At 40.0% G+C, this 68,054-nt stretch overlaps 1 protein-coding gene across 4 annotated transcripts; it reads right to left on the reverse strand.

The window, feature by feature from the left end:
• Positions 1-22,155: 22,155 nt before the first annotated feature.
• phactr4a (phosphatase and actin regulator 4a) lies at positions 22,156-55,644 on the reverse strand. Of its 4 annotated transcripts, XM_070984924.1 has the most exons (15): positions 55,341-55,644; positions 43,736-43,780; positions 35,182-35,352; positions 35,014-35,094; positions 33,542-34,909; positions 31,668-32,051; positions 29,102-29,233; positions 28,021-28,597; positions 26,750-26,982; positions 25,723-25,885; positions 25,463-25,518; positions 24,461-24,522; positions 24,201-24,338; positions 23,588-23,664; positions 22,156-23,407 (listed from the first exon to the last, which is right to left on the reverse strand). In XM_070984924.1, exons 2-15 carry the CDS (start codon positions 43,746-43,748, stop codon positions 23,392-23,394), a joined length of 3,471 nt encoding a protein of 1,156 aa, XP_070841025.1. In that variant the 5' UTR covers positions 43,749-43,780; positions 55,341-55,644; the 3' UTR covers positions 22,156-23,391. The 4 variants fall into 4 exon arrangements, with proteins under 4 accessions (XP_070841025.1, XP_070841024.1, XP_070841026.1 ...); XM_070984923.1 differs by lacking the exons at positions 43,736-43,780; positions 55,341-55,644 and adding an exon at positions 40,991-41,178; XM_070984925.1 differs by lacking the exons at positions 29,102-29,233; positions 43,736-43,780; positions 55,341-55,644 and adding an exon at positions 40,991-41,178.
• Between the last annotated feature and the right edge of the window lie 12,410 nt (positions 55,645-68,054).

Raw genomic sequence — 68,054 nt, forward strand, 5'->3', positions numbered from 1 at the left:
TTCAGAGAAATGAGACTTCCCTTCCTCTGAAGCATCACATGGGGCTACATCAACTTCTGATGACGGTGGCAGCTGATCACAGCTGGATCAGCTGTCAGTCAGCTTTAACAGCTGTGGAGACTTTTGATGAGTTTGTGTCTTCACATGTGCGCTGTGCTTATAGCAGTAAAAGCACTCAGATATCAGTGCAGGAGCAGCAGGGTTTTCTCTCTGTAGCCTGTTACCTGTTTAACAAACACCTGCACATGAACAACAACCTGCATTCTGTTTTCAGACTGTGTGCTGAGTCAGGAAGCATTTCTACTGGAAGAGTATGTTTATATTATTCATTCATTATTTGCATCTGTATTTATTGATATGCTGAAGGTGGAATCATCATTTGATAACCCAAACTATGAGACTGGAAATAATCTATTCAGCAAAATGTTTCAGAGAAATTTAAAATAACGTAACCTCTATCCTTGGCGCTCATCAGCCACGCATGTGACTGAATGGCAGAAACAATCAATGATGTAAAACATGTTTCCTGCTGACAGACTCTCTACCTTCACTGACTTTAATACCCACAATAATTATTAATGAGGAAACATTTTCTCATAAATTAGGAAAGTTTTTTGTGCTCCTTTGGTAATTCAGACCTACAATTAATGAACAGTTATCTTGTTGTAAACATTATGAAACGCTTCCTTTTGTTTCTTCTAAGGTATTGACTGATCTAGAATGTTTGCACTATTATTAACCACACATTAGAATGACCCTAACATTTATTACCGTGATGGAAAGTGTATTATTTTCAAGGATCTAATCAGAATTCCGTCCGGATGTTCAATTTGAGTCTCTTCTGGATGCAAATGACAAATCAACATGCTCCCTGGGCGAATCACTGTATCTCCATGAGCCAAGGCTAAAACCTACTTACTTAAGCATATCAAGTGGGGTGATGGATAATCCTGTGATGACAAAGAAGAAAGACAGCTGGCATGAATAATTAAGCAACCACAGACAGAGTTTGGTTCACACAGGTCACGTACTATTGAACTAGGTTTTAACAGAGTGTGCTTTTCACAGTTTTACTCTTATTAAAAAAGCAAGATGGCGCCACACGAGTGGCAGCTAGCTACAGTAGCTCCAACCATTTTTCTTTGTTTTACAGCTTTTTTTGTTCGTTTCTTCAGTCACTAGCCTTGGTCGATCGAGTGCACTTATGGCTGTAGAACTGGTGAGACTGGTGATTTGTTTTTTACTCTTTTCCAGACAATTTAAAACAACATTGGGAGATCCTTTTAGCCAAGGCTCCATTGTTTACAATGAACTGAACTGAAAGTAGATAGTAAATAGATCAGGGGGCAAAGATGAGCTGAGGAGGGTGCAGAGGGAGCTGGTACAGGAGATAAGGAGAGGCAAAGTCAGCTACAGGAGGATGCTGGAGGGGTGCCTTCAGGAGAACAACTCCAGGTTTGGAGGGGCCTGAAAACCATCTGAAGCCACAGCAGTGGCAGCGGGAGGGGCCCTGTCTGTTTCATCGTGCTAAAGACTGCAGTGTTAAGCCCAGTTAATCAACGCCAGCTCTGTGCTTATAGCTCAAACATCAGATTGATATTGATTTTTTCATTTAACTTTTGTCAGTGTAGAAAATGAGCACATTTCTCAAAATGTCCAAGTTTTTCTTGGACTTGGACTTGGACTTTTCACATGTTCCAAGAGGAAAAACAAGGGACAGGAGCAAATTTGACTTTCAGCCTTTAATTGTGCAAATGGACCCTGTTTCAACTACTTTTGCATCTACTTATTCTCTCTTAGACGCCTTACATTAAAACATGTTTTGGGTTTGATGCAGGTCTGTCCACACTGTAAAAAATGCCCGTAAAATTCACAGATTTTTTTTGTAAAATTGCGACTAAAAAAAATTGTAAACTGAAAAACAATAAAACACTGTTTAATAAACAGCATTTTTTAGTTAGATGTTTTACTATACAGGACTGTTACTTTTACAGACAATTGATGTTAAAATATTCACATTTTTTTGTAATTTCAACAACAAAAAACTGGAAAACAAAAAACAAGGAAATGCAGTAAAATTAACGTCTTGAAATGTAAACATAATACAATAATAATTATTCTTTTTTATCTGACAAAAAATTAAATTTATCAATTTAATGTCATGTCCACTAAAAATGCATCCACATGCAAACATGTTTAAGTGGATGGGTTTCCTCTTCTTTGCTCAGTTTGCTGTTTGGTAATACTAATATTTTCAATATTTATTTTCAATATTTAACAAATAATCTAATTGACCAGAGCCTTACTCTTTTACTTTAGATCTGCCCCTGGCACCCCACTCCTATATATATATATATATATATATTATTTTTTTTATTTTATTTTATTTTTTTTTCAGCAACAACAAATGGAAACCGCAGACCTGGAAACACTAACCCCCTCCTAAAACATAGGCCTACATAGTGTATAATTATTAGCAAATAATATTCTGTGGTGTAATGGTCTCCTCTTTGCAAGCAAAAAAAAAAAAAAAAAAAAACATTTAATTTTGCTTTTAATATAAAACAGTTCACACTTCTGATACAATGGCAATGGGGAAACTATTCAGGTTTGAAATAGTTATTGCAAAAGCATTGCTTTACTTTTAATTTGTTAAAGTGGATCAGGAATATTTAATTTTCTCTTATTTTTTATCAGATAATCAGTTATTGTGAGAGTGTTCACTCTGGCGGAGTTTATTGTGAGCGGGCAACGGCAGGGGCAGTCTTGTTTGCATTTTTCAAACGAAGACAGAAAAAAAGTAAAGCGCGCTGGTCGGAGGATTGACTTGGGGTGCAGAGGGAGCATTCGGTAGCCGAAAACACATGTAGGCTAAGGTTTATCTTCAAACACAAAACTGACATTTCAGACATTTCAGGAAAACTTTGTGGAGTTTGAAAGTTTGTGATATTTTCAGAATCGTGCTGGCTAACCGTGGTTAGCTAATAGAGCTAGTTAGCACCGCGCAGTTCATCTGACTGACCGACCCCAGGAAGCTCACTGAGACCGGGGAAGCCGAGCATTCACGGTGTTTCCTCTAACACGTGTAAGGTAAGTCATTTTCATCTAACAGAAGACCGATGCTTAGGAAAAATCTACCGAGCTAATCTCTGGTTATTTTGCTTTTGAAGGATTCTTGTGGTTAGCTAAACCCGCAAGTTAGCATCGAGGCGCGGGCGCCCATCAGTGAGTAACGTGGGCAGCCCGACTGTCCGTCACACATGTAAGATACTTTTTATCTTATAACAGAGGACCAACACCCCAGAAAACCAACTAAGCTGATCTCTGGTTATTTTCAGAATAACTCTGAGTCCTTGTGGCTAGCTGAAAGTGCTAGCAATCAGCGCACAATTCGTTCCTGAGCAGCTGCGGGCAGCCCAGTGAGACCTTGACATTGTGACCGTGTGATGTAGATGAAGTGCATTCCCGGAGACGGTCTGTAAACAGAGGTAAGACGTTCATTTTATCCAAGTTTGAGACCAGAGGCATTGTCTGAAGGGTAAATTGTTCGCTAAAATGATAACTTGTCGGTTCTGTAGTAAAGCTGTAGAAAGTTTGAGAGGATATGTCCTGCACTGTAAAGTTCATAGGAATGAACCACGTTGTATTTTCTCATGTGTAGGCACCGAGTGTAAACGGACATTTTGTAATTATGCAGCTTTCAAAGCTCATTTCTATCGGGCACATAATACCACACCTTCACCTGCTGCAACAGCAGTTGTGTCAGATTTTAAATGTGCAGTTTCTCTGTGTGCACGTCATTTTCAAACTGTGAGAGAACTCATTTCCCACTTAAAGGAGCATATAGTGGAGGGAAGAGCTGTGGCATGTCCAGTTGCTGGCTGTAGCAATTCATTTACTGTCAAATCATCATTTACTGCTCATATGTCCAGAAAACACAGAGCCTGTTCAGTAAATGATATAAGTGATCTCTTCAAAGAAACAATTCCTCAGTCACCATGTGAGGAGGTTCTCCCAAACCCAAATGATGACACTGAAAATGAAAGCATGGAGTTGCCAGATAATCTCAGTGAGAACTTTCTAAGAAATGCCTGTCTATTCTATCTGAAACTGCAAGGACAGCTGCTTCTTCCAGCCTCAACAATCCAAACAATTGTTGAAGAAATGCAAAATGTCCATGAGATGGGACAAGATTACACTTTAGGCAAACTCAGAGCACTTTTAACAAATGACTTGAGTCTAACAGATGATGATGTTACTAAGATCTGTGATTGTATTAAGGACTCAGATCTGTTCTCTGCCTGTCACAAAGGACCACTTAGAACAACATATTCCAGAAATCAGGTATTCAAAAACATGTTCAAATATGTAGAGCCTGTTAAAGTACCTTTAGGAAATGATGAGAATATGACAGAAAAGTTTGCCTATTACATACCTGTCATTAAAACATTAAAAGGTTTGCTAGAGTCTGAATTATGGAAGAATTCAGTTGCTCAACAGTCTAGTGAAACAAAGTCAGAACTCTGCGATATAAATGATGGACAGAACTTTAAGTCTAACAAGTTCTTCAATGATAATCCAGGATGTCTCAAACTAATTCTATACCAGGATGCGTTTGAAATTGTCAATCCCCTTGGCTCGGCAAAAAAAAAACACAAAGTTGTTGCAGTCTATGTTTCTGTAGCAAATTTGCCAGCTCATATCCGCTCCAACACAGATCACATCTCTCTTGTTTTACTGTGCACTGAAAATGACCTTAAACATTTTGGAATTGCCAAGGTTTTCTCTAAATTGCTGACAGATTTAAAAGACTTGGAAAACAACGGAATAAGCGTTGCAGGTGAAACTATCAAAGCAGCTCTCTACTGCATTGCTGGCGACAATTTGGGTTCGCACAGCATTGGTGGCTTCACTGAAAACTTCAGTCGAGCTCCTTACTTTTGCAGGTACTGTGAGATTACAAGGGATGAGTTTACGAGTGATCCAAATATGTGTGCCCCACAGCGTACCCCTGACAAATATGATACTGCGATTGATGGTTTACAAGCAGAGGCTAATCAAGGCATTAGAGGTATAAAGACCAACTCTGTTTTTAACACTTTGAAAGCTTTTCATGTTTGCCAGCCGGGCCTTCCACCTTGCTTGGGACATGATGTATTCGAAGGTGTCTTGTCTTATGATGTCGCATTGTTCTTGAAGTATTTCATCAAAAAGAAGAAATGGCTGACATATTCACTTTTGAACAGACGCATTAAACAGTTTAAATACAAAGGTTCAGATGCGCTCACAAAGCCGAGTACGGTTCATGCTGATGCTAATAAGCTGACAGGTCAAGCCATTGAAAACTGGAATTTCTTAAGGCTGCTGCCTGTACTGATTGCTGACAAAATTCAAAACGCAGAGGATGATGTCTGGCAGTTGACTCTCCAGCTTAAGGATATTGTTGATATGGTTTGTGCACAAAATATTTCTGTGGCACAAGTAGCTTATCTTGATGTTATAATCCAAGAATATTTGGAGTCAAGAAAGCTTTTATTTCCAGATAGTCCATTGAAACCAAAACACCATTATTTAAGACATTATCCAGCACTAATTTTGAAATTTGGGCCCTTGATCAGACTTTGGACAATGCGCTTTGAAAGTAAGCATGGCTACTTCAAGAGGTGTGCTAGGCATTTGAAAAACTTTAAAAACATCTGCCTAACTTTGTCTGAACGGCATCAGCTTTATCAGGCATATCTGTCAGCAGGCCTTGGATATGATCAGGTACTTCAAGTCAAAGACAGTTGTGTTTTTTACCAAAGTCTTTACAGTGACGCTATTAAAAATGCTGTGAGAGAGTTTGGCTTTTCAGAAAGCAACACAAGTGTGTCAACAAACATTCAGTACAAAGGTACATCATACAAAAAGGGGCATTTTCTTGTGTCTAAAAATGACGAGTCTATTGAGTTTGGAGAGCTTCTCATGATTTTAATTCAGCGTGATGCTGTTTATTTTGTGATTGATGTATACAAGACAGATTATCATTCAGAATATCATCTGTATTCAGTAACAAAAAGTATGGAGCTACAGTGCATTCACATTAATGACTTGGTAGATTATTATCCATTACCATCATATGTAACGAATGGTCTCCAGGTTATTCCTTTGAAACATGGTGTTTTGTCAAAGTAAACATAACTCCAAAACACATTCTTTAGTTAGAAGAAATGTAAAAGGCAAATTGTAAATAGGTTTGTAGTTCCTTGTTATAAATTGTTCATATGAAGAAAACATTGCTTTCACTCAACCTCACAACATTCTAAAGAGTCTATAGATTAACATTTAGGTGAAGGGGAGCCTCTTGTAAGCTATGCAGAAACAGTCTGAAGTATATTCTGTATAAGGTTGTATGCAGTGATATTTTGTTTTTTCCCTTTCTATTTGTATAAAATTTCTCTTCTCTTGACAGAAATGGCAGATTCAGGGCAGACGTTTCTGCGTACTACCATCAGTGAGGTGTTGCCTGATCTTCCAGAGATGAACAAAGACATTTTAGAAGAAAGCTTACAATCTCTTGGAGTGGAAACTTCAGACGACTTTCAGTTTATTGAGGAAGCTGATTTGTTGTCTTCATTGAGGCCAATTCAGGCACGGAAACTCATTGCTGCCTGGAAGCTAAGACGTAAGCTTTTTATAACAGTATGTTTGCCTTTTATTAAATATTCCTGGAAAAACATAAAAACTAGAGCTGAGTTACTTATTTATTTTTAACGTAATGAAAAAAATCAGTTTTATAAAAAAAATGATTGAGTATGTAACGTAGGTCATCATTTCATTCATGTTATGACTGTTTATAAAAAGATTGTTCTGTAAATAGTTCCTTTACTAATGTGCTCAAAAACATTAGAAATATTCCAGATCTAAAGAGAAAACAAACAAAAAAAAAAAGTTCGGTCTTAAAAAATAATAGTTCTGTAAATATTTCGCCAATAGTCAATGTTATTGACTACTTGTGCAGTGAAAAACATTGAAAATCATATCTGAGGTGGTTATGTAAATTATTAATTCATACAATTAAAATGTCCATGTTTTGAATAAAAAAAATAGTCATGTAAATAGTTTCTTTAATATTGTAAATATTACAACTTCAGCTCAAATCATCAATTTAAGCCCCACCCACACAGAGTATAGATACATATAATTTGAATGGATGTTTAGATTGTATACTGGTGTACTCACTTGTGACTAATATAAACTATTCATGAAGTTTCTGTTAACTACTTTTGTATTTCTGTGTTGTCGTTTTATAGGTCAAAGTCCTGAAACCAGCAGCTCATCTGCAGATGTAACAACAAGACATTATGAATGTCAGACCTCTCCTTCGCCTTCAAGTTCATCGTCTTCAAACAGCTGCCCAAGTCCAGATGTAGACTGGGTCGACAGTTTTGACTTCCCATGGAATAAGTTTCCACCAGAACTGATGGACCCACTGGAGAGAGGGAAGAGGCCGAGTCCACGGATGCGAAGGGAGATGATCAGGATTGTGGTTGGTGAAATGAGGCGAAAGAGCTCATGCTTAAGTCGAAAACACAGTACTGAAGTTGCAAAGAAGATGGTGGCAAAATATCCTAAATCCTTTAAGGATGTAATTGAGGGGGATGTGATTGGAACTGGTTATGACTCTCTTGTAAAGCAGCTGCAGTATAGGCTAGACAATGTGAAACGTTCTCTCACCCCCAAAATAATAAAAAGAAAACACTGCACGGATAGTGAGGGCACAGATATAATCCCTCCTGAAAAAAGAGCAGCAATCCAAGACACCTATGGGTGTGTTAAGTGGGATGTAAAACTTCTCCCACTTGGAGAGAGCCCAGAAACCCAGCATGAGAAAAAAGAAAAAATGAAGAAGATGGCCAAGGAACCTGGTGCAAATCCAGAGATGGTCATAAGTCTCATGAAGAAGACCTATTACAGCCAGCGTAAAGATATCAACCAAGGGAAAAATGTAAAATTTCTCCATAGAGAGTGGCCATTTTTATTTGATGAAGTTGGGATGAATATTCATTTCAAAGAACTAACTGGAAATGGACTGAAAGAAAGTTTAGTGCGCAACATTGATCTGAAAGGTGAAAGACTCCTGCACTACATGAACACCGTGTGCAAATACAAATGCAAAAGGTTGCTTGAGGATCTGACGAAGTTTAAAGTCTTGAGAGGACAGCTGAGTGGATGCTCTGAGGACACAAAAGATATGCTGCTGCTTCTGCTGTCCTACTTCGAGGAGAGAGAAGACGCCATGTTCAGCTATGTTGACCAGACATGCCTGGGAGAAGAAGTGCAAATGGAGCATGTTCCCTTAACTCCCACCATCATTGTGTGCGGTGAGAAAATATTGTTTTGTTTGTTTTTTGTACTGTCAATTATTATTTTTTAGTTTTTTTGTCCACATTGATTTCTGTATTTAGTCCTCAGCAGTCAAAATAACAAAAATAGATCTGCTTTGTGAAGTGTCATTTTACTTGTATTTACTTATTTTGTATTTTTATTTAAGGACAATCCTGCTATTCTGCAAACCGGTTTATGTTGAGTGTGGATCGTATGATTGTCCAAGACAACATTACCTCCTTTGTGTCGGCCATTTCCATGATGTTTGGAAGCTATTATTGCTTCATTGTCCATTATCCATTACAACTGGCTTCAACACTTGAGTTTTTGCAGAGGTATGTGATTTAAGATTGCTTTAACCTATGACCTTCTCAATATGTGTGACTATGCTAAGCTTTGTACCACTTTCATGCCGATTTATTTGACCTTTTAACTAATACAATTTCATTTTTTATATATGTTTTAGGTGTTTTTTCTCCATCAACCCAGAGAAGGGCACCAAAGTGGAGAGAGGCACAACCAGGCGTCTTAATGTGAACCCCAGGGTCCTTACCTTGATTCAAGAACTTTCAGATCATGAGTGGTGTAACGTTTGAATATGGACAGAAATGGCTAAGGTTTGTGGCATGTGATGCCATACTACATCGTGAGGTTCCTGGTTTCAAATTTGTCTCTGCAGATCTGTAAAAAAGTAAGCTTAAACAGACATGCATGTTCATTGGAGGTCGTCCAATATTAAGTAACAATTCTTCAGTCAGTAAGCATACCCACAGTTATCCATTTAGAAGGCATTCTGTATTAAGGCGCACTGTTGTTTTTTGAGGTTTTAAGTGCGCTTTGCAGAAAATACTGTATTGTTATCATGTGGTGATGTTCATTGTCTTTTCATTGTACCAGTCAAGACACAATACCTATAATTTATGGGATCTTTCATAATTGGCATGCGCCTATAAAACAATCCAGCACAATGAATATTTAAGTTTTGTTGAAACTTAACTTTTGACTAAAGTTATACATATGAACATAACGCAGAACTTGTCCCATGTCACCTTTTTGCAATTCAACCTGCTGTTAGTTGAAGTCAATTCCAATTCCAGTTTGTTCCAATTTACTCTACCTTTATATGAAAAGTTCAGTGTTTACGCAGCTATATCACTTAGTTGTAATGTGGAAATAAACTTGTATTTTTTGCTTTATTTTGTTTCATCAACAGTAACACTAACTTGTCTGCAACAAAGTGAGATGTTCAAATTGATACATGGTCAGTAACAATAGGTGAGCCAGTTGAGAGCCAGTAATGTTTTATTCAAATATGAGTAATGTATACTGGTAATTCAAATATGGTAGTTGACAACAATTTTCTTTTGGTTGGATCAGATTGGATCATATGTCCTCCAATAGTCGTTTTGTTTTCATTATTTTTGGGTAGATATTAAGCACTTCTGAGAAGACTGCAATGAGGAACTTTTTTGACATATGTTTTTGTAGGAGTTCACTACTTTTGTGGCACTTGTGTTAACTGTTAACGCTGTACTGTTAAAGCTGAAAATACAGTAAAGTTTATTTTGCGGAAAATAAAAATGTGAATTGACTGTTATTTAATGTAGCTTTTACAGTTAAACAATGTTTCCAGAGCAGAATTATTTAGGAAAATGTAGTTATATTTTACAAATCAAAAGCATAGAAAACATGTATATTGTACTAAAAAAAATTGTCATTTAACAGAGGTTTGAAAGTAGTTTTTACAGTGAAACGATGTTGTGAGTGCAATATTTTTTAGGAAAATTTACTCATATTGTATGTATAAAAAGCATAGAAAACGTGTAAATTGTACTGAAAAAAGCTGTTAAATAATGGGGTAGTGTTAGTAAATACACAGGAAAAAACAGTTAAAATAACATTTAAAAGTTGTAAAAAGAACAGGCAGTCAACAGTTTTATTATGTAAAATATACAGATCATTCTGTAATCTTGTTTACATTTTACTGTATTTTTTACAAAAAAATTCTGGCAACCACAGCTGCCAAAGTTTCTTTGTAAAAATGACAATTTTTTTTTTACAGTGCAGTCATAGTCAGATTAACACACTGGTGAGCTCACATCAACCTAGAATTTCATTTATAGCTTCCGTATCCTCAGAATCTCACCACCTCCAGTGCCCTCACTATCAGGGATGGCTCATACCATGACCATGAAATATTTAAAATATCTATATAAATATTTCATAGAAAATATTTTCAAGACGAGGTCTAATCACTTAAAGCTCATTTCTATCTGTTCAACTGCATGATATTGTGCAACCCATATAGCACATATATTCATTTCATAAGCCCCTTTTCCAATTGGACCAAATGTGTATCTGAGACCTCTACTGCTGCTATTTTCTGCTAATGCATAATATATTCAAAGCTGCCCAGGATCATTCAGAGAAAATTATTTTTTTGCCCCTGGAGGTGTCTTGACTGACAGGTGCATTAAAGAAAAGGCATGCAAATGCAAATACAGGCAAATACAAAAAGATGAAAAGCTCTTGGAGACAACGCTGTTTCACAATGGAAATGTGCTAAAGTTATGATGAAAGTATAAGGGTTGTCCTGAAGTGCACACATGTAGCTTGCAGGAGTTTCCATCTTCACTGAAACAGTTATTTCCTCAATGTTTTTGCCACCTCATTCATTTCAGTGAGACAACACTGCAGGCACATGGGAGATGTTAGTGCAGAGGGTTAGGGTGGCAAAGAACTTCAGGGTCCACCCACAAAAGCACTGTGGCCAACTAAGCAAATTTGTGCAAGCATAATTTCCTTACAGTTTACTTTATACTGCGGAAAACATTGAAGATGGTAAGATGAAAATCCTGTCTCACTGTATTATGTGCTGGTGTGTAGTGTCTTGGTGTCTAATAAGCCTTCAAAATGATAAATTACCAGCAGCAGCTGCAGTAGCGCCTGTTACACACAGCTTATGGAGGCAATTAGGGTTTTTGAAATGAAACAATTGTTGACAGCATGAAAATCACAGCCTGAAAATACAAGAGTAAACCTAACCATTGAAAATATGATTTAGTTTTTAGTTGAACTGGTTTCAGTGACTCAAAGTACAGTAAGTGCTATGACTGCAGTTGAAAATGCATGAAAACCCTAAACAGAGAACGTGGGCATTTCATGGGAAGAGGAGAGTGATTGAAGTCAACCTGCATACAAACCAGGCCGAATTGCGTTACATATTGCAAAGGCAGGGAGGACTGTAGCATTGTGGAAACATTCATATAGACATTCATGAGGAAAGCTTTAAGATGTGGTAAAGATGGTCACAGTACAGTGTAACCCAAGTGGTGTCTGACATTGAAAACCCCTGAACTCTTCAACCAACAATCTTTCTTGACTGTAACCAAGTAACCTAAACTTGGAGTCATTGGAGTTGTTGACTAAAGTTCCCACACTGTTACTTCTATAACTTCTACTGCTACTGCTGAATCAATGGCCCTGTGAGGCTTTCAGGTTAACTGCCTCCTATAAGCAGCTAGTGTAGCACTGAAAACTGATGAGAACATTATGCAAGCTGATAAAAAGAGGGCCAGACGGCCTTCAGATCGCTATTTGTAAGAGTCTGAGAGGTGAGGAGTGCATAGCAGTGCAGTGATTGATCATCAGCCATGATGACACTCGGCTGTGAGGAGGCCAGTAGTACCACCAATCTTGTTTCTGGCTGCATCAGTCTCCAGCCTCTTCACTCACTAATGTCACACTGCCTGATATCAGTTTGTTTCTGCAGCTGCAAAACACACAACCAGACGATGAGGATTCCCACTGGAAATCAATGCAACGTTTATGAGTAACTGAATGCGAGTTATTTACTTTTCAGGATTGCATTTGTTATGAAGAGAGTATCAGTTTTCTTAGCATTTTTACTTTAAGGCAGCAAATAAAAGGAGCTTGGAGTGAATAGATCTATAATATTTGGGGCAAGACAGTCTGACATATGTCTGGTAATTCAAGGCATGGATATGAGTCATGAACACAGTGTTGTAGACTAACTTCAGACTAATTCAATTTGAAATAGTAGATTTTCCTCTTTGCTGTGCTGTGACAGTGCTGACGATCATTCAGCTGCATTGTTTCTTGCTTGTTTGAATTTCTGTGGTCTCTTTATGTCTGTGTGGGTTTCCTCCAGGTGCTCTAGTTTTCTCCAGTCCAAAGAAATGCAGGTTAAAGGGGTATTCCACCAATTGAGTATGGCACTGCCTCAACAAAAAAGCTGAGATTTCCTGATTTTTAAGTCATCTTATGAGTCATGCTCTAAAATGATGCAGCTTGGTAGCATCTTTCATTGGATCCTCCACAACCCGAGCTCATAATGCAGGCACAGTTGGATTAAAAACCCTCCAAGCCCAACCCAATATAATCCTGATGTTATCAACATCATCCACATTGTAGCTATGATGCCGTCATTGTCAGACTTAAAGAGGTCATTGTACCATTATACAGGTGCAAGTAGACTCTTCAGTTTCCCTTATTCTGATAGCTGTGAATGGTCTGAAAGAGTGCAGCTTTTCACAATAAACAAGATTTCTATAGCAGACTAACATTTTTTTTTTGTTTTGTTTTTTTTTGATTTCTTATGTTTTTAATCATCTAATCATCCCTCAGAGTTTATCTTGCAACACATATCACCTCCACTGACCACTGATTTAGCTTATCATAACTGTTGATACCCTCTGATTATGTCTGTATTTTGCTCTTCCCTTAATGCAGTTTTTTAAAATGTGCAATTGTACAGTTACTTGTCAAGTCAGTGAATTTTTTTTTCTTTTTTTTTTTTTTTAATGTTTAACAGTCCATGAACAGCATGTGTTTAATTTATCAATGTCTTGAAAATTTGATTCAAGGTCACTGCATGCTCTAGCACTGAGATTTCTTTTTACTAGAACTGAAGAAACAGCTCCAAACCAAAAGTACACTAAAGGAGTGAAATAGTTTTGGCAAAATAGTTAAAACCCTGTTAGTTTGGTTTAAATTTTCAAGTATTTAAGGCTTATCTACTTCTGTTGTGTAATTTATTTGACTATAGAAGGACATTCGCCACAATAAATGACTTTATATTGAAATGACAATGCTGTCAAGTGTAGATACGAAGAACAATGTAAGTCCCACTCCTTTTAAGGACCAAATGCTCTGCAAACTGGTCTTCAGTTTCACTTATTTGAGACTCTGACTGTGAATTTATCTCATTTTCCACTGAGTAAAATGACAGAAAATAGACTAGAACTAAAAGCATTCAACAAGCAGCTTAAACAAATAGCACGCTGGCTTTCATATTTAGGAGTTGAGTGAAATTGTCCTAATCACAATGCAGCAAGGCCTGGGCATTTTTCTTGGAGGCTAATTTTCTAAAAGGTAATTGGTAAATCTGCTCAGCCTCTCTCTCTTAATGCCTGGCTGCTCCTAAATGGTCTTTTTTTTTTTTTCTTACTTGCCACAGTCTTTTCATGCTGCCTTCGATTTTTATTTAAATATTGTACTTTTTACTTCTCTACATTTATCTGATGGCTTTATTAGTTTAGTTATATATTATTAGTTTTTAGTTCCTTTACAAATTAAATTTTTTACACACAAAACATAAGAAGAGTTTGGAAAATATGACGTTTTGCTATAACTGGAACTACCTAACAGTTTATACTGAAAATATCAGCTGATTAGTCAAATGATAGCAAATTAACAAACTATTGACATGGGTTCATATTTTGATCATTTCAATGTTCCAGGTACACAAATGTGAAGATTTGCCTCTCTTCCATGTAATTATTTCAATAATTTCGATTAATTTCTAGTAATGTTGAGGTTTGGACTGTCAACATGTCACTTTGCGATCTGGGTCATCAACACTAGTTTCTTAATTACACATCAACCAATCGATCAATTAATAGACAAAACGATCAGCAGATTAATCTATAATGAAAACAATGACTTGTACGACTGATGAGTGTTGTGGAGTGTGTGGGACTGGTCCTCTTCTGGCAGAGGTTGGGCGAGGCTGGGGAGCCGGCCCGGACACAGCTGGCATCCAGAATGCTGAAGTAAGATTAGTTTAGTTAGTTATTCAGCTCTTTATCTAATTACAGAAAATAATTCTCCTGTAGTCAATTATAAGTCATGACTAGATTTTTCTGGCCAATTGCTGAATCTCTTGAGGGAAAAGACTATGTGAATACTATAAATATGCCGGCTATTCTGGCTAACATAAAATGGATTTATTTGTGTGATGCTTTTCATACAGTTTTCATTCCCTCCTGAAAAAGAAACCTCCATATCTTCCAGTCATTGAGAAATTCTGCAAGAATTTGAGACATGTTGTGGTCATTTGGGGTAATTTTAGTTGGATTTACAGCCTCTATATTTTACAGCTTTTGAGAGACAAATGGAAAAATTTTGCATGGTTTAATGGATTGGTTCAATTACAGGTATGCCATGAAAAACAGTGTCAAATTGGACTGTCACAGTGAGTCATTTCCATTTTCCAGAGAGCAAGAAAAATATGTTCCAATACCAGATTTTAAAAAAGCACTCTTCCACTACTGGAATCTGTAGATTACATACATTTCTCACCTATACACATAGTGTTGGCATTAAATGAAAGCCTACTTTCACTTTGCTCCGAGCTATCAGTCAGAATAAAACCCTTTGTAACAATTCCAGCTGAAAGTTAACAGCCGCTTTGAACATCACTGCTCGTCTGACATGGTGTTTTAAAGATGTGGGTGATGCAGGGCAAAAGTAATAAAACAGCTAATGGTTTAAAGAATTAGATAGTAAGTGAAAGAGGTGCTTCAGGCATTTTATCTGCATAGACTGGATTCCTCAATCTGAGGGTTTTATGGAGAGAAACACAGACATGGAAGCCTTGGTTCTCTCTGCTGTCCATGTATTAGCTGCTGACCAGAGACGGAGGTAATGAGAGAGAGTGGGTCGTACCCTCTTGTCTTTCATTAACACTTCTGTTTGACCTCACTGAAAAATACCGAGAGGTGAATTAAAGATGTGAAGCAGGAATGAGATAATGAGAAAACAAAACTAATGGTCTGAACATGAGCTATTTGCTAATGGAAAAGTATGTTCATATACCCACGGTGACGGTGATGTTTAGAAGGAATAATGTTTCCCATCATAGTTTAGTCTGAAACACAGTCAGTGCACTCACACTCTCACACGACAAAGGCATATTTAGATTTAGCTCAGCCTGATCATTCCACAACTACTTAACAAAGACGTTGCAATGCTTAATGCAGATGCGTGTTACAGTATGTTACTGAAACTGTTATGTTGGGTCATTATGTTCCTCCATGTCACACTGTGTTGTTACATTATGTTCCCATGTTGCATTGTGCTCTTGTGCTGCTTTGTAGCTTGTAGCTATGTGTCATAATGTGTTTGCTGATGCTCTCTTTCACTGTACAATGCAGTTATTTCAGCTTTGTCTCTAGAGAAAACCTTGAGTCTCACTCACATGACTGATAGAGAATCAACACTATTTCTCCATCTCTTTACCCCTCAGTGAGTTTAGCATATTTTTGTTTGTTTCATGTGGGGTCCTTGTGGATTGAAACCTCAGCAAAGCTTTGCTAATTAGTCTAGATTGCCAGGCAAGCAGTGGCATTCCTCTAATCGCACCACAGTTAGCGTCACGCCTTCTTCATGCATCTCCCCTGGCATTTTAAAGTGTGTGTGTGTGTGTGTGTGTGTGTGTGTGTGTGTGGTGGTGGTGGTGGGGTGGGGTGGGGGGTGTCACTGAAGCTGAAATGCATATGCTTACAACACACAGGGGCTCAGGGGTAAAGTTTTTTTTATAAAAAAGTTAATAAAGGAATCTGGCCATAATAATACAGGCTGCATTGTGAAAAGCTTGGATGGCATAAAGCAAATGAGAATAAACATTTTTTGTACTTATATGAAATGTATTCAGGGCAACAAAGTGTTGCCGCCTAATAATGTAGCTGATAGCTTGTCATTGGAGATCCATTTTGTTTGGAGGCAGCACAGCCCTGAGAGAGAGTATCTATGTAAACACTCAAGCTTTTAGTGCTTCAGTACACATTTCATTACTTCCTTTGTGGCTTTCTTGTGCTTCTCTGTCTCTGTCCCTGACTGCTTTTCTCTTTCTCTGTGCAGCTCCACCTTTTGTAACAGTCATCTTTTACAAGGGCTCGCGGTGCAAAGGGCTCTGATTCAGCCTGATGCAGGAGGGACACGTGCAGCCGCCAGATGAAAGCTGAGGAAAATGGACATTCACCACAGAGGTGTCGTGTGTGAAATAAGATATGGTTTCAGACTGGCTGCAGAGAAAACAACGTCGTCCAACATTGACAGGTTTGATTTTGAGCCTCAGGTAATTTCATTTTTTATTATAAGATATTTTCCATGATCGGATTAATTCCCACAGTCATTTTGATTTTATTGTGTAATGTGATACGTGACTGTGAGCAGAATTAAAAGGCAAATGAACCAGAATCAGTGACTGGGCTAGAAATTTGTTACCCATGGCCCAGTATTCTGATATGGTTTTCCCACAAAAAAAAAGTATTATTTAGCTAAAATCCTTAAAATTACATCTACTTCATCTCTCATTAAAAAATCCTGATTCTACGATTATCAAATCTGAGTCATTTCAAAAAGTTTAACTGCTTGATGAAATTTAGTGACAACAGACAAGGTGACATAAGCAAGGGGACAATGGGGGACAAATAAATTGCACCAAATGAACATAAGGTACAGACGATGGACATACAGTACAAACCACAACAGACAACAACATAGAGTTGCATTGGTGTGTATATAGGTGTGTGTGTGTGTGTGTGTGTGTGTGTGTGTGTGTGTGTACATGTGCTTCATGAAAAGACAGAGGGTATGGTATTATTGCATCCAGTATTGTATAGCTAATATAATGAAAATAGATGAATAAATAAAGTATAAAGAATAAATAAATTAATTAATTAATTAATTAATTTAAAAAAAAGGAAAAGAGGAAGAGAGAAAAAAAAGAAAAAAGTTAAAAAAAAGTATATATATACATACGTAAACATACATACATGAATGCAATATATGGCATATCTTAATGTAATATAATGTAATATAATGCGGCATAATATTATAAGATAATGTAATATAATCCAAGCTGATACAACACATTATGACGTGATATAGCACAATATAGTATAGCATCATATGATATAATATAACATAACATAGTAATCCGTTATTATATGATATATACCATAATCTAGTATAAGCCGATATATCGTCATGATGACAATCTCAAGAATAATAATTGCTAATATAAAATTGTAGGAAAGACACCTTTTTAAGTGGAGGGGGACTTTAACTTAAGCGTGCTAGCTACATATGTGGTTCAAGAGGACCTCAGGTTTTAGCCACACTAGCAGGGACACTTTGCATTGTCAGTCAGTGGGTCACTTTGTCCAAAAACTACATTCCCTTCAGCTTCAGCTGTCCTTTGTAGGCCTATCTCATGCTAATTATCAAATGTTAGCACATTAACATGCTCGACTCATAAGAAAAAGCTACATTTCAGCATGTTAACCATTGTCAGTGTGACCATGTTAGCCTGTTGACATTAGCATGTAGCTCAAAGTACAGCAAACAACAAGTTTACTCATTTACTCCTTAGTTTCATTCCATGTTACTTTATACTCAACTACATTTTAGAGGGAACTATTCAACTGTTTATTCCACTACTCTACTATTTACAACCAAGTTATTTTTCACACACAAGACCTATGAGTTCATGAAGTATGTTACAGACTGTTACAATTACCCAGCCAGTAGTACTAGCAACAATGTTTAATTGCTTCTTACATGATGCATCACTTATACAACACGCAACAGCATAACACTAACAGGTTACTGAGCACATTTTACTGATAATACTTTTGTACAAATACTTTTGTTTTACCTTTGTTTAAACAAGCCATGAACACAGTACTAGCATCACGTTTTGCGTTTTTCACATAGCGCTCACCAAAGGTTGTCCGACAATTTGCAACGTTCCTCACAGCGAAATGCACTAAATCCTACACACTGGTCCTTTAAGTTGATGTGGTGAACTTGTTAGCAAACAGTTGGACATCCATGTCCAACTGTTAGTCATGTTTGTGTCCATCAAGCGAATGTAAGTCCATTAGTTACTCTCTTTTTGCTGTTTTTAGTCTCTAGCAGCTCCTGGGGGAAATATATTGATCGTTATCTGCTTTGTGTTACATTATTTTCACCAATTTGACAATAAGTGGGTCTGTCTGCAGTTTTTTGCTGAGCAGGTAGTGTGCAGATGGTTTTGGGAGTTTTTTTTTTGTCTTTCTGAAAATAGCTGCTTCAATCAGAAATGATGCCATAAGAGCTGTGAGAGTGAAGCACAAGAGTAGGTTGTAGCCGGACAGCCAGGGAGAACAGAGAGAACAGAGAGCTGAAACTCTCTGTAAAGCTCCAAAAAGCCAAGAGCTACAGATTCAGGTGATAAATCTCTGTTGCTTCATCATGATGAGCAAGAGTTCAGGATGTACAATTGCCCCCCCGCCACCTCTGGAGACATTTAACTCAGAGGAGTGTACACTTCACTGGTATTGTGTTTCCTCATTTCTGGTGTTACAACAGATAGATACAATACAGATAGATACAATACAGATACAAAAATAACATCAGCTATAGTCTCCAGGTTGTCTTTTTCCCCTCTTGTCTCCTTCCTGTAAAGCCAAACATCTCAACACATAATTGAACTGTTAAATCAAATGTTAAAATGGACAGCGCTGGCTTACATCAAAGACCAGTTCGGGTCATTTGGAGACTTAAGCCTTCATTGCTGTAAAATCATTCAATCACTGAGGAAATTGCCATTAAGGATCTAATATAATCTTTTCATCCCGAGCTTCCTACAAATTACATTCCAGGCGGCTGTGGAAGATGTTAAGAGAACCGCTCAGCCTACCTGCAAACCAGAGAAGCCCTACAGGGGAAGTCATGTTTTAAATGAGTGTGTATTGATATTCGTTCTCATTCCGTCTACCTTTAATACAAAACCTAAATGGACTGTATTTAATATAAAAACAATATAAAACAAGCCACCATCTGATGGAACGCATCCTCCTGATTTCCATGAGCTTCACGGGCTGAGAGTGCCAGTCAGCTTTGAGTCATTCCTGAACAGCAACAACAGGCTTTGTCAGTGCAATCTTGCATCAGTGACCCACCTCCCCCCTGCATTCCCCCGAGGAGCAGCTGTTTAGAGACTCCTGGGGCTCTCTAATGATACAGTGATGCCCCCCAGCATGTTTTACAATCACAAACGGCTTTCCTCTCGGCTCCTGTCTGAACAGCAATGCCTTCATTTGTGCTTTGTCTGCAGCAGCAGAAGGTGGTCAGTTTGCAGCATTTGGATTTGCTGTAATAACCTGAGATTTAATCATTGTAACTTAAACTGGGACGTGACATGAAAGCTAATTCACCTCAACTTTAAAATACCAAATCCTGCTCTGGTAAGATCTCAATTATCATGAGCAGATGATAGTGAAGCATTAAAGTGATGTGATACTGTGGTTAGATTACAAATTGTCCCTAAAATGTCGGTTTGTTATGTGAATGTAGCTGCCTGCCACTCAGACTCAATGCATCGATTAGTCCCCAGGAAGACAAATTGGACATCAAATTTTCATCGAGCCAGTGCAGTCATAAATATGCAATGCTCGCAGCCAAGATGAAGTCGAATTCAGTTCACAATTTCTTTCTTTTTTTTTCTGCAAGAACATAATAACTCACCAATAATCATGGTTGCTGTCAACGTTTGAGATTCGCAGCTGATTATACATTCATGCTGAGCTGCTTTCTGAGAGCATGAGTGCTTTTCTAGTTTGGTTTTTCTTGTTTTGTAATTTGGAGGTTTACTGATGCAGACAGGAGAAAAATGAATCTGCTTTTATTTTGCGCCACATTATCTGATATTACCTGGGGGGGGGGGGGGATATCAGTAATGTCAATAATTATGCTAGATATTCATACATTTGTAAGACTTGCACTGTCCGTGTTTATTGGAGGGGAAAGCCACAAGACAAAGGGACTAATGGGACCAGAGTTTGATGCCTGCACATTTATGGGGCTATACTTTGGTACCATTCTGCTTTGACCTTAGTAATAAAGTCAGCATGCTAACATGCTAATGTTTAGCGGGTACAATTTTTACCATGTTCACTATCTTAGTTCTGTGTCCCAGCATGTTAATACTTGCTAATTAGCACAACACCACATGCTGCTGAGACTGATGGGAATGTTATTAGTTTTGTATAGTAGTAGTATGTTTTTCACATGATAAATATTGGAAATATTCAAATGATTTTGGCTTCGTGATGGCATTAGATGTGATGTTAAGGGATCACCAACGCTATCTTTCATCCTGAAGGGGACATGACATTTCACTCAAAACTGCAAATGTCAACCTCATGATGACACGAGAGAATAAATCAGAGGATCACCAAAGTCATTAGGATTAGGTGCACATACCGAACACTGCACACATCGCTTTATATTTTATTCTTTATATACACTGTATACCTCATCTGTTCACTTATACTTTTTACTTTTTACTGCACTGCCACTTACTACCTGTTGCACGTCACCTGTTTACATAACGTGTATAAGAAGTAAGAAGTATACAGCTGTTCTTCTCTGGCTTCATTAAGGCTGCTGGCCAGGACGTCAGCAGCTGTAATTAGTTTCACACATGTTGCACAGTGCAAACAGTTTGACAGTGTGATCACTAGCTAACCAAATTAGAGATGAGATCGTTTGACAATGGGTCAATAAGACCGTATATGCTCAGAGTTCATGTAACTAAAGGCTTAATTGCCACCAGCCTATGAAGGCCCAGAGGCACCACATCAAACCCACAGGCTGGTATGGTTTGCTTTACATCAGGCACACGGTGACGCCTAGTCACAAATTTTAAACTACTGAAAATATCAATGACTGAAAGATGTTTTGGGAAGTTTATGATCTGAAAAGATTATAAGCAATGTTATTTTTATTTGTAGCTCAGTCTGGGCGGCATGAGCAATGAGTCCCCAAAACTCCAAATTTGTTAGAATGTATCATTTCAGGGTAAAAAATATTGCACTACTACTACTACTAATGATGATAGTAATAATATTAAAGCATATTTAATGATTAGTGGTTAAAAACTGATGAATTATGATCTCTTGTACCTGAAAACAAGCTATTGTCCAGGAGGATCTGCTGTGATCTTTTTGTTATACATCTCATACTAAAACAACTTACCAGATTAAAGGTGTTTCCATGTAATCAGTCCATTTTGATAATCATTCGACATTCAGTTAGTGTCTGAACACAGTGGAGGAGAGCTGTGCCCCTGCTGACTGACTCCATGTCTATTTACTGCTAATTAGCATCACTGGGGAGGTTAAAGGGACAAGCTAGTTTTGTTCAAAGAAATGTCAATTGCACTTATTCTTCTGTTACTGACATTAGGGTCACACGGATCCACAGTTCTGCGAGAAAACACATGTCTTTGTCTTAGACCACATTACTGGACTTTAGCATTGGTGACTGGTTTGTGAATGAGTCTGCACATTTTGTATAACACTGCCCCCATCTGGTCATTTTAAGAGGCCATAGACTTAACATTCACTTCAGATATTTCTTTCTCCAACAGACAGGACTGAAATGACGAAGCGTGGACAGACTTGCTCTTTGAGACTCCAATAATCACACCATATTGAATGAAAATCACAGGTTATTTTAATTTGTGAGTGCATTGCTCATTTATACAGTGTGGTTTGCGAAAACAAGTTAAAGATCTCTGTATCAAAAAAAATATATATATTTTGTGCCATCACTATTTGGAAATAACATTTGAGAAATACTATACAATTAAAACACATCAGCAGTACTGTGGATGTACAATATAGTCAATCAAATCTATTGAACTGATCTATACAATTGCAGTCAACTATGGACTTGCATATATAAAGTACCATAAAACAGGCAGGAAAATAAAAATATGTACATTTTCCTGCTTGAATAACTCAATTATAAACGTAGAATTATAGGCTCAAAACTGTTTAATTTTCTACAAACCCAATTAAGGAACATAAGGTGCCGTATTAGAAAATAATCTAGAGCTATGTGCTCCATGAGAATCATTTCAATGATCAACAAAATACAGTAAAATGCACACTTTCTGATATTAGGTTGGAATCAGCACTCTGAGGGTATACACACAGAGCTCAAACCGTTGATTCAAACAGGACTACAACTTTCTTTAAATAAGAAACACACTGCTGTACACAAGTCTGTCATATTTTGTCTGAACCTTTAATTACATACAGTGAGTGTGTGAGATCATGTGAGGAGTAAGGCCGGTGCTGCGTGGCACCTTTGGGTCGACGTTTGCAGTACCTAACATAAACAGTGTTTAAACAGTCCAGATTAGTTTGGCGGTACCGTTAACAGTGTTAATAGGAACTACAATGATCCATTTGTGTGCATAGTCTTCCTGTTTTGGAGGGAAGAGAGGAAATATAATGTGAAGGCAGGTAAAGGCATGGTGACAGTGGTTCCCCCTGACAGAGACAGTGTGATAAGCCTCCAACAGCTGTCCTTTCAGTTCAATCAATCTCTTTCTGAGCCTCCAGAGGGAGGGAGGGGGGATTTCTCGCTCTGTTAGTGTTGGCACCAGGTGCCTCCAACATGGACGCACCAGCAAACCTCCTGTCCTGGATTCTAAAGTCTAAGAACTGGAGTACTTCTGAGAACCACCCGAGGCTGAACTGATTCGTGGCTTCTTTGGCTTTGGTTCCGGTCATCAGCGACAGCGTCGTCTCCAGCTGACGCAGGTTAGCAGGCAGTCAGTACAAAGGGACCAAAGGGCCACGTGTTCAGTTCACAGTGAGGAGAGGGACTTGTGCCTCCTACAACTCCCAGTCTAAGTGCGTTACTGGTCAGCATGGACAGCTAAGGCCGGTGGAAGCTGGTGGAGAAAGAGGGAGAAGGTCACAGAGGTCAGTCTAGATCCTTCACTGCCACAAACATCTTCAGACTAAAAAACAGAAAATCTTCACAAGAGCTAATAAAGTATTGATGAGACTGCTGAAAAAACTTGGAGAACAGTTGACATGAATTATAGATGGCTGTTGTATACGAGCCTGACCGGGTATAGATCCTGCTTTCTTCATGAACCTCCATCTCTGAACTCTTGAATTCATTGAGCTCTTTGCGGATGGCAGCCTGAGAGGAGACAAGAAAGAAAGAGCACTTCAGCTGGAAGGCTTTTATCCATTTATAGCGAGGCACAAAAGAAGAAAGGCAGTGTGTGATCTGAGCCAGATCACCTTTGAATGCTAGAGTTCCACTCCAGCTCAATAAACAAGCTTTTAAGTAAGTAAAAACTGAACATGTAGTTAAAATGATGCCACTTCTATCATACATAGAATTTCTCTTCCTACATATTTTGTGAGCTTCATTGGAGCAGGTAATTCACTTGGTAAAATGTACAGCCATTAAGCAGCGTCTGTATTGCATTCCTGGGATTCCTCCTGGATACTGAATCTGCTTGGAATGCAAATCCTCAGAGTTGACCAAAGTAGAAGACATTGCTGTTAAAAAATGCACAGGGCTTAGGCTCTCTCTGGCTAAGAAGCTCTAAGCCTCAAGAGCCCTGTTAGTATAAAGAGAGGTGTCGAATATGCGTTTGTGTGTGTGTGTGTGTGTGTGTGTGTGTGTGTGTGTGTGTGAGAGAGTAGGTGGGATATGTTGAGTCTCACCTTGTCAGCAGGAGTGAGCTTGGTCCATGGTTTATCTGCCCGCCGGTCGTAGTCCTGAGCATGGGTGGACTCGACGTACTCGTGGAAACGCAGGATCTTCCTTGCCTGGAGTTCAGCCACTGTGGGTCTCTGCGACAGCTGATGGGAGAACAAACGGCAGGATGTTAAGTGAGGTCTGTCTTGGGAATCATAGAGTTTGGTGTATAGTGCCTAATAATAACTGGCAAGTGTATGATGCGGTGACTTGGTTGCATCCTGACCTTTCTCGTGAGCCTCCGTTTGATCTCACATCGCTCTAATCGTCGATCCGTTTCATTCTTGGCTGCAGGAAGAAAACATTCCATGAGCGAGAGGGAAACACTGCAGCCACTCAGGTTGATTTCATCTGAGCTGCCGTCGGCACGTTGTGGTTATGGGAATCTTTAATCACTGCCTCGCTCTGCACAAGGCGCTGCATTGTTTTTAGCCGGGGTGCAAAGCATCGTCTTGCCCGAGTCATTTCAGGACAAACACGATGTTGTGTGGTGGCATGAAACCTGGATCGAAACGTGTTGACAGATTCTGAGAGGATCGTGTTACTACTTGCTTCTGGGATCCAACTTGGCATCACAGCATTGTTTTTTCACCACAGTAAGCTAATTTTCACAATACACCACAAGGGGGTGTTCATTTTGTGCACCTGGGGCAAGACGCTTAAAACCTTGTTCAGTGTAAAGCAAAGAGATATGCATATATCTGCATATGTATGTACTCAGCTATTAAAGCTATGCATATGAATTATGGATGCAACAATCTGGCACGTATACTGCATACACAGCGAACGGCCTACGAGAATATTGGATTTTTGATTAAGTCTTTCACCTTGTTGAATCCATCTTCCCACTACAATATCACAAGAACTCCTGCTTGAAAAATGTACAAGTGTGGTCTGAAGGAATGAGCTACCCACATTCTGACTGCACAGCCTTCTTTACAAATGTATGCATGTGTGAGAGTGTGTGTCTTGAAATCAGAAGCAGTATCTTAATAAGGTCATATCACTAACAATATTCTACAAACTGCTGCGCGTTTAGCGACCATCAATACGCCTGAGGCGAGAGGGGAAAAAACATGTTAGCCAGTGGACGAATGACTTATGCTGACTATTGACTTCAGGAAATTAGAAAAATGAAAAAGGTGCCTCTTGATCTTGTGGTGCCGAGAAATTGAACACAAATTAACACACCAGAAAGACAAAGTGAGGGATGGAGGGAGAGTCTCACCTTGAAGGATGTTCCTCTGCTCCAGCTCTTCTGCTGTTGGTCTCTGACTCAGCCGCCTGAGGACACAAACTCTGTTGACTACTCATTTTTAAACACTGATATGGATCAGTCTAGGGTGAGTGTTTAATCTTTGCAATGAGCCTATCCATTCCTATATAATATCAGTTCCACAATAAATAATGTTTGTAATCAGCCAAACTGTAGTGCATGGATGGATGGAGATGACTGTCACGTCCATCATGACGATGTGAGTCCTTTACCGGTTCAGCGTGGTGCCGATCTTGTTCCTCAGTGCCACCCACTGCTCCCTGTTGTGCCAGCTCATTTCATTGTGGTTCTCCTGATCAGCCCTTTCCTCTCTCTCTTGTCTCTCCAGCTTCAGGGCTAACGTGTCCTTCCTCTTCACACGGCTCGCCAGCCCACCTGTTAAGACATATCAACCATAAATAATCAGTTAGCAGTCTGTGCAATGTGCAGTAAACAGTATACAGCTTTCAGCTTGCTGCCTTTACAATCTATGTTCTTGGGGGGACCAGATTAAGAAAGTGGACTTGATTTAGCTGCTGTTGAAGGAACATGTGACTGTCCGTAGGTCATATTAAGACCAGTTTAAAGGGCAACGTTTCTGTATTACATTTGCCGTATACAAGGATGAGGTAAAAAACATATGTGCTGTAAGAGCTGTAAATTAATAGAAAAGAGACGCTACGGAACCTGAAAATGTACCATCAGCGAAGTGCCATTTAAAAAAAATCTGAAAAATTCTGTGTTCATCACAAATTCCCAATCCTCAAATTGTCTGTTTTGTCAGAGAAGCAGTCCACAATTCAAAGACACTTCACTGGCAATGAGTCAAACACGCACAGGTATTTTTAACCATAATATAGATTTTATTAAATATATACAGCTGATCTTTTTATTCTTGTATGTCTCTTGCTGTACTCTGTAGTTCCTTTTATAAGAACATTGTGAAGCTCCCTGTCTCACTGCATGTGAAGCTGACACTTTCTTTAGTAACATGTCTGAATTTTCTGATTCATATTTATAACAAGGATTACTCTGGGGATCACAAATGAGAAATTCAGTGGTTGCTGCTTTGTCTTCACATACTAAGACATCAGTTTCAGGTAATCAGGTTTGAAGTCAAATAATTTACTTCATTTTACATCAAATAGGCCCCATTTCCTGCACTTGTTTACAGATATTTCCTGATTGGTCATGGAGAATATGTATCTACAGCCTCTCCCACATGACCTTAATGTAGCAGTATACAAAAGACCAGCTTACTCGGAGGGCCTTCCTCGTCGTCATCATCATTGTCATCGTCTCTGTACAGGATGGGGCCGTCAGAGTCAGACTCCTCACTGTCCCCGGGGCCTCCGCTCTCGTGGATGACACTCACTCTGGGGTCCCCAACCAAACCCCTCCTGCTGCGGGGCTCCATCTCAGCCTGGCGAGGAATCCTCTGGGGCTGAAGCTTCCGCATCTCCTCCTCCATGTCAAAGTCATCGTCTTCTGGCCTGTAAAGAAGTCAGGCTGTGAGAGAGCTGAAAAAGCTTGAAAAAGAATAAACTATAATACTTTTAGGCTTCTTGTAACCACAACCTGCCTTGATGTGCTAATCTGAGTACAGTCACGGGCAATTTGCAACAATTCTGCCAGGTGAGGGAAAACAGCTCGATTGTTTGCTGAAGAGATTAACGAGGCACAGTTCAATGATTCTCATTTGGTGAACTGAAGAGTGCTGCTCTCTTGCTGGTAGCCCTGGAGCAACAGACTTATGTCTTTTTCTAATTAGAGAGGTGTCCTTGAAATATGGCTGAGCTAATCTGAGGGTATAGATTAAAATAAATCCAATAATTCAAGGTCAAATGATAGCTTAAATTTTCACTTTGTGAAAACATTAAATGGAAAATCATTTCACATTAAATTAAAAATTAAAAATCTTATTTATTAAATCTAACAAATGAAAGTAAGAGAACAACAAACTGCAATCCAAATGCAGCTGGGACCAGTCTATTTCCATCAAATAACCCCTGCCTCTTTTGGTCTTTTTCTGGCTCCTACAGCACACTGAACCATGCAAGTGTGGGACCCCTCTTTGACCAGGCCCACCCAGGCTTTCTTCCATTTGTTTCCTTTAAAGTCTTTCTTTGTTGGTATTGCTCATCTTCCATTAACTTCTCAGATTAAAGTAGTCTTGTTATGTCTCTTAAAGATGTTACTCTGTCATTTGTAAAGTAACATCTTACTTTGCTTACTTTGCTGCTGATTTTATCAAATAATGAATCTAAGCAGGCTCTTGCACTTTGGCTTTTTAAACAAAGCTTTATATATAACTCAACTTGTTTGTACGGACAGTAAAGAATGACACTTGGGAGGCTTGATACACTTTCAAGTGAAATGCAATACAGTACTTTAGGCGTGAGACTGCAGCCAAGTACAGGCTAGACTAAAGGCAAAGTGAGGTAAACTCCTCTCCTTCATTCTCAGCTTTCAAAGCAATGTTTCTTTTTGTTAGAATACAGTGCAGATGTATGTGTATGTGGGCCACTTACAGCCTCAGAGGTTCAATGGTGATGGGGAGCGAGTGCCTTGAGTTACCCCCCCCTTCGATGAGGAAATCTGGAGGAGACTCAAACAGCAGTGAGTGTGCCCTCTGGGAGCCATCTGGGTTTGGCTGAGTTGGGCCGGGGCTGGCCAAGGCTCTCTGGATGAGGATGTGCAGGGGGATGGCTGGTGGCTGGCTGGGAGGCTCAGTAGTCGGGCTGGGGGGGTCAGCTTGCACGGTGGGCACAGGACCAGAGGAGGACATGCCTGGTGGATGGAGCGAATGAGCCCTGGGAGGGGATGGAGGTATATGGGATGGTGGTAAAGGGAAAGACTCAGTGCAGGCCTCAGGAGCTGCTGCGCTTGTCTTGTCGTCGTTGCTTTCTTCTTTACGGACAGCAGGGGGCATTAGTACAGGGGCAGAGGCCGGGTCAGTGGTGGGAGAATCTGGGACTTGACTGGGAGGGGAGGGGTCCATAGAATGGCGCTTGGTGACAGGGGTCATCCTCTTTGGTGGTGTTGGTGGAGAGCGCTTAGCAGGTGCTGGCACTATGATGATGCCACTACCAGGCTGTGAAAGCTCCGCTGTTAAAAAAAAAAAAAAAAAAAAGTCAAAAACAACGCTCAACACTTGTCATATCAAATGATCCCCCCCAACAAAACCTACAGTCAGAACATGAAGATGCACAGTCAGTCGGTAGCAAGGTGAAGTTAATTTCATCAACAATACAAATACGTCCATAGCAGCTTTAGAAGATGTTCCTGTTACTGCTGATCTGGTGTGTGACAACAAATATTAATACACAACTGCATCAACAGTCTGGAAGGGACATCCACTGGGATCAACAAACACATTCAATGCACTGCAGCACACTACATGTCCAACCAAGTGCCATGCATTGTTTTCTTGTCAGTATTTGAAGTTACGTTAGTTGAGTTGAAAATGGCTCCAATGGCTGCAACACACATGCAATGCAGTATTGTTAAAATGGGGGTGAGGTATTTCGTATGCTATGAGGGTGGTGAATCAATACAACAAGTCTGCAGGCTCTGTTAAGATACACTGAGATCTTGTGCCCGACTGGGTACCTGAGCAGGTCTGGGCAGCCCTATGCCGCAGGTATACAGGTAGAGAAAGGTATAGGCCAAGCTCACTCTGGCGTCTCCAGCTGGTCCAGTAACAAGGCTGCCTGACCTTAGAGCCCCTGTTCAATGAGGAGGCTGGCAAAAATGAGTGGAGATGTCAGGGATGGGTTTAGATTCCAAGCTGGGAGAGAAATACAAGAGGGTGGTTTCGGATAATGTTTGTCTAGTTTTTACACTGTACAGAAGCAAAGCATACATCCATTCTCGGATGTTTAACAACTTCTGTGGAGAAATGACTCTGAGCATGTCAGTTATCCTGGTTCCATGAAGTACCACCACAGGGTGATTTCCCATTGACACACGGTTTCGTTTCAACTGTTTTCAGACATTCCAGCTCAGTCGTTATGGCAAAATGCTTTCAGGGAATTAATCACAGGGAAACTCCATTCCTCCTTGTTTCAGCTTGTTGATCACTATCTGATGTCAGCTCATTGCAGATATTTAGAGAAGGTAACTAAAAAGATATTGCTAAAATAAGTTGGAAGTATATAAACAAAACGGTGTTGCTTTTATAGTTTGTCCACCAGGGAGCACTGACAAGTTCATTTTTATACAAAAAAATATTCCACTCAGTATATCAGTAACAAATCTAAGAGATCCGAATGAAGATTATGTTTATGCATTAAAACAAACTGTTAACGGCCAATATATTATTCTGAGATTTTATAAACTCCCAAACATCAATTTTAGTATTGGTTGGACTATGAAATTTCTATGATGTATTCCCTATGATTCCAATTTACAATTACAATTTGTCATTTGGCAGACGCTTTTATCCAAAGCGACATACATATGATGTATTTAACGTTAAAAAAGCTTTGTGAGAGAATATACCTGACAATACGTAACATAAGTTTCATAACCAAAACACGGGAGGACAAAAACAGAAAGCAAAAGATGTGTTCAGGAGAGATCGCCTGCATGAGGCATGTGTGCATGTGCACACATGCAAAGTTTCAACAGTCCAACACACTGAATCACTCTCCAAAGTCAACGTCCATTATCAATTTCATCTCAGACTGCCAGTAAGGCAATATATTTTTTACAGACAAACACCTGTAGACTGTGAATGCAGCAGTGTGAACTGAAATGTAATAACATTAGTGTAGAAACCTCACCCGGCAAATGGTAGAGGAATGTGTCCCCGCCATAGACACCATTTCAAAGAGACAGTACTGGGATGGGCTGTAAACAAGAGCAGCTGTGGCATGCTGGGACAAAGGATATGAAATACTAAAAGCCAATCAGTCTCCATGTAACCTCAAGAGAAGTGCTGACTTTGCACTAATGGTGCACAGACAAGCTGGTGCAGGTCCTTTCCTCAGAGACATGGCTGTTCACACTGAAACTGCAAACTAGCAACATATTGGAAAACACCTACACAGCAACGAGCCACAGCGTCAGTGTGTGACTCTGCTAACAGTTAGCTTTGGGAAAGGGTTCAAGGTGATTACACTCACTCACTCACTATTTTGACACACTATACTTTCAGAGAATACCCTGCACCACCACCTACAATGTCATATCTCCACGTCAAACCCTAACAACAGATGATCTATGTCAAAACTCAAAACTGCCACACTACAACAAACAGAAAGTGCATCTGCATCTATGAAAGAGGTGCGGGCAAAAGCCCACCCAACGTACCGTCTAAATCCTGCCTTTAACAGACACGGCATTGCTGTTTGAATGAAAGAGTCTTTGATTTCCAAGAATATTTCAGGCTGAAGAAGCGACAGCCCTAATCAAAAGCAAGGTCAGAAACATACTGCTCTTAGGCACCTGCAGCTTTTTGCACTCATACTTAAGTTTGAGCGTGAAGCGTACACTGACACTGACTGCTAAGTTGTAACTAGCTGTTTTCAGACTCAATTAACTACTTTTTTCACTTGCACCATCTGTACTTATTGTACAACTTAAGCATGTTGAACATGATCAAAACACTGTGACAGAGAGAGACGTTGCATCAAGTGCAGTATTCAGGGAAAATGGGAGAGAAAACCACTTCAATCTAGTGACAGATATGAGGACACGTGTTTGTCGAACTTCCCACCAGTGTAATTTTATGCGATGGTGAAAAGAAACAGCAAAAGTAATGTATGCCATCAGATGCCAACGAGCGAACATATGATGCATGTTTGTGCAGTGCTTCTTTATTAATGCAACTATTATTTATTGATTATTTTTGTTCTTTTATTTTTTTACTGAGATGAAGGGGGCTGCATTACACATAATTATGATCAGAAATATAAAAACATCAAAATAGGGTTGATTCTAGCATGGCCAAGGGGGCTGTGGCCTTCTGTGGAGGTGACATGCAATTTGATACCATTGTTTTTCAAAGACTCAAGTTTCCCTGGGTCTTATTAAAATCCTACAAAGCTCATTTTGGAGGTTCTTCGATTGAAAGTACAAATAAAGACACACAAAGACCAAAGCAGCTGTTTATAGAGAGAGGCTAATGTTATGTGTCATATAAAACTGCAGAAGCAGATGGCAACAAACTCACCAAGCAGTGCGGGGTTGCTGTTGCGGTTGGTGGGTTTGGGTGGAGGGACAGGGGGCTGCTTGGCATGGGGAGGGACAGGGGGTGGCACGTCAGAGTCAGCTGAGGAAGGAGCAGCAAGGGAGGGTCGAGGTGGGTCATCAGCCAGTAGGGAGACTGTCCTCGGCGGCTTGGTCACAGCTATAGGAGCAGAGGAGGAGGAGGAGGAGGAGGAAGAAGAGGAGGAGGAGGAGGAGGAAGAAGAGGAGGGGTTTGGGCTCCTGTTGGTCTCAATGGAAGGAGCAGTGAGAAACTTAGGGGGAAGCAGAGCCTGTTTGGGAGGCAGAGGTTCCTGCTGGGAGTCTTGTGCTGGATGAGGGTCAGAGGCGAAGCGGACGCCAGCGGACTCTACAGATGGGGGTACACACATTACACACATGTAAACATAAACACTAAAGGAGAGGTCACAGATACAAAGTTTGCACTCTTCTACTGCTCTGCTCTACTCTATGGAAAAGTAAGTAGGGGAAACAAAAAAGGATCATCACATGCAGTGGAACGCTGGAGGAAAAGCTGAGGTGTTAAGGAACCTTGTAAAGTAAGCAGATATGTCAGAGCTTACCCAGAGGGCGACTCTGATCAAGGATCTACAGTTATTAAAGAATGAGAGGTAACATGAATCAGATGAACTGAAGTTCACACACAGCAGACAAGGAGAAAGATCAAAGAAGCACTGAGGGCTCCCAGTGATTTGTTCTTCCTTCTCTTCATGTTCCCCTTAATCCATGCATCAAAGCTTGATATTTACTGTTGCAGTTGGTTGAGGCTTTCAGATTGAGCACATTAGCTTTGTAACCTCTGTCTGACTTACAGTTCAATCATTTACCCAAAACGTGTTTGCATCTCCACCACGAGACTTTGGTTTGCACACATGTTGGCTTGTCATCATAGTAAAACATTCCCTACTGACGTTTACTAGCACTGTGCTGTACCACATTAAGAAAAAGCAGCCGGCTGCCATGTCTGAGGACGGCTGGCAGCAAAAGATGACTTTGTTGGTTGAATCGCTGCTTTTCATCTTGATGCTGCACTTATATATCACTTGAAACATCACAGTCTCTGCCACAGTGAGACAGGTTTAGCTTGTAGCTCAGTTCTGTTTCCCTGTTAGGAATGCAGATCAGATTTACTTTGAGATTGTAAAAGTGTCTTAGCATTAGTACAAGAAATGTTTAATTGGCCATGTTGTATTTATGTATTTATTGTATAAATATAGCAATTATAAGTAAGGTAGGTTCACATTTTGTCTTAAAACAGTACCCACAGGCATATATGGATGTTGAAGCTTTTGCTCAGTGTGATCATTCATCCTGTTTATACTGGACATTTAAACATGCCTCCAATGCTTCCAATAGAAGTGATGGGTGACAAAATCCACAGTCCTTCTTTTGTGCAAAAATGCATTCCAGTTTATCTGAAAATCAAGTCAGTATCTTCCAATGTCACTGTCTTCTTAGTGCAAAATGCTTTGTGTGTTTTCACAGTCACTGCTTTGCAAGGTCTCATGTTAGCTTGAACTACTGAGCCTTTCCAGGATGCCCCTTTCATACCCAATCATGATACTATCACCTGTTACCAATGAATCTGTTTACCTGTGAAATGTTCCAAACAGGTGTTTTTGGAGCATTCACAACTTTCCTAGTCTTTAGTTGCTCTTGTCCCAACATCAAATTCAGAATAAGCAGATATTTACAAAAATCAGTGAAGCTGATGAGGTCAAACATTATAATAATAATAATAATAATATATTGTCTTTGTACTGTTTGGAGTTATGAGTAAAAGTAGAAAAACACAAGCCATGTTAGCTAGTATAATTCAACACAAGAGTGAGACCTTACCTGAGCGCTCTCTGAACTCTGCAACTGGCATGTATCTGGGCAGAGTACTCCTCTTGTCAGCCTCTGAGGCTGGGCGAGCCCTCTTGTTTTCCTCTGAGGAGCTCTTCTGTAGAGGAGGCCTCAAGTCTATCTCAGAGACAGGCCTGACAACAGGCCGCGAGTCTTCCACAGAGCGCTGAGGCTCCGCCTTTTCTCTCCTCTCCTTCTCCTCCTTTTCATCTCGTCGTTCCCTTTCATTCCTCTTGGCCCAGTCATCCCATCTGTCCCTCTCCTCTCTCCTGTCTCGGTCATCTCTCCTATCCCCATCATCTCTTTCTCCACGCATGTCTTTCCTCTCCCTGTCTTCTCTTTCTCTGTCATCTTTTCTGTCATCTCTGTTGTCTCTTCTTTCTCTCTCAAAACGTCGATCCCTGTCTTCTCCCCTGTCCCTCCTTTCCCTCTCGTCCCTGTCCCTCCTTTCCCTCTCGTCCCTGTCCCTCTTTTCCCTCTCGTCCCTGTCCCTCCTTTCTCTCTCCTCCCTGTCTCTCCCCTCCTTCTCCTCATGCTCTCTGCGCTCCCTCTCATCCCGATCTTTCCTTTCCCTCTCTTCGTAATCCCTGCGCTCCCTCTCGTCGCGATCTTTCCTTTCCTTCTCATCGTAATCTCTGCGCTCCCTCTCTTCGCGATCTCTTCGTTCCCTATCGTTGCGTTCTCTTCGCTCCCTATCGTCACGATCTCTTCGATCCCTCTCATCACGTTCTCTTCGCTCCCTATCGTCACGATCTCTTCGATCCCTCTCATCACGATCTCTTCGCTCCCTATCGTCACGATCTCTTCGCTCCCTATCGTCGCGATCTCTTCTTTCCCTGTTGTCTCTCTCTGTTCTTTCATCTCTCCTGTCTCTGTCATCTCTCCAGTCTCGCCTATCCCTGAAGTCTCTTTCTTCCTTCCGGTCAACTCCCCCATCCCTTTCCCTTTCATCTCGCCAGTCCCTTCTTTCCATGTCTTCCCTGTTTTTCCTTCCTCTGTCCTCCCTGTCATCTTTGCCATCTCTCCTCTCTTCTCTGCGGTATCTATCATCTTGTGGAGGTCCTCGGGGTAAAGATCCAGCTCTCTTGTCAACGTCTGATGGTAGACGGCTTCGTCGGTCTACATCCACAGAAAGCCGTGTGTGAGAGTCCACATCAAGAGGTGCCCGGCTACGGGAGGCATCGGATGGAGCTCTGCTTCGACGTTCATCTGCTTGGGGCAGCCTGAGGGGATTCACCTTGATGTCAGATTCCCCTCGCGACACTCGTACCCCTGCTTCAGACACCCTGTCCATATCCATTGGCACAGGGTGTCCATTTTTCACTGGTGGACCTTTGGAGGACTTTACGTCATTGCTCTCTGTTGCATGAAGACACAAGTAATGAAAGAGAGTGAGTTTCGACAAAGATGGGTCAAATTCATCCTGAGTGTATTCCTTAACAGAAACAAGAAGCTCGACTCACCATTCTCCTGGATATCCTTCAGAACCCCTCTTGCAATCAGCTCTTGACGACTTTTTCTCACAGAAATTTTTCTTTCCAAGGCTGAAAAAATGAAACATGTATCAAGAAATCAAGCATAATCTAATGCACACAACAGGTGGAAATAATAAGCCCCTGTACCCAGCATACCTATCGACGTTTCAGCGAACTTTTCACTTGGCTTCTTCTTTCTCCATTTCCAGGGCTTGAAGATCTTTCCCATTTTGGAGAACTTGCCTTTGCGTTTTGTTGGAGGTGTTCCTCCATCAGAGTTTCCTTCTTCACCACGTGTTGTGCTGTGTTGCAGGTCGACCTCATCATCTACGATGAACATGACATAGTGGTGGCAAACAAAAACAAAGTTTGACTTTTGTAAACATATTTCTCAACTGAAACACTCACACACACACACACACACATATATATATATATAAATAAAGCTGTATTCAGAGTTTTATTAATGGAATTGACTTTATCGATTGGTCAATTGGTCTATAAAATGTCAGAAAATGGTGAAAAATGTCAAACAGTGTTTCCAAAAGCCCTAGATGGCACCCTGAAATGTCTCGCTTTATCCTCAACCCAAAGACATTCACTTTACTCTGGTAGAAAACAGAAAATATCCACACTTAAGAAGCTGGAATCAGAGAATTTTGACTTGTTTTTAATTTGTCAGACAACTAATCAAATTGAGAAGTCACACATCACTTGCATGTTTAAAAAGCTGTGGCTGAACAACAGTTTAATACCAGTGCAATGCACACACATCATGATACACGCATCCTTTTTTTTTCTTTTTTTTTTTTAACAGAACAGAACAGTTCATTGTGTTCATGTGAATAGAACTGATTGGTACCTGCCATGTTGTATTGACAAACCCACATATTATTTAGGCTTATCGCAGAGATCTTGGTGAGCCTCTATTACAAAATGGACACAATGGAATTTAATCTTCAGTCTAAGAGTAAATGCCAGATATCCACATGACAATTGCTCGTGGCCTGTGACTACAGCAAACATCACAGTTCAGGAATAATCTGTCTGGAACACAGACTGTCATCATGGCAAAAAAAAAAAAATACAAATAACTTCTTTTAATGGCTTTCTATAGACTACCAACTGAGCATTTATGAATTAAGGGATACAAACAGTGTTATATCTAACACATCAGTTTGATATAATGTCATCATGACTAGCAGACATGCAGGCCAATATCAACCTACAACAATTTAAGATAAAACCAAATATTGTCCCTCATTTCTGGTTGCAGCAGGTTAGACTGCTGATCAGGTATGCATGTCCAATCATAGGGCAGGGCTCCGGCTCTAAGCTCCTGCTTCAATTATCTGTCATAATAAAGGACCAAACCTCAAAACAAAGCTGGTCCAAATTCCTTTCTTATTGCTTACTGCTTAGCAGCCTTAGCTGTCACACGAGAGCTAGACAGTGAAATATGGGCACAGCTTCTTCTGGAATTATTTACAGGTTGGTGCCAATTCATGAGATTTTTTTGCCATAACAGCGGTGGTATAGGATCATGCAACATCCTCTGCATTTGTCAGGTTCACCATCAATTGCAAAAGGTAAGATTTTAAACCGGAGTCCTGTGACGAAACTAACAAGGAGTCAGAAAAAAAATTCAAGTGGGAAAAAACTAAACCAATAAGGGAACAACAGTGACAGAAGCCATGACTCAAATTCTCGTGCTATGCTATTGAAAAACCCAAGACAGCAATAACTGGGTGTGAAGCCACTATTATAATTCTTAGGTGATGAGTCGTACGGCAGCAGTTACACAATGGAAAGCATATGAGCCGTTCAGAAGGCCTGTAGTTGAAGCACATGCAGGAGGGAGAGCTTGAACAATTTTGTACAAGTTCATGTACAGGATGGAAGATGAGCATTTTCTCATTGGAGCAGTTACACTGAGCATTGCATGACAGTGTGAAAGTGGCATGCATGACGGGGATGCTCCCAACCCAGTACGATGAAAAAGGAATGTGTGCAATAGAGGTGGCATGACTGGCAATTAAATCAATTAAACTATTTTTTAAATCAAAAACAACATGAAATCGCTGAGCTTTAGAGCAACACCAAGCTCAAAGCTAGGTACAACAACTTGGTCCTCGAAGGATGTTCCAAAAATTGAGAATCCACTGATAGGAAAAAGCTTTTCCACTGCGGAACTACTAAATGTCTTCATTTTAATATTGGCAGTCGCTGACTTACAAATGTGAATATAACTTTTGAACTAACTGAATTGAGATATGCCAATCAAGAGGGACGGACTGGACCCGACTACTGTTGGTGGCAAATGCTAATAGGACACACACTCTGCAAACATTTCTCAGAATGTACAGACATCATCAATTGCACCAATGATGCTTGTTGTAATGGTGGGCTGTACTTACTGAGGCACAAATGGATTTCTTTTAAAATACAAACAACATAATTAACATTATTCTTACATTGCTACATTGATCATAACCAGATAAAAGTTTAGGTTGTAGTTTTAGGATGTTAAGGAGAAAAAAAAAAAGAATGGGGAAAACCAACATAAAAAACAAAGGCGAATTGTGTTGGGAGGGGAAAGACCTGAGCGACAATACAAAACAAGGTAAAAAGAGTTCCCTTCCAGCAACGCCAAAACTGACTGATTTCAGCATAACAATATCACACATTACACTGAGGAATTTGTTTTTCAAGGTCAGATAAATGTGTCCAGTATCAGAAAGGAAAGCTCAGGGCATCAGAGTCATTTGTAAAACAAATGGAGGTGTTACTGATTGGATGTATGCACAAACTATTAATAACCTATCGGAGTTTGATCAATCAGGAATATAACACCTGACAGTACAGATCTCCAGACAGTGGTTCTGTCCAAGTGGGTTTTTCAGTGGCTGACATCCAGTTTTGAATAAATGTGCTGTACACCAAGTAGATGGTGCAGTACATGTAGTAGTAGGTGGTGTAATCACACCACACCACCACCACAAAATTAATAAGGCTTAAGTCAATTGTCAAGTTGAGCAGTCCAATTTAGTTTTCAACTTGCTTTAAGTCATTTGGCTACAGTCTATGGATAAATTGATGAATAACTGGGTTAAGCTCTGCTATAAGTGCCCCTCGTGTTCAGTTCTATCCAATTTACTATATCCGTGTCTAAAGACCAGTGTTGCTGCTGATCTTTTGCCAGCTAGACAGGGTAGACTGTATGTTTCCTGGCAGAAATCTCCCATTTACAATTTCTCAGATTTTTATGATGTGATTAACATCATCTGATTACAAAGCAAGAACTCATGGATTTTGAGTTGATTGATTAATAATCAATATAATATATAATTCATATAATTATAATTTATAATAATCTAGTATCCCTTTTATTTTTGTAATGCAGTGATATAATACTGTCACTGCAAAAAGGTCATATTGCCCACCCCAACCCAGGTCGTACCGCAATTTCTCATTACTCATCGCCCGACGTAAACACGGACACCAATAAACTGATACAGACTGATACAGTACATCAACATGACAGATTTATCTGTCTACCTCTATGTGACACAACCAAGTTCAAAATATTATTCCAGTGATGAATTCAGCATTCACACTGGAAACATTCATCTGTCGCAGGGAGCAACTGCGGGCCGGGATTATCCAAACACTTGCAGTTTCACTGTGTAAATGTGGTCAGTTCGACTTTGCCACTAGAGCAGTGGTTTCATCACTAGAGTGCACATACATGATAATATGATGATGACGCGCTGGGTTAACTGTTCCTTCTGCAGCTCTCAGACAGGGGAGACTTTGTTTTCCTCAAAAACCGAAGTGTATGCTGACTCGCTTTGCTTTTACTCAGCAGCTGGAAAGTCAGAATGGTCACCTCTTGAGTGTAGACAAGCTGCAGCATTGATTCATGGACAAACTGTAACCTACACTGTACATTTTACTGCCACAAGACAATTTCACTGCTAACTTTTCCCTCCACTCCCATCGCCAACACCTGTCGGCTCTGAGTGCAGCCACTGGCACTCTCACTCACTCCCTCACCCACACACACACTGCCCTATTCCTTAAAGGGGCAATGACTATAGGGAAGAAAACAAAGACTGGGGGAGTAGGTGAGAATGGGCTGTGAAAGGGCTCAAATGTGCAAAAAACAAGTATCAAACTTACTTACATATAAATAAATGAAAGATAGGATATAAAAACATTTATGGACAAAAAGATGTGCAGTCTTCAGCCCTGACCTGCTTTCTTTTGGCCCTTCATTTTTGGTTTCACTTGTCTACTGGGATCTGTTAAAAAACAATAACAAAAAAACTAATGTGTGATCTCTCTTTTTCTGTGTCAATGCCAATTTTCTGTTTGCATGCATGTCCTTGAATAAGTTGAGACTGTCCAGCCAGATATATTTCATTATTTTGGAGTTTTATTGACTGAGATACCTACAGTTTAGACACAGATAACTTGCCAAAAGACACATGTAAGTGCTGGTTAACCAAATGGCATTCAACCATAGATGACCCATCATTGCAACAACAGAAAAATATTTCGTGTGTCTACTGTATCATACAGGCTGTTGCATGTGTGTGTGAAATCCTGTGCTGAAATGCAGGCATACAGAGGTCAGGAACTCTGTGCGGTGCACTGGCCCTCACAGCTATTCCTGACACGTAACACAAACACCAGCGGCTGTTAAACTTGGAAGGGTGGGGTGGCATGGAGCTGGGAGACCACTGATGTGGCATGGCTACAACAGAAGCAAAGCGGGATGTTGTGGCCTTGTGTTACAATAGAACATGTCATTCTGAGATGGCTGCTTTTCACAGAACAACCAGAAAATTAAAGGCTCTGAAGACCCCTAATTGATAACATTAGATAGTTAAGAGGAAAAAAAACAGTACAGTCATAAGAGAAAACACCCAGGCCTCAGGTATACACTTCTTAACTGGCTCTAAACAGGAGAGCTTATTTCAACACAAACTATGAGAGTAGTACATAACAACACAGGCTTCTGTTAATGTCCAGCTGTTCAAACTCAAAGGACTAATAACCTGCACTAACCAACCTGCACTAATGCAATACCCTGAAGTCCACTGGTCCAGCTGTCCATGTGACTCATGCCAATCACATGAAATGTTGACACCAACTACACGGAATAGCACAGCAGAGACAAAAATACATTATGCACGGAGAGCAAATATGTAACTATGAAGATATTCTCAGGTTACTTGTTTAATTTAGGCGAGGGTGTTGAAAATTGTTAGACCAGAAACCAACACTAAACTATAAAGCACATGAAACAGGCCACTTTTTATTTCCATCCAACAGCAGGCCATGATCAACAGCTCCGCGCTGTGATATTACGCAGAGAAGAGGTGACAGCCACTGTGATACACAGATGCTGGATTCCAATAGCTGCGAGTTGTATTATTAAGAGAAGTTGAAGGTGTGGGAACAGAACCTGAGAGCGGACCCTCCTTTTGACAGCAAAAACAGATTCGGAAAGCTTGAATTGTCATTAGCCTCACTGGAAGGACAGCAGCTATGCTATACACCTGTGGACAAGAATATGACTTGAGACGCCAAGCTGTTTAAATTAAAAAGAAAAATAGATCCACATGGGGAGAGCTGGGGTCAGCTGGTGCCTTGTACTCCCAATGCTTGTTGTTCAGGAAAGCTTCCAGAGGGGGACATGGAGCGCTGGGTGCAGACAGAGAGAAGTTTGTGTGGGTTGTACATTTCACAATCACCACATTCCATCTGCATGCATTCTTCTTCACCTGTCTGTGCCTGCCACCTTCCAGTTTTTCTCTGGTTTCAAAACACCTGCTCATATAGACTTTTTTCTCTTGTTGGCTTTCTACACAAATGCAAACCTGGTGGCCAGGTCGTCCCCCTTCTAAAAATGAGCCAAAATGTTCTGTTAGTGCTGAGCCTCTGGTCTCTGACTCACCCTTGTTGTGTTGGGCTGGTTGCTGGGCCACTGTCTCACTGCTAGCACTGTGTCCCATGCTACGGCACCTGTCCCCGTTGGCCTGCTGGGCCCTGCCTCTCCAAGGCCTCCGGCAGGAGAGCAAAACCTAAAGCCGCCTCACTCTTCAGCAACCAGACATGGAGCTCCTGTAACTCAAAACTGTCTTGACTGCTCACTTGTGTCGTTTACTCTCTGTACACTAGCCCTCCTCCTCCCTTCAGGCTGTGTGATTTGGTCTCTCCCTCCCTTCCTCCCTCCTTCTTTTGCTTTAAAACACAAACACACTCATTCGCTAAGGTCTTAGGTCCCTCCCTTCTTGGAGCTCTGACTTCATAAATAAGGTACACGAATAAGGTAATCCAGCAGTCTTACATGCCTTGCATTCCCAAGAGCAGATTTTTCAGGGTCAAAGTTCACAGCAGGCAAGCTTTGAGGTTTGGCCCGCCCAGCCATCAAGCCTTGAGGGATTTGCGATGTAGTGGGCCCCCCACAAGCACCATTTTACAGACTGACAAAACATTACTCCCTGAAGGGCGAGGGGCGGGCTCTGCGGGGTGAAGTAACTCGAGTAGTGGAAGGTGAGTCAAGCCAAGGTGGAGCTCAGAGCCAGAGAAGAGGAAGTGACACAGAGGAGGTGTCCAATGACTCTCCGGGGATTGTCCTTTTAAACTATGAAATGCATGTGCAACAATTCCTTCACTACAGTGTATCTACCTCAGGTTATTGGCGCTTCATTGGCATTGGTTTTAGATATAAAAATCTGGAATTGTCTCTTTAAAACAAATTCATTAACTTTTTACTGGAAACACCTACTCTTTACTTTTACATGCTGTATATTTCTCAATCATTTTGCCACAGTGAAAAGCCAAGACAATATCTCTAAACGCAGCACCTGGGCAGAGAGGCTAAAACTTCTCCAGAGGCCTTAATCTCACATATATCCCATGCAGGACAGAAACAAGAAGTCAGGCAGTTTCTGTCAGAACACTGCTATTAGACCACTGTGAGATTGGTTACATGTAATCAGTATGGGAGTTAGCTGAGCTCTTCCATGCATGTAAGTGATAAAAGTGGAATGTAGGACAAATTATGTTAACTATCTTTTCTACTGCTCATCAGACAGAATTTGGTTTAAAGAACATGATCCAGGTCTACTCAAAGGACAATGCAATGTAAAAACCTGTTCATAACATTTTTTTCTCTACAGATGGAGGAATAGGGAGGTAACATTAAAAGCTTTCCATAAATTACAGCGCAACACTCAATTAACTACTACAAACTATGCAACTTCTGCTACTGCATTAGAATGCAATAGATTGACACTTTAGTTTTTAAAAAGGTCAAAATAAGACAATGTTTGGGAAGCAGCGAGAAAGCAAGGGGGAAGCTGACTTCAAGCTAAACAACATAACTGTTGCTCCCTCTGCAGTCCAATTAAAGCTACAACACAGGAGGACAACTTCGACCCAGGAATGAATGGAATGCAAGACTACAAGCCAGCCTTTAGGTACAAAGACAGTAATTAAGGACCACAATCCTGGGAAGTCATTGGTAAACAGACATCTTCTAACTTATGACTCATCATGGCACTGAAATCTTTTCAATCTTTCCAAAGAGCAGCAGCAGATGGAGACAGACACATTTTTACAGGCTACAGAGAGAACATGAAACCCAGCAGAACAAAAACAACTTGATGACTTGCAAAAATTCTATCAGACTGTGTCATCATGACGAATCCAAAACATCCAAATATTAATATAATGTAACATGACACCATGTGCTGAATGATTTTGCCTTACTGGATCAATACAAGGACATGTGAAAGACTCCAGTTGCTCAACAGCCATGCCTTCATATCAGAAACACATTACTTATAGAATAAGGCAGACGAGGAAGCCCAGTTTATTTTTACTGCCTGGCCCTATGGCCAGGCATGGCTGAGTAGATCAGACTTCCCTAATCTGTTCCTGTCATGGCCCAGTTGCCTAAAAAGTGAGAGCCATTCCAATGTCCTGTATTAGTCCACTTAGTCAATGGACCGAAGCAATAACAGATCATTTGATTTCAATATTGTCTCCATCAAGCTGTAACTATTATTTCAACAAAGTCAGAAAAGAACAATAGTTTAAAGGAACTGAAATGTAAATCTTAATCATTCATCCCAGCAACAGACAAAAAGGCGGTTTACTCACAAGTACATTCCGACTGAACAGCCATCCCAGGTATTTTCCCACAGATGTTGCAAATACACAACTACAGAACAAAGATCCTCTGTTTATGAAGTATGTTGAGGTCGTCAATGACCGAGGTCAGTAGTGAAAAGACACAAGGCCATGAGTGGCAGCGAGGGAAACCGGCTCAGCTAACCTACAGGTGTGTCCTCTGGGTGAGGGCCAATGAGATAGCTGCAGTGTCAACAGCACAATGCGTCACAGGGCCAACCCCTTACTGGACAGCTTCATAACCTTACACTGTTTGTTGACTCACCACTTTCTGTCATCATGATACCATTGTTGAGATAACATCAGTCTCACTACTGCCAGCACATACACTGAAACAAAACCTTTGTCCTCAACATGTACAATTGGGGGTTTAGGATCTTTTTTCATTTGCTGACATACTTATCCAGCACAATGGAAGAGAAACTGCACAGCAAACGTAAAATATTTAAACTATACATACATCTTAAATAGCAGCATTTATTAAAAAGGGAGGTTATCTTACCAGGTTTTTCCATCACAGTGTCCAACGCTCAACAGTCAGCAGCTCCTGAAACAAACATAAGATTATGAAATGTATACGAAAAATATAACACAATACATCAGATTACCTCTTCACTCTAAACATATGGCTGTGCCTCATTACATAAGTGTCACTTGGGAGTCTGGGGGGATTATGGCAAGTTTAACAGGAATTTACAAAAGTTTTTCCAATCACTGAATTATCCAGATGTCCATTATTGCTCAGTAAATCAATGAATGGCTCTCAGAGCACTTCATTAGTTAGCAAAGTACTTTGTGCTACATTGTATGAAAAGTGCTCTATAAATAAAGATGGATGGATGGATGGATGGATGGATGGATGGATGGATGGATGGATGGATGGATGGATGGATGGATGGATTGATTGATTGATTGATTGATTGATTGATTGATTGATTGATTGATTGATTGATTGATTGATTGATTGATTGATTGATTGACTGACTGACTGGGCAAAGACAAAAATAGTGAATTAGCCCACACACTACCTCTACCTCCTTCTGAATCCTGCTAATTAATTGGTCTAATTCAGAATTTCTTTAAAAGAGACATGAAAACGCTGTCCCAATTTAAAAACTATCAACCAATCACATGTTCACATTTAAAAATATACATCTTCTCAGCATCAATCACAGAGGCTGCAGTTTTGAAGAGAACGCAATTACATTCTACCCCACGAGTTGAGGAACTAAAATGAAAGAATGAAAGGCAACCACAATCCACTTTTCAATGTCATCTTATCTAATGTATTGCTGACGAGTTTTAATCCCTTTGGTTCAAACTAATCACGCACAAGATGGGGTGGGAAGCATGAGCGTGCTGTGAGCAGCTGTGTTCTATAATCATCTTCTATTAAGTGATGTGTAAAATGCTCAAAGATGATACAAAAGGATTAACTGTGCTTGAACCAAACCTGAGAAAGTGAACACAAAATACTAGGTTTTATGCAATAAAAAAATCCCAAAACCAGATAAATAACAATGTGAAAACATGCAGAAGGTAATAACTGTTACTGTGTGATGGAATGAGACATTCAATGATGGGGTAATTTTTCTCAGGCTGCAGTCATTATCAGATACTACAGCCTAGCTGTCATGTCTATTTATTTCTAGTGTTGGAGCATATCATGGGACTTTCAAATTATACTTGAGGGGTCTTGTTTTCCAGTTGTATTGTAATACAATTAAATTGCATGGAACTTGTTATTTTACATGGGAAAAAAACACATTTTCAAAGATGGAAAAATTTACGAGACTGACTGAGAAGACAAATAAATAAACAAACTGAAGAACTGCAGATAACCAAACCCACATCTGCCCTCTGGTATTTCCAACCATTAAAGCTTTTTGATTCTCATCATCCTCATCAAGCTTTGGAAGCACACTCAAAATGTGTAGTCTTAAGTCCAAAGTATAAACATTTTTAAACATTTCAATCTTTCTACAGCTACCAAACATCTCATTTGTAACCGTTAATGCTCGAAGTTGACTCACACACCCTTAGACTGTCCTGTCTGTCTCAAGCGGCTATATTATATATTATATATTATTAGCACAAGTTAGGGATGGATGGTATACCAGTTTTATCACTGTCATGTTCCGCCATAACATGGATTTTGCAATAATGTCATTACAGTGATAAATGTTTTAGCATACTAAAAATAACGAGTTTTACTGTGGCTGTGATGATATTCAGACAGAGGGCCACACTCTTACTCGCAGAACTGGAGTTAGATCCAGTAACTACTATTTGTCTCGCTATAACACCGACTCTAGTAACAAGATGCGGACAGTAACACGATGAGCAACACACTTATTTCTATGTTTTTGCTGCAAGAACCAAAAAACACTCTCCCACCATTGCAAGAAGTGAAGATCCAATGGGTAAACTTTATAGAAATATCCCCATAACAATAACAACAACAACAACAACAACAACAACAACAATAACTGGAAAACTCTATTTGTGTGTATCATTTCACTGCTCTGAGGGACAAATCCAAAGCAGGATTCACTTCAGAACTGAAGCTCAAGAGTTCAGTTCAATACTGACTTCAAGCTTAGAACCTGTAAGTTTTGCCATTTTTATGTTGCTTTACTGTATTTTGCTGGTCGGCCTGTTGAATTTGACGTAAGCACATTCCACAGCTAATGCAGCTAGCAGGATCTATTGTAGACCCACACGCTGGAGCAATGCTGGTATATTTAATATTGGGGCCAGTCATGACAAACTGAATGCTGAGTCTCATTTGAGGCCAATTAAATTACCAGAGCAGTAGTTTAGATGTGGTTTACTGTTTTTTCATGTTGCTTTTTGTATAGTCTCGCAAAGTCAGAGCTAAACTTATCTCCACACTTTATACTGCAACACAAGCTCAGCTGGTTTTATTGTTACAGGAAAGCCCTCTCTGCTGCATGCCGCGTCAGTGTGTGTGTCTGCTGCTGACATAAGTAAATATATTTGATAGACATGGTACACTGACTGTTGTACTTCTATAATACTCTTTGGGTTGTCTGTTAAATAAATGCTGTTGAGATGCCTAATCCTTCCCTTGTCTCATTCTGAGAATGAGTGACATTACAATTACTATCATAGATTATAGGGCAGGGCATTCCTCCCAGAACACATGTAGGCCTATACCTCATTTTCATTCCTATTTGGAGCCAATAAACACATCAGTATTTTCATACATTTTTTTCTTTCTTAAAATATGTTACATTACTCTTACATTGCTAATAGAGTGAAAGAGATCAAATCATAATTTGAGTAGAATTTCCCTTGCATTTCTGTAATACAGTGATTTGACACCGTCACTGCAAAAAAAAATAAATAAAAATAAATAAATACCCTGATACAAATTCTATTTCCTGTCACCCCCACCTAGCACTTGCATTAAACATCTGTTACCATCTCTAAAAACAATCACAAGTTGTGCAGTTTCTCCACTGAAACAGGCATGTGACTGGCAAAGGACATCAACGTTGCATACAGGGCACCATCCAAACCTTAAAAAATGTCGTCAGACAAACATTTTCTACATTTGCCCATAACGGTAAATTGCAAGGACAAAACCCCTCTAATTATACAAAAAGTTCAGATATTATACTTCAAATGAGCAGCACAAATCTCAGTAAATGTATGTCACCATACCATATCATTTATATGAAGTTCACATTGATCATATAGTATAAACCTCTACAGCATTTTTGTTTTCTTGTTAGTGATTTACAAAAAACAAACATGGGAAGTGGTGTAACAACTAAAAACTAGAATCCAAAAGATTTCTTTGTTCTTTAACAGAGCACAACAGATTCAAATCACTGGCCAGAACTTGTAGACAAACATTGCTTAATTAAACTACTCATTATATTGGAGTCGTCTCCACGAATCTTTGGAGCCACCCTGCACCAGCAGAACAAAAGCCACTGGTCCTCGTTATTGGTGTGTCGCGCCTATTTTCATTTGGCAGTGTTTCATTTGTTCCTCCCTTGCAGGCTCATTTGGGGTTATAGTAGGGGTGGACGGTACACCAGTTTTGTCACCATGATGGGTGTGACGTCATGCCATGACATGGATTTTGCAATACTGTCACTGCCATGGTTTTAGCTAACACATTCAAAATGATGTGTTTTACTGTGGCTGCCATAACATTGAGGTACAGTAGAGGGCTACACTCATACTCACAGAACTGGAGTTACACCCACTATTTTCCTCGGTACAACACTGACTCTTGTAACACAAACAAAGGCTACATCACAACTAACTGTCACTTCAGTGATGCTGACTGGGAGCAGGGTCTTTGTTATCTGGTAACTGCTGCATTTTCTTAAATGGGGAAAAACTGTTGAAGTCCAACGTGAAAATATTTGACTCTACATGCCGTTTCCTGTTGCTTCTCTGATGCTTGCCCTCTGTCTCTCTGCTCTCCCAGTTTGATGAATTAAGGGTTTATTTAACCAAACCAGAGTTGGTGGTGATTGCTGGAAGAGTGGAAAGACAAACCAAGAAGGTTCTGGTAACTTTTATTTTCTTTCTGTCGAGGTTGAAAGAAGTGGGTTTTACAATGATATAATTATGGTTTCTGTAAATGGAATCTGGTAGCTTTGTTGACAGCGATGCAGCAGCTGTTTCTGGTTCATTGAAAAGGATCTTACTTCTTAACGTCCATCTCGGTGAAGTCCTTTTCATAATGCTGTCAGATACTTGGAATAATAACCTGAGCCTGTCAGTGGCAAAAACAAGCATTTTTAGTGGATGTACTTTGACAACGCACAAACATTACATTGCAGCCTGTTTCTCTCACTCTCACTCAATACTAGACCCGTTTCAAAAATTACTGTCTCCGATATTTACTTTATGATTTATATTTGAACGGAATTTCTCCCATTGGTACAGGACATGAAGGGATATGACTGATTGGGATATGCAGTCCAGAGTGTTCCTCAGTGCAAGAGTAACCAGTCAGTTACTGAATAATGGCTGTCAGGCTATCAAAAGCAAAATTAACCAAAACTGATATCCCAACTTCAAATAGTAGAAAATACCAGACTTAAGTGTTACATTTGGAATGAAAGAAATGCCAAAACCAAGAAACATGGAATAACATTTCATAGGTAGAAAATTGTTTTACAATATATATTTTGCTGTTACAAACGTGCTGAATTTGATATTTCACATCACAATAAGTTAGCTTTATTTATGATTTATGATGATTTTATGATAACAAGAATGCCCTGATACTATCCATCCATTTTCTATACCGCCTATCCCTTTCGGGGTTGCGGGGGGTCTGGAGCCTATCCCAGCTGTCAATGGGCGAGAGGCGGGGCACACCCTGGACCGGTCACAGGGCAACACACAAGACAAACAAGCATTCACACTCACACTCACACCTAGGGGCAAACAGTCACCGATTAACCTAATGAGCATGTTTTTGGTCTGTGGGAGGAAGCCGGAGTACCCGGAAGAACATGCAAACTTCACACAGAAAGGCCCCGCCCGGGGATCAAACCGGCAACCTTCTTGCTGTGAGGCACGCGCACTACCTGCTGCGCCAACATGCCGCCCCCTGATACTAAGTTAAGCTAATTTAGGTCAGATAATAAATGATAAATAAAATTTAAGTTGCATATCAATAAGAAAATTAAATTGATCAGTAATCAATCTTTTTATGCATGTATGAGATCAGAGCTAAATTTGCATTGGTTATCTCTCTTTATAAACATGCAGCCATAACCCATTTATTTTCACTTGCACAAAACCAAGACTATTTTATCAGAATATGGAACTGTTACACTGCAACTCTGCACAAGCCTGCTGATACACTGGATATACTGTCTTTTTTTTGTGTATAATGCACACCTTAAATTGGAAATCAGCAAAATGTCTCTTTATGTATTTTTTATGTGTTGGATGTATGGACTCTATGCAGCCAGAAATGTGCCATCAATTCATACACAAAAACAAGCAGCTCTGTCCCACACATGCATTGCTAAGCTATATCACACGGATGCTACTGTAGTAATTTCATTCATTTCATTTTGTGTGTTGCACAAATCGATTTGTCGCAGCACGTGCCACATACATGTCTGGTTGTTTGGTCGATATGCTCTTGTCCAACCATTCTCACTGGTCAGAAAATGGCTGGTGTTACTTTCATAAGGAGAAAAGTGTTTCTTAATCCATCAGCCCCACTCACTCATCAGAGCAGCTCCAGTCTGTGGCACAGTAGCCTTCAGTGCTGATAGGCTGTTGTGATGTGTATCACAGTCAATGTCTGGTGTAATGAAAACAGCCCTAATGGAAACATATATGTAACTAATAATAACATGTTGGTTTTTTAAGAAAGATCCAGCCAGGAATGTCCTGTAATAGTCCTGATATTGTTCAAAAGTGGTCAACAAGTCACGCTGATCAATGACTTGTCAATCGCAGATCACAGTTGAAACCTGCAGGTTTCAACTGTGATCTGAAGAGCAGTATTCTCCAAAATGTAATGTCTGTCATTTAATGTTTCTTCATTTCACAGAGCTATTAAATGAGAAATAAATGATGATGAAAAGCAGGGAAGCAATTCAATTACTCTCAAGGGACTGATGGCAACAACAACAACACTATTTAGTAACAAATTCATAACTTTAGTCCTATAGTTTTTAGACTGAGCAGCTGGGCAGAGGGAATGATCAGTGTCAAGATCAGGAAGACAAGCACAGATAAGCAGCTGACACTGACAAACATAAAGATAGCACTGGTGTCTCTCCCAGTGAGCTTCACATTAACTATTCAAATGTTGGCCTTGCATCTAATTGGTCAAAATCAGTAGGTGCAGCTACATCATGACGCTGACAGGGGAGGGCACAAATAGCAGTATCAAGCTGCACTTTGAAAGGTCAAAAGTTCTTTTGACAACAAACAGGTAAGACCCAGGGTGCGTGTGACCTCACTGCACAATGTGTACAGTGCAGCATTAGAGGGTAGCCTGGCAGGCAAGCATTTGACGTTCTTATCAGGTTGACTAGGCCAAGTTCTTCTGGGCTTTTGATAAAGCACAGGTTCTATGAGAATTGTTTAATGATGAAAGAAAAGTGAAATAAGCCAACATTAGTTACTTTTTCCAACTACACAATGTTGTCTTGCTCCATCAACTTACTTCTACTGAAGATCATTGATCATCGATGAACACTTCCCCAGAAACCTTTTCCTTGCAGTTTGACTGTGATGTCCGGTTGGAGCAGGACAACTTAGCAGCAGTGACTATGGCACTCCTGTAAAATATACAAACAGCTGAGTACAGAAACCAGGCAGATACAACATCAATTTTTCTTCATGGTTCTGGGTTTTTTTCATAACTTCAGCCTGAAAACCAGCTGAGAAAGCTCACTTTAGCAGATACGATTTCAGCAGGTGCCATTTTCTTGGATTGTAGTGCAGAACCTTTGACTGCACTACTGCACTACAATCACCACATCACCAGTGACTAAAATACCATCAAGTTATTAGTTCGTTACCTCACACGAAAACTAAAGAAGCAACTCTGACGTGAACTTTTAAATCAGCTAGTTTTAGCTTTCTAACAGTGGACAACCCTCTTCCTGATCAGCTTTGGTTCAGTCCAACTGGTTTGACAAGTGTTAGGCTAAAATGTACACAGAGCACATGCTCAACAGCTGCAGGCAGGACTACATGCCTGTGCTGTACATTTAAAACATACAGCATGCATGTTTTAAATACTGTACCTGCTCCTCATTGCAGGACATTTTTGCTCAAATAAAGTCTGTAAAACTCCCGAAAATGAGCTCAATTGAGCTACAATAACAAAATGATAGTTTAATCTCAACTCTTATGAGGCAATAATGCTTCATTTACTGGTTCCCCCTGGGAATCAGACTTTGGTGCAATACATAGGGTGATCCTGTAAATTGCTTATTTTGTATCTATTTCCAATAAATACATCCATGTATACAGTCAATGGTAACAGGTCAGGAGTGAAAGGAAAAACTGATGAACTACAGTTACTGCAAGCTGAACACAATCACTGCCGTTGTTATTATTTTCTCTGGATACCTATGGTTCTAACACATAAACTACTAAATCTGAACTAATTAACAAAAAAATAGCACCATTTTGTTATTTTCTTACCATTTAAAAAAGGCTTAATCCATCTATTATTCATTGTTTCCAAACTGCCCATAGAGAGAGAGAGAAGCTGATACGTATTTGAACTCACAAATAATTCACCAGATAAAGTTCAGCACCACTGCAACCCAATTCTGTTCTCAAATATCCTCCTGGAGCACTAGGCCCCAATGAGCTCCAGCTCTCAAGTGCAACATCTAGCTGGTGCAGGCTTGCAGCAAAGCAAACACAAAAGTGAGTTAATGTGTGAGCATACAAGCCAGTAAACTAGAGCAGCTGAGCCAGTAGGCAGTCCCCGCAATGTAATGCAGAAGCCCAGAGGACACCACATACACACACACACCGCACACACGGACAGACACACACAGTCACAGTCTCATTATTTTACAGCACATTCAAAGGTTGAGGAGGAGATATTCTCACCTATGAGATACCTTATGTCCAGTTTCAAGTCACTGCTTCAATGTTGTCTTGGTGAATGAAGGTCACAAAGACGATCTAAGCATTAGCCAGTACTGAGTTGAATTTAAAGAATGGTAGGCATAAAGGCAGCCAGATTTTCAGGTTTGGTAACAGGATCTAACAGTGGTATTTCAGTACTTTCACATGAGTGCAAGTGTATACCTTTCTGCATTTTTTATGGAGGTGAACCCTCATATGGTTTTACACAATAAAGTTGCAATACCTTGACTAGTGTGTATTTAAATGATCAAGAATAGCTTCAGACTGACATTTCAGAATGAATAAAGTCTGCAACAACCCCAATACAATGCAATATATCAATATACATGTACAACATCAATAAACAAAGACGACTAAATGAGGTTGATATTGAATAACAGGCTGACAATTATGTTTTGCATTCAGGGCTCTGCAGGATCGTAGATGCGACCATTAGCTAACTTAGTAGTTAAGCGTGGCTCATGCTGTGGGAACAAGTCATACACTGTTGGAAAATGGTGGTGCATTGCAACATTACTGTGTTGTTAATACATTTTCAGAAATGGAAAAAAAAAAAAAAAATTGGTGGTGTATGCGCCCTGCGATCGGCTGGCGACCGGTCCAGGGTGTACCCCGCCTCTCGACCGTTGACAGCCGAGATAGGCTCCGGCCCCCCGCGACCCCGAAAGGGATAAGCGGCATAGAAAATGGATGGATGGATGGTGGTGTATGCGTACATCTAAAACGAAAGGCTGCAACAAAATCATGTGCTGGTGCAACCAACTGAAAAAGCTGCTAGCATGTGCTAGCGTCTGTTGCTCATGCATGTATTGTATCACAATGCTAATGCAGGCCACAAAACTGGTAGATTGTAAAAGATTTCCATTTCTACCAAGTGCACTTTTAGTAATCATGCAAGAATCAAAACGATCAGAATCAGAGCCGATAGTGTGTTATCTGTATCTTACGCCTCAGATTTCCTCTTCAAAACACAATTTCAACCTCTTGTTTTCTGTAGTTACTATATCTTAGCACCCCCTTTGGACCAAAGATGTATTTTTCAAATATTTTACATCATAGTATTATCAACAATAATGACTGATCTTGCATCCAGCAATAATCTGACACTTGTGAGAAAAAGTAAGAGTTTTTCACAAATTTTCCAGCGTAGTTCTTCAAACAATGCATTGAAAATCAATTCATTAGTAACTAAGCCACTGGTAAGCAGAGTGTAAATCTAAGCACACTCTGGACAGCCACAGAGAAATTTGCAAACCACCTATGTCAACTGATATCATGCTAACTGGATAAAACATACAAAAACATACCTGATCTCAGGTTGCAACAGCTCACCACATTGTCTGAATTCACAAGGTTTGTTAGCATGAATATAAAAACAAGTTCAAGATATAGTCCTTTGTGATAAAATTAGCAATCCAAACTGTAAACAGACCTTGTTTATGTAGATTTTAGCTGCTTTAATGGAACTGAAGTGCTGTTTTAAGATGAAGGATTATGTTGCCTTAGCAAAGCAATAATAGCTCCTAAGATTGCTGCATGCTGAATGATACAGTTTAAGAAATGTAAGAGGAAGATTTCACACTGTAGCTGACATGCTCAATAGATATGAGAGTCAATGTTTAAAATCAGCTGTGCTTGGTTTGCGCTGCACTGGTAATTCATACATTTTACACAATCCTGTTTGTTCCCTGTGAGCTCCCAGTTCGCTCATTAAGAACTGCCAGTTCATTTGAGAAAGGGACAGAGCTCTGCAGAGCACAGAGGAGTACAATCAGCCAGTGGGGCCATGGTCATTCTGCAGACTTGGCTATCACTAAATGATGAACCAGGCTGGAGTTTTTTGGGAGCGAGCCGCATCGATCTCAATGAGCCACTGTCAACAGCTAGCTCATAATGGCACACACATCTGATTATACAAGCCCTATGATTATACAGACCCACAGTGTTCAAATGTTAAACAACATCTGAACACATCTCTGCTTTCTATGTGGTTCTATTATATATATAAATTCAGGCACTTTTACAGTTTGCTTCTTCTCTCAAATTTGACAAAAACAAGCACAGACCACACCTCTGCCAGGGCTTCATTTCTGTTTGCTATAATTATAGTAAAACTAGAAAAAAAAATCAAGAAACATGTTATTTGTACTCAGATCATGTGTGCCAGATATCTTTGATGTGCAGTCTTTGATGGACGATTCCCATCCTTCAACGTTAAGAAATCCTTCCTGGATATGCACCAAAAATCTACTCCTTGGAAAAAGCTTTTGAGGCACACTCCGAAGCAAACTGATATGAAACTGACAAATATAAGGCTAACTGAAATGAAAACATTATGTCTTTGGCTGAGGTAAACATTACCTCCAGACAACATTTGGATTTCAGCCAAAGAAGGTGTTCTTATGAACAGGATTACAGCTCCCATCTATGATAGGCCTCCATTTCCCACCATTTGAATCCTCTGAAAATAAATGTCAGTCCAATGCAACACCAATCTTTCAACCTCATTCCAAAATGCGACCCACCTTTGTTTATTCAGATTGAGATGAAATTACTAACACCTCTTCTGCTGATAAACGAGGCGTAATCCCGGTCAGATGCAACAATCCGCGGCTATTTGTATACAAAGCGCAATAACATGACTGACCTGATTACAGTGCTGCCTATCTAGAACAAATACAATAAGCTGCAGCTCCTTTTGTCTTCGCTCTTTCTAAAGAGTCCGTGTTGTACTATGGGGCGTATTTTTGCTTTCAGCCAGTACTAAAAGCACAGGGCACTTGTTAGAACAAGTAGACGGGCCTGTGAATGGAATGCGGTGGAATGCTTCACTGAGGCAAGTTTCTTACCTGGTAGCCAAATAGTTTGCACCTGAAGCCTCCCTCCAGACGGTCATTGTAATGTAATGTAATGTAATGCTACAGCTGCCATGCAAAAACCCGAGGGCTCAGTGACGCCTCGAATGAAAATTTACTCAGAAGAATTATAAAACAATGAAAACAATCTCTGTTTTAACATTCTGACGGTGATACGGCGACCTGAAAACAACAGTCAGCCCACCAAACAAAAAAACCATTCAGAAGGTACTTTCTGTGATTCAGCAACCAGTTAACGCTGCATGTACTGTACATGTAAGCAGGCTAACACCAGTCAGGTACAGGCAGCTGATATCAGAGGCTCATTCGGGAAAAGTTAAACATAAGGTACTTTAAGACTCTGAATATTGTCCTTTACACTTTGTTCATTCTTTGAGCTGACTGTGACTACCATATTGGAAGCAGTAAGGTTACTAACATTAGGTTAATCCTTGGTTGCTGCTAGCTAAAGTAGCTAAGGTAAAGCCAGCAACAGGTGACTGGTGTCTCTGTACTGTAGCATTAACTTAGCTTTGTTAGCTAACGTACATTCGCTCATACTTGTCGTTCTACTTCAAAAAGACCAGTGTATTACGGTGCACAAAGTTTACTCACCTTTTGCAGGAATCGGTTAACTTGTGTGAAATGTATCCAAAAGGCAGGAGACGTGTTTAACCCGTAACGTTATCTCGTTGAGCCCTGATTACTTTTGACACTTGTCGCTCAAAGGGAGAAAGCAAGGCGGAACTAGCTTCACTAACTACCTTTTGACCTAAATAAAGTCACAAAAGTAACTTTCTGGAGCGTGCGAAAAACACAGAGCATATAAACATCGCCTACTTTTTCCAACAAATGCTAAGAGAGCCTTTAAGTGGTATATTTAAATCCTCTTTGTCAACACTTTGCTGTCAAAAGCTCTGTCACGTTAACTCGATAGGAAGATTAAATACTGTTGCGCATGCGCACTTCTTGGCAGGGTGGCCGCTCCCCCACCTGAGAGAAAAATACAGGCCACAGGGAAATTGGACGAACCACGTGACCAACTGAGCGTTATGAAAGAAAAACACACTCTGAAGTCATGGCAAAGAAAGGGACAGTTTGTTGAATAGTTTTTGAATACAAGCAGATGATCACTTTTAATAAGTTCATACATTTGACTTGCCATTTAGTTAAGGGTGAAATGTAACACATGAAAAATTCGGCAGCCGTTTGGTCCAATTTGTTTTCATTTAATAGCAGTAATCCTCAAGGGCTGTTGACATTATCAAGGAAAATGCTCAGATGTATTGTAAATATTAATGTAACCCTTCCTCTGTGGAGATTGTGACTGAATAGTGAGAAATAATTGACTAGTGAGGTTAAAATTCAATAGTGAGAAATATTGTATTAATTAGTTCCACTTAATATATCCATAGAGGAGACAGCTGAAGATTTCTATGCATAGAAAATGAAGATATTTTCCATATTTTCTTCCACTGTACATGTTCAAATATTTTCATTGATGTGTGACATGGTGAAAGGAGAAAGACTGGGTTTTTCTTTTACAAACTTTAATCTGCACAAAAGTGTTATCTTCTTGATAAAGTTGCTGTGTTCAGTATTCAAATTCACCGCAATCCACATTCCAACTGATATTGGTCCAATTAATCTCTGCTCTTTTTGAAACACGAGTATTCATACAGTACTTTGTCATGTAAAATATCCAGCAAGCAAAAGTTTGAATACTATGAACTCTTCTGGTCATTCTTTGAATTACATGGCATGAGAACAGTCCATGGAACATACACCCATGATCAGTGGCACAGAGTTGTCTGCCATCTACTGGGCTGCTAAAGACCCTGTCACAGAGTGTGGACATGTCTGCTAAGAAAAACTCAACCTAAGAATCATTGGAAGTCACTCATCTAATCCCAGGACTAATTACAACCAGGACTATTTATTTTGTACTTTTTGACTGTGCTGTTTAGTTGACATTTATTGATTAAAGCCACACATAGAAAAAGAAATCATTCAGATTGTTTTCCACACTGTCCTCTAAGTGTTTGCAGTAATCCAAGAACAAGGCATCGATGCCAGAGCTGATACTGAAGTTGTTCAATTCATTCAACTCTGATAAAATTTATGTGCCCTTTGTTTTCTTGGTATTAGGAAGTAAACACACTGTCAGTGCTGCTTGCTGTGAGAATAGCTGCTACAGCCATTCCCAGTCTGGAGTAGTTGTTTGTGCTGAATATTTTGCTGAACAGCTCTCCATGCGTGCAATTGTTGGGAATGAAGGAAAAGTCACACAAAAGCAAGCCTGCCAGTGACCTTTAGGTGGACCTAGTCTAGCCTCACTGCCCCAGACAGGGTTTCCAACCCTCATACTATGTTTAATTATAGTACCCTTTCATGACTTGAACCCACAGTGTTTTTGCTTGGTCACAGGTCAAGGACTGTATTTATAGTTTTATGACATTGGGACCAGGGATGTTAAGATCCAAGCGATAGAGGAGGTGATATACTGTATATGTGTATGTACAGTGCTGTGAAAAAGTGTTTGCCCTCTTACAGATTTTCTTGTTTTTTTCACATTTGGCACTCTAAAATGTTCCAGATCATCAAACAAATTCTAATGTAAATCAAAGATAACCTTAGTAAACACAAAATGCAGTTTGTATATGATGGTTTCAATTATTAAAGGAAAAAGGTTATCCAAATCAGCCTGGCCCTATGTGGAAAAAGTAATTGCCCCCCTTGTCAAATCATGAATTAACTGTGATTAGCAACATCTTTTGGAAAGCTGAGTTCAATTTCACTGGCCACACCCAGGCCTGATTACTTCCAGACTTGTACAATGAAGAAACCACTTAAATAGAACCTGTCTGACAATATGGAGTACGCTGAAAGATCTCAAAAGGCCAAATATCATGCCACGATCTAAAGAAATCCAAGAACAGCTGAGAAAGAAAGTAATAGACATCCATCAGTCTGGAAAGGGTTACAAAGCCATTTCTAAGGCTTTGGGACTCCAGCGAACCACTGTGAGAGCAAGTGGAGAAAACATGAAACAGTGAGGAACCTTCCCAGGAGTGGCGGACCAACCAAAATTACTCCAAGAGCACGTCGACATCTCATCCAGGAAGTCACAAAAGAACCCAGAAGAACATCAAAAGAACTGCAGGCCTCACTTGCCTCAGTTAAGGTCAGTGTTCATGACTCAACCATAAGAAAGACACTGGGCAAAAATGGCATCCACGGTAGAGTTCCCAGGCGAAAACCACTGCTGACCAAAAAGAACATAAAGGCTCGTCTCACATTTTCCAAAAGACACCTGGATGATCCCCAAGACTTCTGGGAAAATATTCTGTGGACTGATGAGACAAAAGTGGAACTTTTTGGAAGGTGTGTGTCTCGTTACATCTGGCGCAAAACTAACAAAGCATTCGATAAAAAGAATATCATACCAACGGTCAAACATGGTGGTGGTAGTGTGATGGTCTGGGGCTGCTTTGCTGCTTCAGGGCCTGGACGACTTGCTGTGGTTGAAGGAACCATGAATTCATCTCTCTACCAAAAAATCTTGAAGGAGAATGTTCGGCCATCAGTTCGTGACCTTAAGCTCAAGCGCACTTGGGTTATGCAGCAGGACAATGATCCGAAGCACACCAGCAAGTCCACCTCTGAATGGCTCAAAAGAAACAAAATTAAGGTTTTGGAGTGGCCTAGTCAAAGTCTGGACCTGAATCCGATCGAGATGCTGTGGCATGACCTTAAGCGGGCTGTTCATGCTCGAAAACCATCCAATGTGGCTGAATTAAAACAGTACTGCAAAGAAGAGTGGGCCAAAATTCCTCCAGAGCGATGTGAAAGACTCATTGCAAGTTATCGCAAATGCTTGATTGCAGTTGTTGCAGCAAAGGGTGGCACAACCAGTTATTAAGTTAAGGGGGCAATTACATTTTCACATTGGTGATTTTGGTTTTGAATTATTTTTCACTTTCAATAAATTGAATTACCATTTAAAAGCTGCTATTTATGTTCACTCTCAGTGTATTTTTCTTAAATTAAAGTTTCTTCAATGGTCTAAAACTTTAAGTGTGACAAAAAAGCAAAAACAGTAGAAATACAGTAGGGGGCAAATACTTTTTCACAGCACTGTATGTAAGTATGTATGTATGCATGCCTCAGTGTGTGTGTGTGTGTGTGTGTGTGTGTGTGTGTGTGTGTGTGTGTGTGTGTGTGTGTGTGTGTGTGTGTGTGTGTGTGTGTGTGTGTGTGTGTCTGTATATACATATGCAGACATACACACACACATATGTATGTATGTATGTATTTGTATGTATGTATGTCGATGTTGATAGCGATAATCTATTTGAACAATTCCAATCTGGAAACCAACCCCGAGCATAGCACAGAGACAGCCCTTGTTACCAATGACCTTGCAGACAGGACACATTTTGCACAAATAAAATCCATGATACACACGTGTGGATGACAAACCACTGTCAGCAGTGGTAAAACTGAGCTATTCCTCACTGGCTCTAAATCTACCCTCTAAAAACTAGTATTTGTTCATTCTCCATTGGTGAACCCACCATACCTGTCTCCGCACAGGCTAAAAGCCTTTGTCATACAAACAATATCTTGTGGATTGCCTTTTCCATCCATGAAACATCTCCAGATTATGCCTGCTTCAAAGCAACACTCCACAGAAGCCTGCGTCACTGCTTTGGTCCCATCATGCATCGACTACTGCAATGCAATCCCGGCAGGCATCTTCGACAAACTTATTCACCAACTTCAACTCATACAGTCCTCTGCAGCACAGATGATTACACGTTCAAAATCCACTGAACATGTCACTCCCCTACCGATTCAACTACACCAACTTGCTGTGTGACAGGGGATTAACTTTAAAATCTTATTATTAACATTTAAAGCTCTCCATAATCTATCCCCTGCTTACCTACTTCAGATTTACTCTCCCTCTCGCTCTCTGCGGGCTGCATGAGCAGGTAGGCTGGCACTACCAGCCATCAACCTTGGCACAATGGGTGCTGGGACCCTCTCTTATGTTGCACCCAAATTTTGGAACTCCCCCATCGCATCTACATGCTGGACTCCATTACACAATTCAGAACTGCTCTTAAAACCCATCTCTTTAAAAATAGTTCATTCAATGCTTCAACTGTATCCTTTACTACAGTATTCTTTGCTACTATGTTAGTTACTCTGTTGCTTATCGCATGTCTTAATGTTAACGGTAATGATGCTTTATCACTGGTGCTTTTTTGTTTATTATATGTTTTGTTATTAACTGTGCTGATGTTTTATTACTGGAACCTTGTTGCTTATTCTATGATTTTACTGCTGATTTTTTATGATGTAAGGTGACCTTGATTGCCATGAAAGGCACCATTGATTAAATGTATAATATACATTATTGGCATTCTTCTTATTAGTATTAGTTGTAGCAGAATTAGTATTATTAATATTATCACATCTGCATGTTTCCAAAAAAGCAGGCAAAGTTCTGCTGAACCTTTAGGCCTTTACATGCTAAACTGCACCTTCAAATCACACATTATGTGTTCTCTTTCGGTTCCACTTGTTTATAAGAGGGACCAAAATCAGTTAAGGTCCGAAACTGCAAGAGTGAACCTTGCAATTACAATTGCCAATTCTCTTTCTATCTTTGAATGTCCTCTAAAAGCCTGTCTATGTCATGGTCCGACTGCATCTCTCATTCCCAGTGTATCTGTTGTTTATCCATCCCTTCTGTTTCTTGTTGGTCTCCTGTGTGTCCTTTCTCTGTGTTTGTGTGTTTGTGTGAGAATGGCACTTCATTTTCCACCTGCAACTTGCCCACTCATCAAGCTCCTGCAGTGAACATACCTTGTCTCTATATTCTCATCTTCACCAGATTGCTTAGTTCACCCACACGGTTCATGGTCAGTTGATTCTAACCAGTCTGTTGTCACTCACCACCTAATTTATACTACATTAACAGTGAAAGAGAAACAGAGATTGTTCATTCACAGAATACAATTTTTCTTAAGAGGGTTTGTGTTTGCATCAGTTTGGGCTCGGAGTTTTGGGGGCTGGGAACTTCTTATGATGACACAACAATGGCCCATTAAGTTTGAACAAAACAGCACACTCAAATACCAATGTTTTTGGGTATGTGAGAAAGAAGTGAGAGGAAATTAAGTTAAGTGCGCTTTGGAGCACTGTCCTGCAAGAAGCGATGATGACCATGGCATCATTAATGACCTCAAACACTTTCAAGGTCTGCCCAATAAACCAAAGCCTGCTCCACTTTTACCATGGCATAGTCTGTTGCAAATGTTCTGTGAACTTGATCAGCAGGAATGTCAAAAGTTGAAATCAGAGTAACTAATTAAACTTGCAATTGGATTATTATGTGGTATAAAAGTGACAAGGTGACATAGCCTGTACCTTTTGTACCATTTGAATCCCATCTCACCATGAATCCCCTCTCTGCTACGCTATTCAATGAAGCTGAAAAGGCCGAGTTAATGTCTCAGAAAATAGATGGCAGTCATTGGGGCCTTCCATCTAGAAAAACAGACCAATTTATGCAAATTGTAAGAGAAGAATTTTGAGGAATATTGGTGGTGGATTGTGATGTTGAGCTGATGTTCCATGGCACTGATGAACTGTCTGATAGCAGTGTGGCTCTGTTAAAGGCCAAGTGATTAGTTGCTCTGTATTTACAACATCATTATCCACACAGTACTGCTATTACATGTGGGTCAATTGCTTAATCAAAAAAGATCTGGTCTTATATCTTCAGTAAATTTGTCATGAATGAACATAACTGAAGGGTAAGAAACAGTCTGTTTTTGTAATTAGGTTTAGGGTTCGGGATCCTGTCAAGTAATTCTAAAATATGACAGGGGCAGATTTTGATGTACATATGGACTATCTAAAACATCTAAAAATATATTTCTGATTTGCACTTAACTTAAATGATCTTCCCTTTTAAAATGCCCTGGCTCCACATCACTTCAGTGGAAAGATCATCATCTGTATTGCTCCATGTCTCATGTCAGAGGAGTTGTTTCTCCTCAAAGGTACAGCACATTGAGACTTTCACCTTTAAAAAAGCATGTCCATTTTCCACGGTCACTGTGTTCAGTGTGACTTTTGTCCCTCCAAAACTGCATCATTTACTTTTGCTGTATAAACTGAAAGTAAACTTTATAGCCTGCGTAGCTGTGTTCCTCAAATTGAACTGAATAGACACATGCAGTTTCAGCTTGAGTGGTTCTACATATAATTTGATGAAGTGCATTCCTCTTTTATTGAACTGAAGATCAGCCCCTTTTCAAACATCTCCTCAAGGGAACTAGTCTGTAGCATATGAGGTGGTTGCTGGGGCTTGATATACTCTGCTCTTTCAAGATGCATGCATTCTGTCAGCAGCACCAGCCAACCATAAATTCTCGGCAGCCAACTACTTTACAATCAAGGATCTGCCCACGGAAGGACTTGCACATGTGAATTATGGTTCGTGTTCCAGATTTGTCCTAGTGTAGCAGAACTAGCCTCTAACTGACCTTCTCTTACCCTCTCTGACTTCTCATGAGTTGTGAACCAGTCTAACTGATTGAACTATAGACCATCTAGAATGCTCATAATGAAATGTGATTTCGAGGAGAGACAGGATGTCTGGCTCAGTAAAGTACTCTTCTCACATGTTGAAAAAGAGAAAGCCAAAAGGTCAACGCCTAGCTCCTACCCAGGATGTCCCACTCAATGCTGACTACTCCCCCAATAGCCCTAAGGACTCAATACAGTAAAGCCAGCTGGGAAGAACAAAGGCCAGGTTTCAACGGAATCCACAAACAGAGTCTGCTGATGGGTTGCAAACGAGCCAACCTTGAAATGAACTGTTTGTAAGCCGGAGGACTTTGTTTCTTGGTATACCTGACAATTGCATCTCTGTACGACTCAACGCTGGATATATTCACATGACTAACCCATGATCTGTATGATGCCCATGTTCTCTCATGTCCCATGACAAGCTGTGAATCTAACTTTGTTTTAAGATTTGCCTGAGGCTCTGCCATGGAGCCTTCCTATTATCTAAGGGTTCGTAGGGTTTGAAGTTGATTGTGCTTTATGAGACTTTTATTAAGGAATAATCATAAGGATGATAATCATTTTGGCAAATATAGTCTGCCTTTCTTTATTTCTTTATCTTTATTTCTTTCTTTATTTCTTTATCTTTTTTTTTTTTTTTATTAGTTATACATTGAGTCATTATTCATGTTGGGATGAAACTGTACCAGGATTATCATTGAATGTTGTCACCCAACCATAGGAAGTGCCTAATGCATGCTGTGAACAGTGTTGAAATGTCATTGAAAATTTGTCATTGAAATTATATGTGATTGACCATAGTGAGAAGCAGAGGAGCCCCTCGTATGAATCATTGATTAATTCCAGCTCCTTGAGGCGATTGTGCGTCACAAACCGTCTCACATGTTCGACGGCCTGCCATTTAGACACGCCCCTGGAGCGAGGTTTAAATGTCTGCAGCCGCAGCATGAATTCAGTAGTGTGTGTGCGCGTTACTCAGTCTTGTCTTAAGTTATGTTATGTTTTGTCTTTTAGTTCTTTGTCTTAAGTTTTGCACAGTCGTTTTTGCTCTTCAAGTTTTCCCGTCTTTGAGCTACTCAAAAGCCTTACCGAGTAGCGTGATTTGTTTTTCAGAAGACGTGTTTCTATAGTTTTGTCGTAAACTTTCATTTCTCTAAGCCACACGTTTTGTCTTTAGTAAATTCTCGTCAAGTAATAATAATTTTGGAGACACTTTTCGACCGGCCATCGAAGAGGCTATCAATCTTATTATTGTTAAATCTAAAGTCTTGCTTCGCAGCTATCAACCAAGCTAAAGCCCTGCAGCCTGCTGCTAACATGCTGGTCCGGGTCAGACAACCATCCAAAGCCGTTCCTCGCCTGTCACCGACGCCGTCGAAATCCAGTTCCTGAATCATCACTGTCCAATATCAGCTCAACCTTGGTGTGCCTGGGTCTCCCACCGGACTGCCAAGCAGACGAGCCACGGACGGACACTGGAAGCATCTTCGGCTAGTTTGGAGCAGGCCTCTACAGGAGCGTTGCTGACAAGTAGGCATGCATTAAGCGGGTTTGAATAAGAGTTGGTCCGTGAGGTTAAGATACTGCTAACTTATCCAAATTCTCTCAACTACTCGTTTAATCCCTTAACTTTACGTTCACATCCCTATTATCCCCTTACAACTACTTCTCACTATCGCCAAACTTGTTTTACCATTGCGTTGCCATAAGTTTCTTTTGTGTTATGTCATATCACCTCATATCTTCCGTCACACTATTCATGATATATCATTCATTATCCATCATTCTGCTTAATAAATGATATTTTGATATAAGTCCTGGTTAGACAATGTCCTTTTGAACTGATTATATATGATCCCTGTATCCAGAGTTTACACTTCAGATTATCAGACTGGTTTACCGTTGGTTCGTTTGTTAGTATTTTATCAGCGTTATAGCAGTTAATTTCTGCAGTCCTTCTTAGCTGAGCCATTATTTTATCAACGAATGCAACATCATATTAAGGTAGTTCCCCTAGCTACACTACACTAGGCTGCAACAAATATTTCTTTGTCTCCATCAGCCAGGGATATTTGTTCTGTAACCTTCTTCTGTTACCTTTCTAAAGGTTGCTGAAGTGGAAAAACATGCACTACATGCTGAGCACTCAAAGGATTTCTTTTGTTTGATGGAATCCAATAGCTTCCCTTTCACACGTCAATTCTGGAGAAAAAGGGGACAAATAGATTGAAGGATATATGTAACATAATGTTTTCTCAAATATTAATTAAGCATGTCATGTCATGGCAATACACCAAAATAAAATCCACTGTTTGATGCACTTTATAAAAGTGCATCAAACAGCTGGTTAGGAGTAACCAAAAACATACAAAACCTTTAAGGCAACTGCATCAATTCAGATTTACCCTTTGGGAATCAATTAAGTTGTATCTTATCTTAAAAAATACCTTTGAGAATTTTTTTTTTCCAGAAGAATCAACCCTGTCCGTTCAGGAAAAGACTTAAATTACAGTAACTGTGTAAGAATTCTTTGAACAGAGCATTGCTTCAATGAGACGTTCCAAACATAACTTGACACCTTTTCAGTGAGCTTGCCATCACTGTTTTTTTTACTAAACATGAAATACTAGTAGCACTGCGTCATCATGCTGAGGCACACCTCACACATCATACTGTGTACTTATGCACTAAAAGCAAAGTATAGGCTAACTTGGAGCGACTGGAACCCAATCTCAAAATTTTACTGGCTCTGGTGTGCCTAACAAATTTAAATAAAAGTGCATTTTCTAAAGAGAAAAACATTGCATTTTAGAGGGAAAACAAGTTGCCTATACATCTGTAGTGGGACAGATTGTTAAACCCACTGCTAAATTTGCAATAATACCAAATTATGGAACTAAAATAAATAGTTCATCAGTCCAAGTGCCCCTCCACCAATGTCATAAGGCTTGGAGAGACACCCATGCTGCTTACCTTCATTGAAAACAATCAGCACATTGCTGGCTGCCACCGGATCCCAGCTCCAGAGTACAAATATCCAGAAAGTTTGTCTTCCTTCCAAAAGTATCCCACTAAGAACTGAAACTAAGACCACCACTAAGATCACCTCATTTCACTGGATCATTTGTTGTGGAACAGCTGACAAATCCTTCAACTGTCAGATTAAAATTACCCAGCACCACGAGAATCCACATTACATTGCACATCTGAGTTAACAACAACATCCTATCAATAAACCTGCTTTTAAACTGGTGCAAACAAGAGTTCTGGATTTGGGTCGAAAATGAGTTCCACATTACACTGTTTTTATTTATTTCATTTATTTATATATTTTTGCATTGTTGTTTTATTTTCTAATTCTTTCTTATATCTTTCATATTGCTGCAACTTTATGATCGTCTGTAAAGCAGTTTCTAACAGGGTTTAAGTGTTACTGACAAAAACTGAACAGAAAAAAAGATTGCAACAAAAATAAATGTGAATGAAAAAAAACCCAAAATGAACTGCAGCAACAAAACACACAGCATGAAAATCTGAACCACCTCATATCAACATAAGCAAATTATACATCATCAAGCACGACACAACATCATTTACAAGTAAACAAGACAAGGGCATTACTATATGGAAAACCTGACTCCATATCTGGATAGCTTCTAGATGAAAATATGTTAAAACCATATATAGGCCAATGTTCCTCTGTAGTTTAAAGTAACAATTCTTACCATAAAATCCTTCATAAACTACAGCAGCAGACATGTTGTCTACAAACTCAACCATCCCTGTGGGCTGGTTCATGTGTGCACAAGCTGCTTTAAAGATTAGCATATCTAAATACAACGCTGCACACAAAACATGGATCATGCTATTCCAAACCATTATGTCCAGGTTAACTGACTCTGTAGCATTATCAAAGTTCTGGAGAAGAAAAGAAATCTCCCCCTGGTGGTGACACAGATAACTCGCTGCTCTGCAGAGAGGATGTTAAGTTGATGCTCTGAACACAGTGGAGCCTTTTGGCCAGAATGAAGGACTGTTATGTTTCCTCTAATTGATTACACCTGATGGATGCAACACTTGATTAACATGACAATTTTAAGATATATCTGTGTTGTTCTGTTTCTGTTGTTATGGTAGTTGGTACTTGGACGTAAGTTATGGCAACTAGGTTGACTATATATGTTTGCCTAGTGGCTTAGTCCATTTTGACTCTGCTGAAGACACAGTAGTGTCAAAAACATGTCCATGTGAGCTCTTACAGCTCAATCATTAGTGTTCTTTTTTCCCTTGGCAACAAGTCAGCAACAATTAACTTCTCCTTTTTTAAAAACATGCAGCAGGTAGTGTGTGTGCCTCACAGCAAGAAGGTCGCAGGTTCGATTCCCGGGTTGGGCATTTCTGTGTGAAGTTTGCACGTTCTTCCTGTGCATGCGTGGGTTCTCTCCGGGTACTCCGGCTTCCTCCCACAGACCAAAAACATGCTCATTAGGTTAATTGGTGACTGTAATATTGCCCCTAGGTGTGAATGTGAATGGTTGTGTGTTTGTGCCCTGCGATCGACTGGCGACCGGTCCAGGGTGTACCCCGCCTCTCGCCCGTTGACGGCTGGGATAGGCTCCAGCACCCCCCGCAACCCCGAAAGGGATACGTGGTATAGAAAATGGATGGATGAAATAATACGCCATTGTTTCTGCAACATTACCCAGTGCCACACATTTGCCTGAAAATCAGACCTGAATTGCTGTTGTTTCACTTTAATCTGGTCTGGAACCAGGCTGTGAAAACACAGATTGACTGCAAAGATTCATTCATTGATCATTTAAGAATCATCTTCATAGGCCCAATACTTCCTACTTCCTACTGATTGACCTTACACTGTAATTCTGTGGACAGCAGACATTGTAGAGAAATGTGTTGTCCTTGAACGTATTGTGAACTTTGCCTTTCTAGTGTTTTTCCACAAAGCAATTTCAGTTTCATCACGTTTAACATGTCAGCATTGTGATCTTGTGTGGAACACCCTCAGATTAAACTTGGAAACAGTGAACAAACAGAGGAAACCTGCGTCTCTGATCCCTGTAAGGCCTAACTATAAATATACTAGATAGGCCAGCCATTTCATGGTGAATAGAATCTGCACAATACAAGTGCTGTTTGATTAGCTACACCCAAGTCTTCAAATCTATTATTAGTTAGCAGGATTATATGACAGCTTTTGTCCTGTCTCTTTTCTAGGCGCTCACTTGCTGTGACAAATTTAGACAAATCTGACCATAAATTCTATGGATGAATAAGGCGGAAAAGGCACATATTTATATCTGCTCAACTCACCCTGTGTTGTCCTGCCTGTCTGCTTGTGTTTCTATTGTCCAAAGACAGCAGTTCAGGTGAACTGAAGACTCTCAGCTGCTCATACATGTGAGTATGAATGTGCTTAAATGTGTTTGCTGTGTAATGTCTGTGTCCCTTCCTCTAGCCCTTGTGTATGCTGAGATATGCTCCTGTTTCCTCATAGCTCACATAACGAAAAGGTCTGGAAAAATAGATGGAGTAATTACAGGGTCTGCTGTGTGGATAGTGTGAATAATGGCATAAAGGAAAACACAGAGCTAATAATCGTGTCTTAGCACTTTCATTTTACCACTCATTACGCATTTATGACTTTCAGACTTACTGGACTGGAGCACATTGTGGTGGAAAAAAATACTATCCTAAGAA

Source organism: Chaetodon trifascialis, chromosome 17 (genome assembly GCF_039877785.1).
Source record: "Chaetodon trifascialis isolate fChaTrf1 chromosome 17, fChaTrf1.hap1, whole genome shotgun sequence".
Taxonomy (NCBI): Eukaryota; Metazoa; Chordata; class Actinopteri; order Chaetodontiformes; family Chaetodontidae; genus Chaetodon; species Chaetodon trifascialis.

What these genes read in the sequence shown, in the direction of transcription:
- phactr4a (XM_070984923.1), bottom strand. Translation starts at nt 41,048, where the DNA reads ATGGGACACAGTGCTAGCAGTGAGACAGTGGCCCAGCAACCAGCCCAA. An exon ending in GTTCGCTGAAACGTCGATAG is followed by an intron (nt 35,095 to 35,181) that starts GTATGCTGGGTA and finishes TCATTTTTTCAG; the next exon opens with CCTTGGAAAGAAAAATTTCT. An exon ending in GCAGAGGAACATCCTTCAAG is followed by an intron (nt 24,523 to 25,462) that starts GTGAGACTCTCC and finishes TTCTTCCTGCAG; the next exon opens with CCAAGAATGAAACGGATCGA.